Source organism: Haliotis rubra, unplaced genomic scaffold (genome assembly GCF_003918875.1).
Source record: "Haliotis rubra isolate DU_JTF1 unplaced genomic scaffold, ASM391887v1 Scf189, whole genome shotgun sequence".
In the NCBI taxonomy this organism is placed as follows: domain Eukaryota; kingdom Metazoa; phylum Mollusca; class Gastropoda; order Lepetellida; family Haliotidae; genus Haliotis; species Haliotis rubra.
In genome coordinates this window covers 849,076-910,081 of record NW_025765880.1, presented here as the reverse complement: position 1 = coordinate 910,081, position 61,006 = coordinate 849,076, and the positions used below count along the sequence as shown (strand labels likewise).

Sequence of the window (61,006 nt, the reverse complement as noted above, 5' to 3'; positions counted from 1 at the left end):
GTTGCAAATGGCATATGTCGAAATAACCCACTTGGCGTTCAGTGGGATATTAATAGGATATCTAGAAAAGTATGTTTACTCGTAAAATCGGGCAATACTTAGAAAAAATACGAATAGCCGCTGAAAACAATAGATCAGTCTATAGATGGCAATTAGGTCGCTCAGCCAGGTATGACGACGGATCGTCGATTCCTCTGGCATGAAATGCACTTGCTGCCTTCAGGCGCAAGGGATCATCTCAAAGATATTTTATGCTTTTTCATATGTGTTGAATATGTTTCATCTATTGTTTGACATTTTATGTGGGTTTTCATAAAGTTTATGTTGAGATATGTAAAAGAGTATGATACCCATAGCAAAGCTTAAATCAGCCATCGTATTAAATGTCTCAAAATGTGTAAGTGACATGACCATCCGAAGATCTACAAGACTCGATATTATTTGTAAATTGTATGACATACCGTTTGTTTCCCCAATTTAATTCCCCTAAAGGATTATCTTGTCTTAACTGATATCTCTGTTCACCCGCCCGACCCCATCCACAGCCTGCGACGCCCGTCCTGGTTTTGCTTTTGAGACGACCACTCCTACCTGTTTGTTCTTATAGTGATAGTGAGACTCCATGGTAGCTACATCCTTAATAATTTCAGTATTAAAGTTATAATTTTTTACGTCAGCTATCGTTTATAATGAAGCTAAGTCTAGCTGCAAAATGGGCATTTAAAAATTGTCTTTTGTAATACAATATCAGCGCACATTAATCTGCATAAAGCCATGGTCTGTTCCCAATTTGTCGCTTTGGACTCGCATTGCTCATTTCTGCACTAATCTCTCCTCAGTAAAGTCCTTTTGTGACGTTTCCTATGTCCCTACCACTGAGACTGTAGTTAGGCTGAACTTTGTTCAACAGATATTTCACACTTTCACATATTAATTGCATAAATTGTGGACATGAATGTGAAAAAAGGGTTTTTTTCTATTTCCGACAGTACTTTAGCGCATAATGTTCTGTCTGAACTATTTGTCTCAAGCACACCATGCATGCCGTGCGATGCAGTGGAATTCAGATACGATACATCAAGTGTTTGGGACTACATTGTGTCTGAAGTGTGATATATTACAGATTACTAGGATAAGTTGAAATACACACACGCACACATGCAAAGGTACACATGTAGACATTATCAGTAATGAATATTGATACACGCTTAGAACTGTCGTCATTACTGGTATTTATTGTGACGTCATAAATCATAACTTCGTATAAGATATGTACTGTCAGTTACCTCCAAATTGGCATTTTACAACAAAAATATTTTGAGCGCATGAAATTATGTGAACTTCGTATGAAGTTTTAAAATCGTATTGAATCATAATCCTACTAACGGCCTGTGAGTACTGTTTTTACGATAGCGTACTGGGCAATATTACACAATTAAATGTACAGTCTGTTTTCATTCTACGTCCATCACTGCTGTTATAAATGTACAGTCTGTTTTCATTCTACGTCCATCACTGCTGTTATAAATGTACAGTCTGTTTTCATTCTACGTCCATCACTGCTGTTATAAATGTACAGTCTGTTTTCATTCTACGTCCATCACTGCTGTTATAAATGTACAGTCTGTTTTCACTCTACGTCCATCACTGCTGTTATAAATGTACAGTCTGTTTTCATTCTACGTCCATCACTGCTGTTATAAATGCTAAATATCTCTTACATAAAACAAACAAAATAACAGAAACAAAATACGTTGCCGAATAAACCCATTCGTTCCAACAGGAATATCTTAAATACTAGTAGTCTAGAGCTCACTGGTTCCAAGCTGGCGCAATCGCATTCAGCGTGAAATGACTAGGGGACGGTAGCGCTACCTATCGGGGAAACCCCGCTCTATAAATAGCACTTCCGGATCTCCACAAGATGGAAGCCACGAAGCATCTACCACATTATCTGATGTTCTAAACCTGTTCCGTAATATTTCAGGGGTTTCATTTTCAGCTAGCATTGGTGATTTTCATAAACACCACCAATTTTTAGTAAACGTTGCTTGTTTGTTCTGTTTACTGGAGAAAAATATCCCAACATGTCATATTTTCCAAATGAATCATCTCATCTGATCGAACACGGTTCATATTACATTGTTTAATATGTGCATTAACTAAAGTCGTTCCAAGGACGTTGATGAAGTATTATAGCATACTTAGTATGTCAGTAGTAGGGGCAACTTTACTAAACGTGTGACGCCGTGAGGAACAGGATGAAAAAACCCATTAACTTTGTAATTTAAAACCAAATCAATTGTTAAAATGATTTCTACTGCATTGTTTATTTTTGGTTTATTCTATTGTAAACACAAGCGATCTTCGGGATGTTTATCATATCTGGCAAGCTGTACTATCCTTCTACCGTAGATGAAGTCTCAAGAGCAAAAATAGTGTGTTTAAATGTAAATTTTGGGATGAAAGTTAATAGATATGATTCTTTCCTGTTACAATATTTTTAATTATTTGCAATAAGTGCAGAATTTGACTGACAGGTCTACAAAATGTTATAAAATCGGTTTGGACTAAAATGAAAGACTCCTTAAATGTGACCTGACACTTAAATCTTGACATAGGTTATAATGGTAACTAATCCACATTTTTCGCAGTTATTTCTGGATACTTGATGAATCAGGAACACTGAAGATGTAGACGTTCCTAGCAACTTCCCCCGCCATGTTGCCAGAAACAACAACACCAAAGCAGCCGTTCCAGCTTATTCTCTTCTTTTGTTTCCTGTTTGTTGCGACAAACTTCGTGAACAAAGTGAGTTGAGTTTCAGCATGTTCTAGGTATATGTTGATGGATTGATAAGGTTGTTCCAGGGCTGTTGTTTCTTCCTATCGATCTACAACAGGCTTCAACCAAATATGCTAGATGACCACCTGGTCCTATTAATCTCCTCTTGTGACAAGCATGGGTGACTCACGTCTACTCTAGGGCAGCCACAAGTGGTTTGGTGACCACTGTATCAGTTCAGTTGCACCGTGTGGTAAAGTTTCATGAGGAATAAACCCCTGATATGATCGATTTGTAATTTATTTGAGTTTTGATTATAGTGAGTGAGTATTGTTTTATGTCGCTTTTAGCAACATTCCAGCAATATTATGGTGGGGACAGCAGCAATGGGTACACATTGTACCAGTAACTAAAGGAATCACAACTGGGCCGGCCATCTGGAGACTCTGCTGTCCACAGTCAGGAGGTAGGTACACATATGCAGATCCTCATGGTCACCGGCCATCTGGAGACTCTGCTGTCCACAGTCAGGAGGTAGGTACACATATGCAGATCCTCATGGTCACCGGCCATCTGGAGACTCTGCTGTCCACAGTCAGGAGGTAGGTACACATATGCAGATCCTCATGGTCACCGGCCATCTGGAGACTCTGCTGTCCACAGTCAGGAGGTAGGTACACATATGCAGATCCTCATGGTCACCGGCCATCTGGAGACTCTGCTGTCCACAGTCAGGAGGTAGGTACACATATGCAGATCCTCATGGTCACCGGCCATCTGGAGACTCAGGAGGTAGGTACACATATGTCCTCACAGTCAGCTGAGGAGGTAGGTACACATATGCAGATCCTCATGGTCACCGGCCATCTGGAGACTCTGCTGTCCACAGTCAGGAGGTAGGTACACATATGCAGATCCTCATGGTCACCGGCCATCTGGAGACTCTGCTGTCCACAGTCAGGAGGTAGGTACACATATGCAGATCCTCATGGTCACCGGCCATCTGGAGACTCTGCTGTCCACAGTCAGGGTAGGACACATATGGTCAGGTCTCATGGTCACCGCCACTGGAGACTCTATGCAGATCAGGAGGTAGGTACACATATGGATCCTCACCCCGCCATCTGGAGACTCTGCTGTCCACAGTCAGGAGGTAGGTACACATATGCAGATCCTCATGGTCACCGGCCATCTGGAGACTCTACTGTCCACAGTCAGGAGGTAGGTACACATATGCAGATCCTCATGGTCACCGGCCATCTGGAGACTCTGCTGTCCACAGTCAGGAGGTAGGGAGGTGCAGGTATTCTTAGAAACTCTGTAAATGACATGAGATACCGTGACATAGTAGATCTTTATGAGTGGTGCAAGGGTAACCAAATATTATTTTAATTCACTGCATAAATGTCCACGGTGACTGGGAAAATGGAGATAAATAACCTTGTATTATCTCACATCAGGATGGAAATTCATGGTCGGTATGAGATGGGAAACACTAGAAATACAAAAGCCTTATCATTTGCCTCCCATAGTATTCCTGACTTACATGACTCTTATGCTGACAGTTCTGTTGATGCACAATATATTGTATAGTTGTTAAGCTGGCTACAATCACTGCTGGCTGTCATGTTTGTGTGACTGTGTTTCAGGCAGGATATTGCAGTATGGCTGCCAGGAATGATGCTGTTTGTCACCTCCATATACTCTGGATCTAGAGCTCTTGCAAATCTGGTAAGCAGTGGTAGCAGCAGCAGATGGTTTTGATATTCAGCGTATGACATCTGAATGTTTTACAGTAAATCTGACTCTTCTAAACAAATGAGTTGTAGCAGTGTTGGTGTTTATGGCTGGACTTGACTGGTAACCTCTTGTGTGACAATGGTCAATTTGTGTTAAGATTGCCGGAGTTATCTCCCTTGTTCATGTTCAGTATTTGTGATAAACATTGGATGGGTTTTTTCATTAGGTGACATGTTTCATCAGAAAGAGCAACACAGACAAACAATGTTACGTTTTTTTGCCAAAATGTAGTTTGTACTGGTCTATTGTAGTCATAATCTATACAGATGTGCAGAAGCGTTTACCCATGTTTACCCATATGGATGGCAATAACTGGCCATGATAGATCAATGGTTTGATCGCTATGAACTTTGTTTCTTAATACTGCAGTGTGCTATGTTTAGTGTTCTTCAGTTGTACTTTATTGGTGGGCAAATCTGCAATTTTAATCTGCTATAGATTTGCCATGGATTGCGATGCGAGGGAGTCGTGGGCTGATAGAAAGAGATCAAACTGTATGTTGCTTGCTACTGCTGAAGTTCTTAATACTGGAAGCTATGTTTAGTGAGTTGACTGCCGACTTAGGCTAAGATAAAGGCTAAGATAAATCTTCTTCTACATTGCAGAAGAAAGCATCTGTTAGCAGATCGGAGGGTAAATCTACCACGGCCTAGTAAGTCAACGCAGAGAAATCCTTCGAAGAGCGAGAGATATTACCTCCACATGAAGTAGACGTTTTGATGACCCCCTGTTACTTCTACCCGACGAGAAGTACCTATGAGATCACTGACTCAATGGAGCTTCTACTAGATCGTCCCCTGCAGCGGTCACAGCAGGCCAGCTGTTTGATCAGTCCGCTCTAGATCGAGATCTCATATCTCTCACAGATGTTCGCAAAGTCACTCATCAGAGACAGAGAGGTTCGCAAAGAGAAGGCTCACATCACAGAAGTTCGCTAAGGATACATCTAGCTTACAGAGCGCTCGGTAGGAAGGGATAGCTCACATCACAGAGGTTAGCGAAGAGATGAATCTACAGTTCGAGGTTCGGCGAAAGAGAGCACTCTCAAGATAGACATTAGCATAGGGAGGAATCTTCAGATAGAGGTTAAGCTGAAGAATGATGAAGGTTCGAGAAGGGATACAGGTTTGCAGATGGATGAGTCGCGAGGCCTAGCACTAAAATCAGGAGATTTTGGATCAGCAAACAGACTTAGTCTTCCCAGACCTAGAGGTTACAGCTGGGATTACTTAGCGGTTTTGAAATTTGAGTCTCCTTCTAAGGATAAAGATGATGTCTACACTTATATATGATGCGTAAGTAGCGACTTTGACTCCATCACTATCCCTCCGATTGAACCTATATCCCAAGGTACCCTCTAACCTACGCGACAGCTTTGTGAAAGCATCCAAGTACCAGAGTCAGCATCTGCCATCATTTAATGTGAAGAGATTCCCCTTACATCATATGGATCCATTTACAAAGCCTTTGAATGGGATGATAACATAAAAGTTAGTCAGCGACTCCCAGGGAAACAAGATGTATAAAGTGGAAGATACAAAGTTATCCTCAACTGGATACTGCTACAAGGAGATCCTTCTTTTGGGTTGGCCAGGTCCAGAGCCATCAATGAAGCATTGATCAATAAATTCCAGAACTCAAGTTAGGAAGAGGGATAGAATAATATATTCGGCCATCATAACACAGAAGAAGGACCAATACTTTTATCAGACCATCTGGCATCTGTATCTGCAGGTCTCACTTTACCCTGCATGAACAAGGGCTACTTGCATCCTGTTCATGGAGTGATAGATTCACCCAACCCGCTACTGAGAGCTCCATGGGAGGTGCCTACTATATTTGGAGGACAAATAGAGCGATGCAGCTGAGGAAGCTTCACATGCGACTCTAGAGAAGTGATGATGATAAAATCCATAGACAATCTAGCCAACGTCATCAGTCGCCGCCCAGTAAAAGTATAACAACAAGTCCAAATATTCCGGCATACAGAAGGCAAAGGAGAAAGTACCACAGCTTCAGAGGCGGCAAAGGATCTTTCCATCGCCCATCCGAAATTACAGAGGAAACTCAGGAGAGGCGCGACTCCCAGAGGATCCGGAGGAACTAGGACGTTGATATCAAGGTTCCCGAACAACTGGAGTCTTCCGCCCAGCCGTTCCTGTTAAATGAGTCGACAGTGGGTGGATCGTCTACAAAGGTACTGGAAAAATTGGGGAATACGCCTGATGGTCTCGACTATGCAGAGGAACAGGCAGACAAACTACAAGAGGCCATCCACTCACTACTTATAAAGGAGGCGTAGAGATAATAGATCAGCATCATCTCACTCCAGGCTTCTATTCCCCAATTTTTCTAGTACCCAAGAAGAACGCCATGGAGAAGTTCAGACTGAGCTACAACATGCGCAAATTCAACAAATACTATCTACTGAAACCAGAGAGGTTCAGAATGATCCACCTACCTCAACTCAGACTACTCGTCCGTCCAGCAGATTACATGGCCAGCATAGACCTGCAGGATGCGTATCTACACATCCTCATACATCCGGAATCAAAAAAGTATCTACGATTCCTATTCAGAGGGCAGCACTTCCAATGGAACGTCCTACCGTTTGGAATATCTTCAGCTCCGCGGGCTATTCACACGAGTAACCAAGCCTATAGTCGCATATCTACATCATCGAGGTCTACGCAATGCCTTCTACATGGACGACGGAATTCAGGTTCACCAAGATGCCAGTCAACTCAGACTACAACTGAACTTCACGATCAAGTTGCTCACTCAACTAGGATGGCTGGTGAACCTTATGAAGTCAGAGTTGGAACCAAAACAAGATCTGCAATTTCTGGGGATAAGGTTTATCACAACACAGAATCGTATTGTCTTCCCAGAAGATCGTTGGGTCAAGATACAAGCCATGATTCCACCAGCAGTCATCTCTCCATTAACACTACGATCATGGCAAGTTCTACTCGGTCTACTGCCCATTTCTGGTGTCCCCCGCCGTGATGTTGCTGGAATATTGCTAAAAGCGGTGTAAAACCAAACTCAGTCAGTCAGTCAGTCAGTACTCGGTCTACTAACCTCCGCGCAGGACTTGACTCGGATAAGAAGGTTACAACTAAGACCGCTGCAACGGTTCCTGACAAAACATCTAGACAGCGTCGACCCTATCTTGCTGCCAGACAACCTCAAGAGGTATCTACTGTGGGGGACGCACAGGTCGAACGTTTGCGGAGGGACCTATTTACAAGAGCCGGCCTTCGACACACATCTCTACGTAGACAACAATCAAGTTGCATCAGGAAGGTGGTCCAAAATAGAGCAGCATCTTCACATCAATCTGCTGGAGATGAAAGCCATGATCAACGCCTTACAACCATGGTCGAGCTCGCTGAACAACAAAATGCTAATGGTCCACACGGACAACTCTACAGTGGCATTCTCCATACATCGGCAAGGATCCACAAGGTCTCCAAGCCTGCTACAGCTCACATTCCAGTTGGTCCACATCACGGAGGAAGCAAACATCTGGATAAAGGCGTGTCACATACCCGGAGCCAAGAACGTACTTGCAGACGCTCTCTCCTGACCACTGCACCCGTCACCTACGGAATGGATGCTCCATCCAGAAACGTTCCGGCTCATTATAAGGGAAATAGGATCCCCTTGCATAGACCTGTTTGCCACGAGGTTCAACAAAAAACTACAGACGTTTGTCTCACCAGTTCCAGATCCTCAAGCCTGGGCAACAGATGCACTGAGCATATCTTGGGAAGGACTAAACGCTCACGCATTTCCACCCCCGATATTACTTCCAGAAGTACTGTTGAAGATCAAACAGACACAGGCACTACAACTGACTTTGGTCGCACCATACTGGCCAGCGAGAGTATGGCTCCTAGACCTAATAGAAAATCTCAGAAGTCCAGCAATCAAGTTACCAGATTGGCTGAACCTACTCATACATCCACACACCAAGCAAGTCCACGGGAACCTGACAGCGTTCCAGCTACACGTGCTGGACCGTATCAAAACATGTTTGAAGAAAAGAGGATACTCCGCCAGGGCAGCCAAGGCAGTAATGCTAGCGTTACGCAGATCTACTCGTAACCTGTATGATGACAAATGGCTGAAGTTTGGGACTTATGCAAGGCGGAAAGGCTTCACTGCGATGAAAACTACTCATCCTCAAGTGGCGGATTATCTGTGTCATCTTAGACAGACCAGACATCTGAAAGGTTCGACATTATCTACATACCTTGTCGCCATCAGTACAGTGATTACCATAAAAACAGGCATCAAGTTGACGAAAGTACCAGAATTACTTGCTCTGATGAGATCTTTTAAACTGGAGGACCAGCAAAAGAAGTTCAGATCTCTGGCCTGGGAACTGAATGTAATTCTAAGTCATCTTACGAGTGATGCCTACGAACCTCTAGACCAGACTACCCTCGATTGCTGACACAGAAGACTCTGTTCCTGCTTGCGCTAGCCACGGCAGCTCAAAATCAGAGATACATGCGCTGGACTTTGGTCGAACCAGATTCGACACGGGGCAACATGCTGCAGTTCATCTTTGACTTAGATGGGACTTCATTGCCAAGAACCAACTACCTGGTCAGCCAGATAGACAGTTCCACGTACCAGCGCTATCTTCAATCCTCGGCCCAGAGGATATAGCCCGGTCATAGCCCTGAAGATATATCTTTAAAAGACTGAGACAAGGAGACAAAAATTCAAGCGCCTGTTCATCCCATTATCAACAGAGACATCAGCAGAAGTCTCAAGAACGACCATATTGTTCTGGATGAGAGCCGTCATATTGAGAGCCTATAAAGCAGCAGGACTAGAACCTCCTAGAGCTTCCAACCCACACGAAGTCAGAGCACTGGCGTCAGCACTGGCTCTGTGCGGAAATTGCTCTATACCAGCAATTATGGAGGGATTGCTTTTGGAAGTCGGACACAGTGTTTGTCAACCACTACATCTGAGACATAACCACTGAAGACGTCTCAGGCATTCACCAATTTGGGCCTCTCGTTGTAGCACAGCAACTAACGGTTCCTCAAAGGCTGCTGAGTTGGAAAATCTCACCCTTTATCATGTTGACTTGTTGATAACTTTTACTAAGGAAAAACTATTACATGTAGTTTGAAAGTCCATGCGCACAGTCTAGGACAGGCTAGCATGAGTGATTAAAGATCCTATACGGGTAAAGATCTTACCTGTACATGAAGTGGTCGCAACTCATTTATGATGAAGATCTTATCGTAATCAGTGGGTTGTTTTGAGATATCTAGTAATAAGAAGATACTAGTTTATCTGTAGCCACATGAATCAACATGATTCAACTTGTCTGAGACTGAAGTAGGACAAGAAAGTGGTCCCCCCGAGTTATAACGGAAGTTGGAAGAATAGGATCACGGAAATGTCGTTTTGCAGTTCCCATGGGGGGATATAGGACGTATCTAAGGACAGCTGATGAATCCACGAAGTGGCTTGACCCACCACCAATCTCGTCGGATTCTATAAGCAAAAGGTCATGAGTCAGGATAAGAAAAAATATGTAATTTTTCAAGTAAAATTGATATTTTTATACTTATCTTGACTCATGACAAGAAGCCCTCCCAACCTCCCCGCTGGAGACACTTTGGATTTCACAGCAGATCCAAGTGCATGGGCAGAAAATCAGGAGAGAGTGACAAGTAAGGCTGGTCACATGACTGTTTGCGTGGGAAAAGGGCAAAAGGGAGGTAACTTGTGGGTGAGTGTATTTTTACGTCCGCTTCGGGAACTTGAAGGGATTCAAGTGTTCCACTACCATTCGAAAAGGAGAGGGAGATAGGCAAAAAATCATGAGTCAGTATAAAAATATCAATTTTACTTGAAAATTTACATAATGATACTGCAAATTACAAAACCCATTCACTCACACACTCCAGACAGTTTTTTGGCCATTGAATATCTGCTCACTTTCTATCATTCACATTGGGTTTTCTTGGTATGGTATAACTGACTGACTGACTGAGTTTGGTTTTATCAGCTTTTAGCAATATTCCAGCAACATTGGTCTCACACATACCCATGTGGGATTCGAACCCGGGTCTTCGGCCTGACGAGCCAACGCTTTAACCATTAGGCTACCCCACCGCCCCTGGTATGGTATAAAAGAACCATATACTATATTTTACAGTAGGGCTTGGCAATCAAAACAGGGAGATATCATAAAATAGAGAGAGAAAATAGAATTTGTACATTTTGTGATCTTAATTGTGTAGAAGATGAATATCACTTCCTCTTAATTTGCCCATTCTATTGTGATTTAAGAAATAAAAATGTCCTAGCATATTACTCTGTATATCCCGATAGGGTGAAATTTTCTTTGTTAATGAGTACTGATGACAATGTTCTTATCCGTAAGTTGTCAACCTTTATCTATCAGACATTGTCTCTAAGAAATAAACATGATAAAACTTTATAAAATGTATGTACTCATATGATGTAATACATTTTGATATGATATGACATAGATTGAATGTTGATATGATATGAATGGCTGTTATATGGAATTAGGCTGCAGCGAAACCATGAGATCAATCAATCAATAAAGATTGAATGTGATACATATGATGTGGCTGCAATATGATATGATCATGATATTATATGATGATGGTGTGTTATCATAATAGCATACCTACAAACAGTAATTGATATATGATTGATACATTTTGATGGATATGACATCATTGAGATCATGACTATATTATTATTTTCTATGATAGATCAGTACTATACTAAAGATTCTTGTATACCATTGGCTGGCTATCAGTATAGATCATTGAGATGACTAAAGATTGTTGTACATTAGGGCTGGCTATCAGCATAGATCATTGAGATCATAATAATACTAAAGATTGAATGTTGTACATTAGGGCTGGCTATCAGTATAGATCATTGAGATCATAATAATACTGAAGATTGAATGTTGTACATTAGGGCTGCTATCAGTATAGATCATCATCATAATAGATCATTGAGATCATAATAGATACTAGAGAGATTGAATGTCAGTGTACATTAGGGCTGGCTATCAGCATAGATCATAGAGATCATAATAATACTATTGAAGACTGGAATAAAGATTGAATGTTGTACATTAGGGCTGGCTATCAGTATAGATCATTAGAGATCATAATAATACTAAAGATTGAATGTTGTACATTAGGGCTGGCTATCAGTATAGATCATAGAGATCATAATAATACTAAAGATTGAATGTTGTACATTAGGGCTGGCTATCAGTATAGATCATTGAGATCATAATAATACTGAAGATTGAATGTTGTACATTAGGGCTGGCTATCAGTATAGATCATAGAGATCATAATAATACTGAAGATTGAATGTTGTACATTAGGGCTGGCTATCAGTATGATCATATCAGTATAGATCATTGAGATCATTAATAATACTAGAAGATTGAATGTTGTACATTAGGGCTGGCTATCAGTATAGATAATAATACTAAAGATTGAATGTTGACATTAGGGCTGGCTATCAGTATAGATCATTGAGATCATAATAATACTGAAGATTGAATGTTGTATCATCATTGAGATCATAATAATACTGTTGCATTAGGGCTGGCTAGTATAGATCATTGAGATCATAATAATACTAAAGATTGAATGTTGTACATTAGGGCTGGCTATCAGTATAGATCATAGAGATCATAATAATACTAAAGATTGAATGTTGTACATTAGGGCTGGCTATCAATAATACTAAAGATTGATATGTTGATCATAGAGATCATGAGAATAATACTAAAGATTGAATGTTGTACATTAGGGCTGGCTATCAGTATAGATCATAGAGATCATAATAATACTGAAGATTGAATGTTGTACATTAGGGCTGGCTATCAGTATAGATCATTGAGATCATAATAATACTAAAGATTGAATGTTGTACATTAGGGCTGGCTATCAGTATAGATCATAGAGATCATAATAATACAAAATGACAAAAACAGTTTACTGAACATAATTTAACAAGTGGCCCTTGAATAAAGATATGACAAAAACAGTTTACTGAACATAATGTAACAAGTGGCCCTTGAATAAAGATATGACAAAACAGTTTACTGAACATAATTTAACAAGTGGCCCTTGAATAAAGATATGACAAAAACAGTTTACTGAACATAATGTAACAAGTGGCCCTTGAATAAAGATATGACTGAGTATTGTGTGTATAAGTAAAACTTACTTCATCACAATAGTTTGTGAGGTATTTGCAATGGCACAATGTTCATAATGGATAATCATTAAAAATTCTTCCCATCACTGATTTATTCTAGTTATCAGTCTTTAAAGCCAGCTGTAATATCAACGTCTTACTCATCTCCAGTGAAATTCTGTTTTCAGTCAGTGCCAGTTTTCTTCTCCATGCAGAACCTGACCATTGTGATCAAGTGGACGGGTGAGCTGGCCATCAACAGACAGGTGAGATGTAGGAAAGAATGCATGCCTGTGGGGTTGAGATCACATAAGATGTCTTAGTTGTCCATCCCCAGGGACCGTTCATAATTTATGGCTAGTGGGGGATGATGAATTTAAGGCAGGGTCACCCATGTTGTTTTGGGGAAGTAGGGGGGTCATCAATTTTGTACACATGTATTAGTGGGGGTCAGCAATTTTGTACATGAAAATATTAAAAAATTATGGTTAAAAATTATATGCAGGGGACCGGGGGACAGGGGTTGGGTGGGGAGTCATTGATTTTGTACATCACATTGCAGGGGGTCTCTTACTTTGTACATAAATTTTTGGGGGTCATTCACATTGTTCATGCTTCTCCACAAAAATCATCATCCCATTAAACAGCAGGTCTCTGCTGCAGTTTTCACTGGTAGAAGTCCATTTTATTGGTATTTTTCTTGAAATTAACCCAAGACATGGTGAACCTATCATGCAAGTTTTAAATATTTTTTTTATATGGCATATATCTTAATTACCAGTAGCAGCACACAAATATTGCTTAGCAATCTTACTGTCGGATAATATGGTTTCGGCACTGTGCGTTTTTGGACAGCAGTTTTGTCTCGTCTTATAACAAGGTGCATAAGTCATGCAGACGTTGTAAAGACTCACATGATGGCTTTTGTTTAAGCTGTCTTGTATAAGTTACTCAGATGTTTTACAGTTGTTCAGCCAGAACAACAAATATATACAAGGATATACAAACAGTACCAACTAGGAATGGTAACTGTGAGGATGGTATTCGTAAGGATGGAGTCTCTATGTTCTGCTGGTACATCTTGTTTCAGCTGACTGGCATCTATGTGTACGGTATGCTGATGCTGACGACAGTGTCCTCTGTAGCCATCATCAAGACAGACCCCCAGGTAGGAGTCTCCCATCACCTCTGACAGTCTCCCTCACTCTACAAGAAAATACTATACTGCTCAATACAAGCCAAGGAACTCCCACCATCTGAAGTCTCTGTGTTGCAATACATACCAGCTGACTACAGATTAACTCAAGTCATATGAACATTACAGATCTTCTTAAGCTTTCTTGTAATGTGTGGATGAAAGAAAGTTATTTTAGTTCCCTAATTAATGCATGATAAAGGGATACAAAAACTAGTGGTCACTTCAGAGACTTGTGTGTGTGTCTGACCTGGGTATTCATGTTAAACTGCACCATAGTATCTCAGTGGGTAAGCACTATAAGTCAAGTCAAGTTCTGGCAGTCACACACATATGTAGGCAAGTCTCAGTGTAAGTGCAGTAATCTCCAGAATGATATTATACCTTACCTTACCTCAGTGCTCACCTCACCTCACCTCACCTCAGTGTTCATTTCACTGCTCACCTCACCTCACTTCACCTCAATGTTCATTTCACTGCTCTACTCACCTCACCTCACCTTAATGTTCATTTCACTGCTCACCTCACCTCACTTCACCTTAATGTTCATTTCACTGCTCACCTCACCTCACTTCACCTCAGTGTTCACCTTAGGGATACAAAAACTAGTGGTCACTTCAGAGACTTGTGTGTGTGTCTGACCTGGGTATTCATGTTAAACTGCACCATAGTATCTCAGTGGGTAAGCATTATAAGTCAAGTCAAGTTCTGGCAGTCACACACATATGTAGGCAAGTCTCAGTGTAAGTGCAGTAATCTCCAGAATGATATTATACCTTACCTTACCTCAGTGCTCACCTCACCTCACCTCACCTCAGTGTTCATTTCACTGCTCACCTCACCTCACTTCACCTCAATGTTCATTTCACTGCTCTACTCACCTCACCTCACCTTAATGTTCATTTCACTGCTCACCTCACCTCACTTCACCTTAATGTTCATTTCACTGCTCACCTCACCTCACTTCACCTCAGTGTTCATTTCACTGCTCAACTCACCTCACCTAGCTTCACCTTAATGTTCATTTCACTGCTCACCTCACCTCACTTCACCTCAATGTTCATCTCGCTGCTCACCTCACCTCACTTCACCTCAATGTTCATTTCACTGCTCACCTCACCTCACTTCACTTCAATGTTCATTTCACTGCTCACCTCACCTCACTTCATCTCAATGTTCATTTCACTGCTCACCTCAGCTCAGTGTTCATTTCACTGCTCACCTCACCTCACCTCACCTTTATTTTCATTTCGCTGCTCACCTCACCTCACCTCCCCTTAATGTTCATTTCACTGCTCACCTCACCTCACCTCACCTTAATGTTCATTTCACTGCTCACCTCACCTAGCTTCACCTCAATGTTCATTTCACTGCTCACCTCACCTAACTTCACCTCAATTTTCATTTCACTGCTCACCTCACCTCACCTTAATTTTCATTTCACTGCTCACGTCCCCTAGCTTCACCTCAATGTTTATTTCACTGCTCACCTCACCTTAATGTTCATTTCACTGCTCACCTCACCTCACTTCACCTCAATGTTCATTTCACTGCTCACCTCACCTCACCTCAATTTTCATTTCACTGCTCACCTCACCTCACCTTAATGTTCATTTCACTGCTCACCTCACCTCACCTCAATGTTCATTTCACTGCTCACCTCACCTCACCTCAATGTTCATTTCATTGCTCACCTCACCTCAATGTTCATTTCACTGCTCACCTTACCTCACTTCACCTTAATGTTCATTTCACTGCTCACCTCACCTCACCTCACCTTAATGTTCATTTCACTGCTCACCTCACCTCACCTCACCTTAATGTTCATTTCACTGCTCACCTCACCTAGCTTCACCTCAATGTTTATTTCACTGCTCACCTCACCTCACCTCACCTCACCTCACCGTTCATTTCACTGCTCACCTCACCTCACCTCAATGTTCATTTCACTGCTCACCTCACCTTAATGTTCATTTCACTGCTCACCTCACCTCACCTCACCTTAATGTTCATTTCACTGCTCACCTCACCTAGCTTCACCTCAATGTTCATTTCACTGCTCACCTCACCTAGCTTCACCTCAATGTTCATTTCACTGCTCACCTCACCTCACCTTAATGTTCATTTCACTGCTCACCTCACCTAGCCTCAACTCAATGTTCATTTCACTGCTCACCTCACCTCACTTCACCTCAATGTTTCCATCACGAGAGATAAGTATTTCCATGTCAAAACATTGAAGGATTTTTTTTATAATGTTAATTATCATTTGATTGTTGAATTTTTAAAAGAATTAGATTTGTTGACTGATCTGTAAATAGCTAAATATTTTATTGTTGGTAGTTTAGATTAGTAACTGAGATTGTTAGTGGCTGTACCCTCAAAGGGGGTTGAAGTAGCGTAAAATTATTGTCCTCCTGCGAGGGTACGTAAGTCCCAAAACTTTCAAAGTAAAGTGTAAATTTACCATATTTTAAACGTGTAGTATCTTTGTTCTTTTAACTGCCGTAACTAAAGTTTCCCACCTATAGCCTGTTTTATCTTGTATTGTCCTAATAGTGCTATTAGTTTTAACCTTCCACTAGTTTTTAAATCAATTGTGATATTCAGTTGTTTTACTGTCCTCACAGGTTTTATAATATCACCTCAATGTTCATTTACGATTTGGCTGAAATATTGCCTGGACGTTAACTATTAACTCATCTCACTACTGCTCACCTGCTGTTTCACTGCTCACCTCACCTGCTGTTTCGGCTGATGCTACTAAAAGTATTCAGTGTCCAGGTAGCTGTTGGTACCTGTCAATGTGATTACTGTAATTAGCCTCAACAAACATGGTTAATATACCAAGTTTCAGAATCATGCACATAAGCTAAACTGTTTTGGGGTTGTTTTCTCTCTCTCTGAGATTACTGTATATCTGTATTTCAGTTGAACTCTGAGGGATACTTCTGGATGAGCATCCATGTGATAAGTAGTGGTAAGATCTTTAGTTCCACAGCCATTTATCAAGTAGTATGGTATGCTACGGCATGTGACCATGAAATGAATTTACTACCTTACAATTTTAGGTTCTTTTTGTGTGTTTCTGGAACTGTTTTCATTCTTTCTCTTCTATTTCTGCCCCATCTTGCCATAACTGTCGTCACAGATGATCATTATTGAGTGATCAAAAATGTTTGTGATTTATTATTTTGCAGGTTTAATAGATGTTTACACAAACTTGATGAAAGGAAGATTAAAACTCAAGTGAGTAGCATTTACCCATTCTACCAGTCAAAGATTGTGATGTATAAACTTGATTATTTATCTTCTGAATTATATTCAGGGCAGTAGGGTAGCCTAGTGGTTAAAGTGTTTGCTCGTCACGCCAAAGACCGGGGTTTGATTCCCCGCATGGGTACAATGTGTGAAGCCCATTTTTGGTGTCCCCCGCCGTGATATTGCTGGAATATTGCAAAAAGCAGTGAAAAACTAAACTCACTCACTCACTCTGAATTATATTCATATTAAGTGATAAATGGGCTGCATATCAATTTTTATGATTTTTATTTTGTTTGTCTTTTTCAACTTCACCAAATTGTTTAAAGGTCACATGCAACGTAAAACACAACTTTGCAGATTCTCATACCTTTGGGTATGGACTTACCGAAACAAATCATCAAAAATGCAAATTCAACTTATTAAGTGGAAAATAACGCAATGAAAAAACCCGCGCGAAATCGGAGTTCAAACGATTCACTAATTTCCCCCCAGCACTTGGGGGAAAAGTGGTTTCAACAGCTGGGCTGCGCTGCGCTGGACTGCGCTCATGGCACATGTGCAGTGAAACAGGTTCGCGCAGCTTGGAAGGTTGTCCGGATTATAAGGTCGTGAGCAGGAGTAGTCTAATCAAAACAAATAGTAAATAATCTACTCATTACATAAAGAACCTTGTTAGGATCTAGATCTACTCAGCTATGTGTCGACCAGTGAGGCGTTCGACATTTCAAGACAGAAAACCTTTGCTGGCGGTGAATACTCGGTGAAGGCTTAGGTGTGGGCTATTTTGTTTTGTTGATATTTCACAGGCGCGAGCTTTTTATATGTTATGACAGTAGATTACCGATTTAACTGTTTATATAATTTCATTTGTCTATTTCACCACACGTTCTTCTTACCGAGTCACTTTCTCAGTTCGATACTTAAAAGCAATGTCATTATTTAGCGTTGACAGAATTTCTAACTGTGATATAGATATGTCGTTATCACAGACAAAACGCAATGTCTGTTTTATTGACACCTGTGTGTCTGCCTGCCTGTCTGCTAATGACAATATTCAATACCCAACTTCAATCACTGACCACATGCAATTTGAACTTAACACCTATCAGGCTATACACCATAAACCAAACGCATCGATTTATGGCCCAAGTTCAGTCTCTGTCACATTATGTAATTACACAGACATGCAGGTATGATACTAGTACACATGACATGTTATGATGTCTGTTGATTGCAAAATGTTATACACAAAAAATGAGCACGTATTTACAAAACCCAACATCTCTATATATACACACACAATGAGCCGTGAGGGCATCGGCAAATGAACCAGCCGTTACACTTGAGTGCACACCCACCGCTCTGACTGGGTTCGGTATCCCGGCTGCTTCGTTTCTAGGGAAGTAAACCCAAGTACAAAATATTGCACTTTTGATTTGCAATTGTACACTTATAATTTTGTTTATATGTTTTTTCATAATCAGCAATGTATATTATATGTCATGAATAAGTGATAATTGTGTTTTAATTATGTTTGATTTTTTGGTTGCATGGGACCTTTAAAGACCTCACATTTATTCATATTGTTTTAATGTTTGGGTAATGAATGAAGGATTGTAATCTAAACTGATACAAACATTTTCAGCTGTCTGGAGATGTTATACTCCAACTACATATACAGGTAGGTTTGATGCAGAGTTACTTCCCTTTAAAAAAACAGGTGTTTCCTTTTGCCCCAATTCCCTAGCAGCGGTGGGGTAGCCTAGTGGTTAAAGCGTTTGCTCACCATGCAGAATGTCAGGGTTCGATTCCCCACATGGGTACAATGTGTAAAGCCCATTTCTGGTGTCCCCCGCCATGATACTGCTGGAATTTAGCTAAAAGTTGTAAAAGAGCTGTAAAACCATAATCACTCACTCACCCAATTCCCTACATCAAGAATAATTAATTGGATATGTAGATATGATCAATTTCAGATGCTAGGACAGAGCAGGTCTCCAGGTCTCATATGCCACTGAAAAAGTGGTCAAATGTAACATGTTATATTTATGATTACACTTAATAGGTAAAGTACAGATTCTAGTGCTTTTGGGGAGTGGAGTCCCATTCGGGATTCGAACTCACACTCTCAGTCAGACACCTTATCTCCAGCACACAAAGTCAGTGATCTAACCCACTCAGCCAAAACAGAAGTCTGACAACTGGTAGTCCCGATCACATGCTTGTAACAAGTATGTCTGACAAGTGTAAATGGGCACTGCTCCCACGACTGGAAGCGTATACCCCTCTGACAAGTGTAAATGGGCACTGCTCCCATGACTGGAAGCATGGCTAGGCGTATACCCCTCTGACTAAGTGTAAATGGGCACTGCCCCAACGACTGGACAAGTGTGCACTGCTCCCATGCGCTTATACCCTCTGACAAGTGTAAATGGGCACTGCTCCCATGACTGGAAGCGTATACCCCTCTGACAAGTGTAAATGGGCACTGCTCCCATGACTGGAAGCGTATACCCCTCTGACAAGTGTAAATGGGCACTGCTCCCATGACTGGAAGCGTATACCCCTCTGACAAGTGTAAATGGGCACTGCTCCCATGACTGGAAGCGTATACCCCTCTGACAAGTGTAAATGGGCACTGCTCCCACGACTGGAAGCGTATGCCCTCTGACAGCTAAGTGTCCGAAATGGTTCTGCTCCCCATGACTGGGCCGTAATACCCTCTGGACAAGTGTGGGCGCGTATACCACGAATGGGCACTGGTAGCTGCTCCCATGACTGGAAGCGTATACCCTCTGACAAGTGTAAAGTGTAAATGGGTAACTGCTCCCATGACTGGAAGCGTATACCCCTCTGACAAGTGTAAATGGGCACTGCTCCCATGACTGGAAGCGTATACCCCTCTGACAAGTGTAAATGGGCACTGCTCCCACGACTGGAAGCGTATACCCCTCTGACAAGTGTAAATGGGCCGACTGGAAGCCGATGTACCCTCTGACTGGAATGGGCGCTCCGCTGATGGAAGCCCCTCTGACAAGTGTAAAGTGATGGGCTGTATACCCCCACAAGAAGGGCCATGACTGGGCGTAAATGCGGCTATGCAGGCCCTCTGACAAGTGTAAATGGGCACTGCTCCCATGACCAAGTGTAAAGGCACTGCCCCTCGACTGGACAAGTGTAAATGGGCACTGCTCCCATGACTGGAAGCATTATACCCCTCTGACAAGTGTAAATGGGCACTGCTCCCATGACTGGAAGCCGTATATACCCTCTGGAACAAGTCACTGAGCAAATGGGCACTGCTCCCATGACTGGAAGCGTATATACCCTCTGACAAGTGTAATGGGCCCTGCTCCGCAAACCAGACTGGGCGTGATACCCCCTCTGACAAGTGTAAATGGGCTGCTCCCCACGCTTACATGACTGGAAGCGTATACCCTCTGACAAGTGTAAATGGGCACTGCTCCCATGACTGGGGAAGCGTGATACCCCTCTGACAAGTGTAATGTATACCCTCTGCTGCTCCCATGACTGGAAGCGTATACCCCTCTGACAAGTGTAAATGGGCGCTGCTCCCACGACTGGAAGCGTATACCCCTCTGACAAGTGTAAATGGGCACTGCTCCCATGACTGGAGGCGTATACCCCTCTGACAAGTGTAAATGGGCACTGCTCCCACGACTGGAAGCGTATACCCCTCTGACAAGTGTAAATGGGCGCTGCTCCCACGACTGGAAGCGTATACCCCTCTGACAAGTGTAAATGGCTGCTCCCACGACTGGAAGCGTATACCCCTCTGACAAGTGTAAATGGGCACTGCTCCCACGACTGGAAGCATGAATACACAATGCCATGTGGTCCAAACTTCACTTATTGTCCCATTGTAAAGCGTTTTACAGATAATGATTAAATGACAGTTGACAGAGATGGTGTGTAACTGGTTTACATTGTCCCTGTATTGATTCCCTATCTGGTTGCCATAGCGATGCACATGCTCATTTCAATGTAAGTCTAACATCTTGCCCATGTGCCTGCTTTCTGTTGAAAGGTTTTGAGGAGATGTAAAATTAGAAATGTCACAAATGTTGTATACATAGTATCGTCTCTCCAAACTCATTGTATTTTCAGTGTGATAATACTTGGACCGTCCAGCTACTTTCTAGGTAGGTATAAACAGAATATAATTCATTATCTTGGTTCTCACTGTCACTAGGTTAAGTTAAGTTAACTGTTACAGCTATTGTATCATCAAATAGTGTTCTTACAGCTATTGTATCATCAAATAGTGTTCTTACAGCTGATTGTATCATCACATGGTGTTGTTACAGCTGATTGTATCATCACATGGTGTTGTTACAGCTGATTGTATCATCATATAGTGTTCTTACAGCTGATTGTATCATCACATGGTGTTTTACAGCTGATTGTATCATCACATGGTGTTTTACAGCTGATTGTTTCATTACATGGTGTTTTACAGCTGATTGTTTCATTACATGGTGTTGTTACAGATGATTGTTTCATTACATGGTGTTACAGCTGATTGTATCATCACATGGTGTTTTACAGCTGATCATATCATCACATGGTGTTTTACAGCTGATTGTATCATCACATGGTGTTTTACAGCTGATTGTTTCATTACATGGTGTTTTACAGCTGATTGTTTCATTACATGGTGTTTTACAGCTGATTGTTTCATTACATGGTGTTGTTACAGCTGATTGTATCGTCACATGGTGTTTTACAGCTGATCGTATCATCACATGGTGTTTTACAGCTGATTGTTTCATTACATGGTGTTGTTAGAGCTGATTGTATCATCACATGGTGTTGTTACAGCTGATTGTATCATCACATGGTGTTTTACAGCTGATTGTATCATCACATGGTGTTGTTACAGCTGATTGTATCATCACATGGTGTTGATACAGCTGATTGTATAAACCACATGATGTTGTTACAGCTGATTGTATCATTACATGGTGTTTTACAGCTGATTGTATCATCACATGGTGTTTTACAGCTGATTGTAGTATCACATGGTGTTGTTACAGCTGATTGTATCATCACATGGTGTTTTACAGCTGCTTGTATCATCACATGGTGTTGTTAGAGCTGATTGTATCATCACATGGTGTTGTTACAGCTGATTGTTTCATCACATGGTGTTGTACCAATTGTGTCATCATGTTGTTATAGCTGTATATATCAGATGGTTGTGTGCTAGTTGATTGTCTTTTCACATGGTTGTGTGAGAGTTGATTGTCTTATCACATGGTTGTGAGACAGTTGATTGTCTTAACACATGGTTGTGTGCCAGTTGATTTTCTTATCACATTGTTGTGAGACAGTTGATTGTCTTATCACATGGTTGTGAGCCAGTTGATTGTCTTATCACATGGTTGTGTGCCAGTTAATTTTCTTTTCACATGGTTGTGTGCCAGTTGATTGTCTTATCACATGGTTGTGTGCCAGTTGATTGTCTTACCACATGGTTGTGAGACAGTCCATTGTCTAATCACACCTCAGTGTGGCAATTGATTGTATTATGACATGCTGTTGGTACAAATGAGTGTATTATTGCATTGTATATCTACAACTGATTATGTCATGAAATGATGTTGTTCTAGCTGATCATGTGTTGTTACAGGTGATGCTTTGGAAGCTGCCAAGTTTCCTTATTTATACTTTTCCAAGTTTTATGTGGGATGTATACTCAGGTAAGTGATGTCATTACCATGTGTATAGACAATGATGTGTAAGTGACAACACCATCTATCCCTGCAATGATTGAGTCTATTGTCATGGTTGTGTCTATTGTCATGGTTGAGTCTATTGTCATGGTTGTGCCTATTGTCATGGTTGTGTCTATTGTCATGGTTGAGTCTATTGTCATGGTTGAGTCTATTGTCATGGTTGTGCCTATTGTCATGGTTGTGCCTATTGTCATGGTTGAGTCTATTGTCATGGTTGTGTCTATTGTCATGGTTGTGTCTATTGTCATGGTTGTGCCTATTGTCATGGTTGTGTCTGTTGTCCCTATTGTCATGGTTGTATCTATTGTCCTGGTTGTGTCTTGTCATGGTTGTGTCTATTGTCATGGTTGTGTCTGTTGTCATGGTTGTGTCTGTTGTCATATTGGTTTGTGTCTGTTGTCATGGTTGAGTCTATTGTCATGGTTGAGTCTATGCCTATTGTCATGGTTGGTTGTCATGGTTGAGTCTATTGTCATGGTTGTGTGGTTGTGTATTGTCATGGTTGTGCCTATTGTCATGGTTGTGTCTATTGTCATGGTTGTGCCTATTGTCATGGTTGTTGTCTATTGTCATGGTCTGTTGTCATGGTTGGTTGTGTCTATTGTCATCATGGTTGTTGTCTGTTGTGCCTATTGTCATGGTTTGAGTCTGTTGTCATGGTTGTGTCCTTGTGCCTATTGTCATGGTTGAGTCTATTGTCATGGTTGTGTCTATTGTCATGGTTGGTCTTTGTCTATGTCTGTAGTCTATTGTCATGGTTGTGTGGTTCATCATGGTTGTGTCTATTGTCATGGTTGTGCCTATTGTCATGGTTGAGTCTATTGTCATGGTTGTGCCCTATTGTCATGGTTGTCTATTGTCATGGTTGTGTCTATTGTCATGGTTGTGCCTATTGTCATGGTTGTGTCTATTGTCATGGTTGTGTCTATTGTCATGTGGTGCCTATTGTCATGGTTGAGTCTATTGTCATGGTTGTGTCTATTGTCATGTCATGGTTGTGTCATTGTGCATGGTTGTGTCATGGTTGTCTATTGTCATGGTTGTGTCTATTGTCATGGTTGTGTCTATTGTCATGGTTGTGTCTTGTCATGTCTGTGTCTATTGTCATGGTTGTGTCTGTTGTGCCTATTGTCATGGTTGAGTCTGTTGTCATGGTTGTGTCTGTTGTGCCTATTGTCATGGTTGAGTCTGTTGTCATGGTTGTGCCTATTGTCATGGTTGAGTCTATTGTCATGGTTGTGTCTGTTGTGTCTATTGTCATGGTTGTCATGGTTGTGCCTATTGTCATGGTTGAGTCTATTGTCATGGTTGTGTCTATTGTCATGGTTGAGTCTATTGTCATGGTTGTGTCTATTGGTCATGGCTGTCTATTGTCATGGTTGTGTCTATTGTCATGGTTGTGCCTATTGTCATGGTTGGTTGTGTCTATTGTCATGGTTGTGTCTATTGTCTATTGTCATGGTTGTGTCTATTGTCATGGTTGTGCCTATTGTCATGGTTGAGTCTATTGTCATGGTTGTGTCTATTGTCATGGTTGTGTCTATTGTCATGGTTGTGTAAATATATTCAAAGTTACATTACTTTCATTATCCTCTTTTCATATTTATAATATTGGTTAAAATGAATTTCCTGTTCAACAATATAATAATAAATCCTTGTAATTTCTGCTGTGGTCTGTTGGGCATGTTCCTTGAGTTGGGGATATTCTTAAATCTCCTGTGTGTGATGTTCATGTGTTACCATGGAAACTTAATATTCCAACAGTACTGTGTCGGGCACATTCATTGAGTTGGAAATATTCTTTAATATATTGTGTGTTATGTTCTGTGTTGCCATGGAAACTGTCTATTTCTTCAGTGGTGTGTTGGGTGAGGTGAAATTGGGTTTAACGTCATGCTTGAGAATATTACGCTCATATGACGACATGCATGCGTGTGTATGTGTATGTGCGGCTGCTTGTACTACCCCAGACTTAAGCTGGTGTTATAGTGCTAGCCCACTGAGATACCATGACACAGTGAAGCATGAATACCCCACTCAGACACATTATACTGACTCCGAGACGACCAGTCCTTTTTGTACCCATTAATGCCGAGTGCCAGGCAGGGACCAACAAGTACCATATTTTAACGTCTTTTGGTATGACCTGGTCGGGGATCGAACCCACGACCTTCCGCTCTCCGGGCGGACGCTCTAACCACTACACCATGGAGGCGGTCAGTGGTGTGTTGGGCATGTTCATTGAGTCAAATATTTTTTAATATATTGTGTGTTATGTTCTCTGTTGCCATGGAAACTCTCTATTTCTTCAGTGGTGTGTTGGGCATGTTCCTGCACCTGCTGTCCATCAGACTACAAGAGGAGGAGGAACACACCCTCGACTTCCAGGCATCACTTGCCATTAGCAAGGTGAGCAGTACTTCAGGGGACTGTAGCTTGCTTTATTAGCAGGTATGGAAACAGTCCCTAAATCTGTTTTGAATGTAAGTGAGATACCATAATGCCTCATAATTGTTATCCCCTAAATTAACAACAGTCTGATTTGACTTGAGATCTGTATTAAGATTTGAACCTTAATGCTACAATCTGTTTTTCAGATTGTGGGATCCTTACTGTCCCTGCTGTTCTTTGACTTTCAAGTTGTAGCTAACCAAGCGCTGTGGTGAGTTGTCATGCAAATAGTATCCATTCAGCTCTGATGTAAGTTGTCTTACAAGTAGTACCCAGTCAGGCTCAATGATGAGTTGTCTTACAAGAGTACCCAGTCAGGCTCAATGATGAGTTGTCTTACAAGTAGTACCCAGTCAGGCTCAATGATGAGTTGTCTTACAAGTAGTACCAGTCAGGCTCAATGATGAGTTGTCTTACAAGTAGTACCCAGTCAGGCTCAATGATGAGCTTTCTTACAAGTACGAGTACCCAGTGAGGCTTATTCTTTTTCAGAAGAAGTCCTCGCCCAGGGCATATCATTTAAATTCCATTTTTCAGAAGAAGTCCTCCGTCTGATGAGTGTAAAGAGTCTCAATCTGTAATTGGGGTACATATAAGCTTGTAGTAGGAGTTCATATATTATGTTTGCATATTATTTAAATGTCCATTTTAAATCCTACGGCAGTGGTAACTATATTTTAATAAAATATTTACAAAACAAAAACTCGTTTTTGTCTTGTGAGATCACCCCTACAGGGCCCCACTGCTTGGGAAAAACCTTGATTTGATCAGGCTTCTCACATGTGCCATGTGACCCGGGACGCAGAATCGGAACCGGGTTCAGGCTCAGCCTGACAGTGGACAAGTCGATTTGAGCTTACACCAGGGGCTCATTTCGAAGCGCTACTTTGAACTTACCTATACTGAGTAGAAGTTGAGAAAGATTTATCCCTGAGGCAAGTCGCGGAGATAGAATCAGCGGCTGTGTTGCCTCAGGTGTTCAGTCCAACGCCGAATCAGGCCTCTCACATGTGCCCGAACCGTTAGATTTTGCCTCCCGGAGGGAAGCCTGCTTCCAGCAAGGCATCCGGGACAAGGCCTCACACTCTACAGTCAGTCTGCCGTTCTTTCCCCTTAACAGCTCAACGCTGTATGCTCCACTCGGCGCATCTCTCAGCTCTGCTGAGGGAGCTGGTGGAAAGGGGAGAGCGCCGGGTGGTTTTTTCGTCGGCGACTCATTTGACGGAGGTTAACTCTCATCTGGCTAGGGACTGCATTGTAGCTGTGCCAGCCAAATGATGAGTGCGGTTATGGGCCTATGACGCCCAGGACTGTTTTCGAGGAATACGGAAGTCTGTCGAGCTTCTCGTTAATTCCTCAGGTGCCCAGGCACCGGCAAATGTTAAGTTGCCGACTGCTGGGGTTTACTGTATTCTGCCGCAAACCCTGGTCGGAGCGACACACACCAGTGTCAGCTTCCCGGGAGACGGCGAAAATACTCCGTGCCGAGATCCAGTCTCTGCTGGGCAAGGCAACCAGCGTGGTGGTTTTAGAATAACTGTTGAGTCTGGGGACCTCACGATCAGTGTTGGTCAATCTTACGAAACTGGGCGGAATTGTCAACCTCACGCAGTCAGATGGACAGACGTCAGGCGTCTCTCCGAGGGGCTCCCCCTGGAGACACCGTCGCTCTCAGTCCAGCCAGATACATCCCTACCGGGTTAGGGCGATGTTCTGGGCGACCTGCAGTCTCTTGACGGCAAAGTCACAACCTGCACATCAATGTGCTGGAATTGACAGCAGTCAGGTTGGTGTTCGATCCCGCATGCCGGGATTCGAATTACCTTTTCGGCCAGACATTCTCACTCTGAACGGGGCGCCACACCCGAATCCTCAGATTCACTGGGTGGCTTGGCCTCTGTCGGGTCTAACGCCCAGACACGCGGAATTCCTGCAACCATTGCAGACACAATTCTAGCTTCGAGGCGGGATTCGACACCCGTTCAGTGTGTTGATAGGTGGGGCACGCTGGTGTGCAGATAGGGGGATTTCATAATCCCTATTCTGCGGATTTAGTTCTGATATTGGAGTTACTATAACCTCGTTTTGGTTGAGAGCCTTATGACCTCCACCATTCCCGGGTACTCCATGGCTATTTCCATCGCGTTTCACACCTCGTTCGATGGTGCTCTGCCTAGGCAGCACCCTCTCGTACATCGCTCCGTAGCTGGCATGAACATGGTTCGACCGCCTCGGCGGCGACCCAGCCCACCTTAAAATTGCCAATTATTCTCAATTGGCTGTCTGGCCCTGACTTTTCAAGTATATCGTCTCTCTCACTTCACTTGTTGACGTGGAAGACGGCTTTACTTGTTGTGGTGAGCTCTGGTAGAAGGGTCGGGTACATCCATGCGATACCCACTGACCCGACACTGATCTTATTTTATACTGATCATGTCCGTATTCGCCTCCCAGATACCTACCACTCTCAGTTCGATATTGCTTTCCATGTGACTGCTCATATCGCACTTCCACCCCTTACCCAGCCTTCCACACCGGGGCCCAATCTTTCGATTGCTCACCCGTGACTGTAACGAACGAACGAACGAACGAACAAAAGGGATCCCTACGGGTAACCATGTGTTCCGTTTGGTGGCGGGAAGACTGGGGAGTCTGCTAGCAAGCGAACTTTATCTCGTTGGCTTGTTTCCGTAATTGTTCAGTTACAATGCTAAGGTTTACCTTCCCCCGAGGGGTTGAAGGCAGACTGGGTAGGGCAGATGCCGCTTTGTTGGCAATACACAGCGGCACTGCTCAATGAAGAGATCGGTTCTGTCGCTCTTTGGAGCCGGCAGAACACCTTCATTCGCCATTACCGACTTGACACGCATTCTAAGGATCGTGCTCGGTTCGGTCTTTCGGTTCTCTCCAGTGAAGAGTGTCCTGCCACCCTGACCAAGTTAGTAACTGGTCATTGGTATCGGTTCTGTGTTCAATGTCGATATATTTCATATCACTACATCTGTATTAGCCTTACCACCTTTCGGGTTGGGTCGGGTTTGGGTGTACATACATCCCTTATGTCCTCTTCAAGAGGGCGGGGTCCGTTTTGAACGCTTTAACCAGTCATATGCTATTAACACGTCTTGCGGCAGAATTCGGTACGAACCCCCCACGGGGCACTGTTTGGTATGCCTCTCTTTCGAGCCGCATGTCACGTGACCAGGTTAGTGTAATGGTGAGCCAAGACATGTTCGACTCACGCGTTTTAAGCTATTCAGGGGATTTTTGTACGCTTACAGTTTTTTCACTCTTCCGGAGACTCCGGTATTTGGGAGTCTGTGTTAATCAGCTTTGTGGGATGGTGGTCTATACTTACCCTCCTTACACAGAGAGTGTTTGGTGGGGGTGTTTTATCCTGTTTTTCACTCGTACAATGCATGGCGTTTGTACTCGTTCGATTTCCTCAGAAGGTTTTTAGCGAGGCTAATAATTTCTCTGGGTGTTATCGAGGTCCTGGCAAGCCCTCTTCCAAATAGAAGGGGTGCATTCAAGCATTAGTTTGCAGTACTTATTAGCTCGACTCCTGGGTTATTGGCTTTTTAGCGTTTAAATTTTTATGCTTTCCCTGCCCTTATACCTCTCGCCACGCTTCTCTGGCTGGGGCTATATTAGGGTTGGGAGTTGTTTCGGCATGTCTCCATACATTCCTTTCCATTGTAATGGTTGGGGGTGGGGTTTTATGTCATAATTGATTTGAGCCAATTGACATATAAGCTTGGGCTCTCTAGTTCACGCCCCCGTCTGATTGGCATCATCGGTCAGGTGGCTCGGTAAGTGTTTTTTCTGTTTCTGTATCGGTTGTAGATTTCACTCCACCACGGGTTTAGTTGTTGCCAGACAGAATGCCACTCCCGTCTCAAATATCTTTGGGAGTCTGTCATATGCTTACATGTACCCCAAGGAGGACTTCTTCTGAAAAAGAATTATACAAACCTGTAGAGGTTATGAATTCTTTGAAGAAAGTCCTCCTTGGGGTACGGCCTCCCGCCTCCCTTCATTCTGTCTGACATGTTCAGCATGAAAAGTGAGGTACGAGGTAGACAGCGAGAGTTACCTGCTCTTGGCTGTAGGGGGTTCGGTGGGGCCCTGTAGGGGTGGTCTCACAAAACAAAAACGAGTTTATTGTTTTGTAAATATTTTATTAAAAAATATAGTTACAACTGTCGTAGGATTTGAAATGGACATTTAAATGCTTATATGTACCCCAAGGAGGACTTTCTTCAAAGAATTCATAACCTCTGCAGGTTTGTATAAGTTTTCTTACAAGTACCCAGTCAGGCTCAATGCAAGTAGTAATCAGTCAGCCACTATGATGAGTTGACTTCCAGGTAGCACCCAGTGAGGCTCAATGATGAGTTGTCTTATAAGCAGTACCCAGTCAGGCTCATTGTCGGTTTTCTCACAAGTAGTACACAGTCAGACTTTAGGATGAGTCGAGTCCCAGGTAGTACCCATTCTGGCGCAATGATGAGTTGTCTTACAAGTAGTACCCAGTCAGACTCGATGAGTTGTCTTGCAAGTAGTAGCCAATCAGGCTCCATGATGAGCTGACGTTTAAGTAGTATCTGGTATTGTCCAAGACCATTTAACTGCTATTGAAACTGTAACTCTGCCCATCTTTACACAGGATCACAGTGAATCATCTGTGTGCTCTGGCCAGCAGCAAGTCCCTGACAGCCCATACAGCACCCCAGGTGACGGTGGAGAATGTGCTGCCCCACAACCACCCAAACATCAGAAGAGACAACCTACAGCAGGACCTACTGAGGACAGAGATCGCCTGACCATTGACACTATGGTGTGACTATTAGACTTGATAACTTTACACTGTGGTGAGACTGTAGGCCCTGACCTTTCACATTGTGATGTGACCATAGGATGCTTCACACTGAGGTTTGATTGCTGGACTTGATCCTTCTCACTCAGGTGTGGCTGTACAACTGAAACCCTTACACTGTGGTGTGACGGTAGGACTTTATCCTTCACGCCGTGGTGTGACTATGAAAACTACAGAATCTGGGTTGGTAGAATATCCTCTCAAGCATGTGAAGTGAAAGTGCTTTCAACATGAACTCAAAAATAACAAATGGAAAAGTTCTAGTGAGGAAGCTCAGTTCTTTATGTGATTAGGTAGATTTCTAAATCAATTAATTGATGTAGAAATAATATTAACAGTTCGGTCAGTGTCACTGCACTTGCCAAATCCCACCTGCTCACAAGCCACATCCGACTTTCCCCAATCCACCATCATGTAGGAGAGCAAAAGAACACTGATCTGCATGCATTACGTCTATACAATGTAATATTCTAATACATTTATAAATACATGGACATGTATTAGCAATCTGACATAAGTACATCATCTTTCAGCGGATACATTCCCGTGTAATAACTGAAATAACTCCTCCTTACATTCATGAGTGAGAAGAAGTCACAAAGATCTGATGACAGGCTTGTTAGACTGCTAAGAGGATGACTGTTGAGCAGAAGGACATGATACAGTCAAACACCTTTATGTCGAATTTTGATATGTTGAAGTTATGGTTGTTTCAAAGTAAAATTTTGGTCCCTGCATATTCTGCATAGTCATCATTTTGTGGATAACTCGAGGTACTTTCCCAAGTCTCTTCAGCCTCGACACAACAGTGTTTGTTGTATTCCGTCTCTGATAGATGTATCTAGGTGTAGACTGCAAGCCAGCTGAAGGGTCAAGGTGGTCACCTTTTTGGAAAACAGTGATTCAAATCCTGTACACCACAAATAGAGAAATAGAGGTAGGCCCGCTCTCTGAAATTTAACAGATCTTGTAGAAACAACAGTAATAGCAGGGTATGAAACTCACAAAAAATTCAGCCAGACCACAGGCTAGTTAGATGTAAAACTTGAAATCCTGACCAAAACTTACCTGCCCATAAGATATCTTCATATGTACATGTCTAAATTTTAACCCGACCATCGGGCAGGTGAATTTGAGAATCTGGCAGTCTGTGTTGAAAATAACCCGTCCCGGACGGTCGGGCAGGCAGGCAGGTATTTGAACGCTGGTAGTAGTGAGGTAGTGATGTCATAAAGGTCAGAGCCTTGGTTTGATACCCACATGGGTACCATGAGGAGGCCTCTTGTTTCTGAGGGCGGTGGGGGAACCTAGTGGTTAAGGCGTTTGCTCGTCATGACGAACACCTGGGTTCAATTCCCCACATCAGCACAATGTGTAAAGCCCATTTCTGGTGTCCCCACTGTGATATTGCTGGAATATTGCTAAAAGCGGGGTAAAACTAAACTAAACTCATTCACTCAATATTGTGTCTGAACTGAATTGGTGATTGAAGGGCTTCATTTGGTCTCTAAAACCCTATGTCACTGTACATAGTATCAATCACTGGTTTGACTGGTTCAGACATGATGATACACCACCTTGTTATATCTTGACTTGCACAACGTTCACTCAGACATCCTTGCTGTGATATCTAATTGTCATAAACCCATTCTCATTCCTCAATGGATTATGCATGTATTCGTTTTGTCAGCACAGATATCAGTGTCATACAGCCTTGAGACACCTTTCAGGGGATATATTTAGTAGCATGATGAGGAACTGAGGGTATATTTGGTGCGTCAAGAACCTCATGCAGAACTGTTGTACAACTTATTATGCTTTATGAGGGAACAAGATCGTCCTTTTCTTTGACAGAAATGTCATGCTTTAGATATGAACCTATGCATGTTGTGTATTTGTCAAGTGTATTCTTTACAGAAAGATACTGAGAAATCCTAATGTTTTGTTACAGCGGAATATGTGGATCTGTTGCTGAAACAGCAGCTGTTTGTGGTCAGGCCAGATACAGCTTCTCTGTCTGTTCTGTTACCGAAACAGCAGCTGTTTGTGGTCAGGCCAGATACAGCTTCTCTGTCTGTTCTGTTACCGAAACAGCAGCTGTTTGTGGTCAGGCCAGATACAGCTTCTCTGTCTGTTCTGTTCTGAAACAGCAGCTGTTTGTTAATCATCATTTCACAGTTTGTTTGTTTTTTCTTTTTCTTTTTTATATATTGAGTGTTCATGTACTTTGGGTAACAATATTTTGACTGGGACTTTTATGGTGACTATTGTTTTGAATAAAACATGTTACAAATGAATTTGTTTGTTCATTGTAATATTGGATGTTCTGGTGTACAGCTTTCCCAGAAAATATTCAGAAAATCTTTGTTTCCTAATACTGATAATAGAATTTTGAAATAGGTGTTACATTATGTAGTAAGACCTTACTACATTAAGAGTTATCTCCCTTGGTGTAGCAGACGGCTTCCTCAGTTGATGAAGTGTATTTGCTATGAGTAGTTGTAACACCAATCCTATTGTACCTCGTATTTCTGATTACGTCATCTACACGTCATCTGCATGAGGATGATGACGTCATGTATGGATGAGTTAGCCATCTTGAATTAAATACGAAGGTTGAAACCAACTCCCTGGTTGTGTCTTGGTGTACGTGGTGTAAGGAACACCCCCACACTGAGTACATTACAGTTGACATGGCAGATTTGACAGCAGAAGAGAAGAGAAAGCTGGTTCTAGATGATTTTGAAAGGGGTGTGACTAATGCCAAAGAGTTAGCTGGTAGACATGCCATCTGTCTTCAGTATACATAACTTTGAAGAATATTCAATCAGGAGTTGGGATTGAACACAAGATAGTTGGCGGGGAAGCCAAGGTAGTTCAGTACTACGGATCACCGGCGACTTGGTCAGAGTGTGAGTAGGGGAAAATTGAATGGCGTTGAGAATATCAGAAATGATATGATTAAAAGAGGAGGTCCTCATTTATGTAATGAAGCCCTTAGACAAAAATTTCAAAGACTGAACTGGGTGAAAAAGCGCGGAATTCACTCACCGTTGTTGAAAGGTACACAAAAAGACAATTAAACTCAAGATTGGGATAATGTTTTCTTTTTTATGAAAGTTGTACCTGGCCTTTTCCAAACTGTGTGCAAATTTGGACAAAGGATACCGTGAAACATCAACGCCCGAAATTTAACATGTGGCTTGGGATAGCATCACGTGGAGTGGCGCCCTTGTGTATTTTCACTAGAAATTTGACAAAGGAACGATTTGTTGACATCTTAACTGATCACCTCCCACGCTCGAACACTGTATGAAGATACTTAGATTTTCCAGCATGATAACGACCAAAAACACACTTCGGGCTACACAAAACAGTGGTTGTCGGACAAAAATGTTCAAGTTTTAAACTGGCCCAGCTACAGCACAGATCTTAATCCTACTGGGAATGTGTGGGGACTAATGAAGGACAGAAGGGGTATTCTCGGGGCGTGGTCACCCTGTGTTGTGTAAAAGCAAAGTCGAGAAAAAAGTGTCCACTTCGTGCGAATGTGTTACTGAGCTCATTAACGCCATACAATAGACAAAGTTTGTGATTAAGATATTTCTGGCAATACTAAACTGTGAAATTATAAGGAAACGAAACAAGTTTATTGTTACAATTTTAATAAATAAGACAAGCACTATGGCGCTGGTGTCCCCAAGGTACAATCTGTTCCTGGTGGCCTCGTATATTTCTTGCAGGTTGGCGTATTTTATGATTAAACATCGACAAACCTCAGTTTCATTCAGAACAGCGGGAGGTTGTGTGCATTGGGCGGCTTGGTGAGGATGTCGTTGACGGTAGATACAAATCAAACAATCGATTTACAATCCTTGATGGTACATGTACATTGCCAAGAACACCTGTCGTTTCGTCTTCTCTTCAGGATTCTGTAAGTGTGCCCATTCACGATGAAGTATACTAGGCACATAAAGAAACTGTGCATACAAAAATTTAAAATCTAAATTTATCAAACCTGTGTAGACACAAGGATTTAAACTCAGAGATTAGTGACATGTATCCAACATGCATGCACGTGCCACGTTCCGTGACGTCAGTGCGTTCGTCCTTGAGACGTGCAATACGTTGTTGCACGTGTATTACGGGAAAGAGAAACAGAGCAAATGAATGCCACACAATACTGTCACTTTGGAAAGCTCAACCCCTGCCCTTGCGATCGTTAAAAAAATTAAACGGCTATTGAAACGCATAGCATGCCAAGGCTCACGTCTGCACAACGTCATGAGGCCATTGGGATGGTCCGTGGGGGGAATGTCTCAACGACAAGTGGCTGCACATTTCCATTGCCACCGGAACACCATTTCTACACTGGTGAGACGCTACCAGAACACAAATGACGTCATCGATCGGCCACGTTCTGGACGTCCACGTGTAACAACGCCAAGACAGAACAGATGGATAAGGGTGACTCATCTTCGCCACAGGTTTCAGACTGCAGTGATGACTGCCCGAACCATCCTAGGACTTCGCCGTATCCACCCCAACACAGTTCGACAACGTTTACGTCATCACGGGATCAGACCACGACCAGATGAGTCCAGGTTTAACATTTCCCATAGTGATGGACGTCAACGTGCCTATAGACGCGTGGGAGAGCGTTATGCACAGGCCTGTGTCTTGGAGAGGAATCGCTTTGGTGGTGGTTCCGTGATGATTTGGGGTGGAATAACAGCGCACCAAAGAACTCCTTTGGTGATTGTTCAGGGCAACCTCACTGGTGTGGGCTACAGGGATCAGATTCTTCGACCTGTGGCAATTCCTTTTCTGCAACGTCATGGCCCTTGGTTAACATTCCAACAGGACAATGCCCGCCCTCATACGGCAAGGGTTGCTATGGATTTCTTGTAACACCACAACGTTGACTTACTGCCTTGGCCTGCAAATTTACCGGATCTCTCCCCGATAGAGCATGTTTGGGACTAGATGGATCGACAGCTACGCCGTCTTCCCCATCCGCCAGATAACGTCCTTGACTTTGCAACAGAACTTGAGAGAATCTGGCGTGACATCCCACAAGCCTTCCTTGCACGTTTGATAAGCTCTATGCGTCGTCGATGCACTGCTGTTCTCAATGCCGATGGTGGACATACCCGTTATTGAGCTTGTGACATGGTCGTTTGACCCCTGTCCCGCTTGTGGACTCGTGACGTCATTGTGATTGACTTTTCAATTGAAATTCTCCCGAATTGTTATGGTCTCATGATCCCTCCATTAAAGTTTATATGTACCTTTAGCATTGTTATCGTACTTATCAACTGGGATAATATTTTGACAATGCACAGTTTCTTTATGTGGCTAGTATATATTCCACCTCGATATGTCGGAAGAAATTTGTAATCCAACTGTACGTTTGCCATAGCGAAAGTGATACATGATTTACCTCATTGTGCCAGAATTATATAGTACAAATTCTTGACACTGATTAAACGTTTGAGTAAATTTACTCACCTATCGGTGTACATGTATACTTATTGGAGTGAACCTATTTTATGAAATCAATCAACACTGAAAACAATTTCTGAGTGAACTCATTCACCTATCATATATTTATAGTCATATGCTTACCAGAGTGAACAGAGTTCATGAAACCTTAACAATTCCGGATAAGTTCACATTCCCTACCAAATAATCCCTTACAAAAACAAAACACGACATCAAAGGTAAACCGTCTGTCCACGTGCTGTAAATGCAAAACCAAAGAAGACTCTAAAAGATTGAGGACATAAGTGACTGAGTTTAGTTTTACGCCGCACTCGGCAATATTCCATCTATATGGCGGGGGTCTGTAAAAAATCGAGTCTGAACCAGACAATCCAGTGATCAACAGTATGAGCATCGATCTGCACAATTGGGAACCGATGATATGTGTCAACCAAGTCAGCAAGCCTGACCACCGGATCCCGATAGTCGCCTCTTACGACACCCATGGGTTACTGAAGGCACATTCTAACCCGGACGGACCTTCACGGGTCTTGAGGATATAGAAGTGATCGGATATTGGGATACGCTGTCACAAGAATTCCTACAAACTTTGATCGATAGTGTACCTAGGCGCATTCAGTCGTGTATTGCAGGGCAAGGAGGTCTCACAAAGTACTGAAAGGACACTTAGACTGTAAGAGAATCATATCTCAACATTTTCATTAAAGTAAAACTTCTGTAGTTTATATACATGTTACACTCCCATTCCACTGACCATCGGAAGCCCATCGGATCCAAATTTTTCCAAAATTTCAGCTTTCCGATGAGTTCCGATGAAAATTCACCCAACATCCTCGGGTAAGTTCCTTCATCGGACGATTTCGCCTCATCGGATCACGCCCGACACGTCGGACACTGACCTGATAGTCGACAAACACAAATCGGATTCCTCGGACTGTGATACGATACTTTTCGGTGAGTTACCGGAAGGGAAAAACTTTGGTTCCGATGAGTCCGAAAACTCTGTGGAATGGGGGTGTAAAGGGGGGCAAGACGCCGACCGATGGAGGAAAGGGGCAGATCATATCCCAATAGGGCACATGTGGGATTAACTGGGTCGTCACGTGAAAGTCAAGGACTAAACAATCCACACTGGAATATGAGGAATTTAGCAACGGACACCTGTTGCAAATTCAGCGTTTAGAAATGTTAAATGTTTTACAAAGTCTCTTAAAACGTGCAAAACTGGTTAGCTATTCTTGGGGCAAATGAATATGGCTTTTTAAATATTCACTGAGCAATGTTTCACACATACACAGTAGCTGCAATTGATACACTGTCAATGTCAATATACATATTCACAAGATAATGGGTGGTGCGTCACTAGCTCAGGCACACAAAACCCAGGCAGCCGGCTGCATCTCACTCAGCCTATTTCGGGGAATCAAGAAATGGAAAGTCCACGGAAGGTAAGCTCAATCTACTACAAGGAAGGAATTCTTTTGTCAAAATCCTGGTCGGTTCTTGAGCTTTCACACGGTAACAAATATGAAACAAGTTTCACAGATGATGCTTTTGCTGAAGACGTGTAAGTTCTTCCCTCTTCCTGATGATTTGTAACCCGTGAAGATCCGGGTTAGAATTGGATCCGTAACCCATGCTTGTCGTAAGAAGCGACAAAGGGGATCGGGTGGTCAGGCCCGCTGACTTGGTTGATACATGTCATCGGATCCCCTTTGGGTAGATCGATGCTAATGTTGTTGATCACTGGATTGTCTGGTCCAGACTAGATTATTTACAGACCGCCGCCATATAGCTGGAATATTGCTGAGTGTGGCGTAAGACAACAACCAACCAAATAATAATGTGAACCTCCTCATGGCATATTAGCATCGGAAAATGTTTTTTGTAATCAATATTAAGTAGACTCAAACACCAGTAACTCTTTATCGTGTAACACACGTCTATTCTACAGGGCGGTAAGGTAGCCTAGTGGTCAGAGCGTTTGCTCGTCACGCCGAAGACCCGGGTTCGATTCCCCACATGGGTACAATGTGTGAAGCCCATTTCTGGTGTCCCCCGCCGTTATTGCTGGAATATTTCTAAAAGTGGCGTAAAACTAAACTCACTCATATAACGTGTACCTTGTTAAGCACAACAGGAATGGTTTGTGAATGTTGACATGCTTGTATATACATAACAGACATAATTGCATAATGTTGTATCTGTTCACAATTTTATCTTGGGAAAGGATAATAGATAGTAAGGTACTAGGGGCTTTGTTAGATGTTTGTGCGTCACGCTAAATATTGGGGCATGTTCGCGGTGTAACCCCCACCCCCTGTCTCTCTCTCTCTCCCACCCGCCCCAACACAAATATGGCATCGTGATGATGTGCTATTCAAACCAAACGAAGTGTCATTGTCATTACATAAGCACAAAACGATAATACACAAAAGAATGGTGCCATCTCATCCCCGAGTGACCTCATGTAGTTAGGTCGTTGAGTCATTGTTTACAGTTCTAAAGTGTTTCCCGGTACCCCGTGCTTGTACAGGGGTTGAATGTTGAGGCTCAGTCGCTTTGCGGATGACGTGTCATTGTTGTGAATCATTTCCGTCTGTCACTGTCTGACTGTTGATACTTGATATTTGCTGTCCATAGTAACATGGTCGTAGCCGCAATGTTGCTGACTGTGCCACAGTCTGACTCGGAACCCCATTCAGTCATTGCCTCATCTAGTGACTGAGTGAGTCTTGTTTTACGCCGCTTTTAGCAATATTCCAGCAATATCACGGCGGGGACACCAGAAATGGGCTTCACACATGGTACCCATGTGGGAAATTGAACCTGGGTCTTCAGCGTGACGAGCGAACGCTTTAACGACTAGGCTACCCCACCGCCCCTTTGCTTCAACTATAAATTCAACTTTGTTGACGACAATATCTGACTGTAACCTAGATGGTAATGGCTTTCATTCCAACATAATCCTCACTTGATTAAGGGTTTAACGAAAAACACAGCTTGCATTATATTCATTTAGTCTTTATTGATAAAGGAAGGTGGTATTTTTTCTTAGTCAAGAAAATTTAATGTTGCAAGTACCAGCACATATAAAAGCATCATGTGGAAATGTCATATATGTTTTCCAAGGAAAGTTCATATTAGCACCGTCTATGCCTGGGACGCATTGTCTTCCTTGATTGGTACACAGTTCATCATCGTTTTGTGCAATGCTTCTTCTGTGCTTTCGAATCAACTTCTTCTCAGTTTGGTGCAATGTTTCTCCCATGTTTTGTGCAGTGCTTCTTATGAGTTTTAGCTCTGTTTCCTTAATATATCGACACGGCTCCTTCTGTGTTTGGTGTGCTGCTTCTGACATGTTTAACCATACCGCTTATTCAGTGCTTCGGACACTTCTCCTTTCATGCTGGATGCTTCTGGTAATAATTTAAGCTTGGGACACTTCTACTTTCATGCTTGGGACACTTCTCCTTTCATGCTGGATGCTTCTGGTAATAATTTAAGCTAGGGGTGCTCCTTCTGTCATACTTGTTGTTCTGCTTCTCCTCAGTCTCCAGCATTGTTTCTTCCACGCGTACTGCACCGCATATCATTCCCTTCATGGTTTGTGATGTACTCAACAGTTGTGGTCCATTGGCAGCTTAAGGAAGGCTAGCTCTAACACATCGTGTAGAAACTCATACTGCCCCTGCAACAGAACAAATTGTTCAAATGGATAATAGATGGCAACTGCATTAAACACTTTCATCATTACTGGTTCTTTATGTTTTTCGTCTGTTTTGTGGGAAACCAGGGCTTATGTTTGAAGACATTCTTGAAGGAGGGCAATAAAGTCATTTAGACATTAAATTGCACATGTGTGACAAGAGAGAAATGACCGAACAGAAGGGAATATAATTTGGTTGGTTGTTGTTTAACGCCGCGCTCAGCAATATTCCAGCTATATGGCGGCGGTCTGTATCGAGTCTGGACCAGACAATCGAGTGATCAACATCTTGAGCATCGAACATGCAATTTGGATACGATGACATGTGTCAACCAAGTCAGCGAGCCTGACCACCCGATCCCGTTAGTCGCCTCTTACGACAAGCATGAGTTGCTGAAGACCAATTCTAATCCGGACCTTCACGGGTAGAAGGTAATGTAAACGGATAGTAATGAAACCAACCGCAGTTTGAACCATATTCATACGCTGGTATCTGAGTCTCTTCACACACTGGAACACATCCACGACACTCTCGGCTGTTGCCTGGTCCAGCAGATAGTCCAAAGCAATGAATGTTCCAGTTCTACCAATGCCGGCACTACAACGACAAATGGTATGTCCCTATTATATATCCTGGAAACATATTACAAAAGATATCGAAACATACCACTTACGCAACTAATAAGACATCATTCAATTTTGACCAACTAACATATCCAGTTTCTGGTTACCCCTAAGTATACTGATTATACAATATACTAATAAAATATACTGAGGGAAACAAATCAGGGAACATCACTGTATGGCAGTGTTCCTTTATTTACTCTAAGACCAAACCCCCCCACCCCCCCCCCCACAGCGCTATTCAAAGCTGGTGATGAAAACTGGAAAATATTAAAGAAACGCTTAAATTTTCCCATGTTCCTTTATTTTTTGTTTCCCTCATTATACGTATGACCACGTTCCAATGCTTCTGTCACATGATCTACTACAACCATTTGGTCCCCCATTCCAAAGTCGATGTTACTCATATTACCTGCAGTGTACAATGACAGGGCCAGCACCAAACGTTGCCCTGGCATGGTAGTGGAAGTCCAGAAGAGACTGGTCACTTGACGGCTGCCCATGGTCAGGCCATGCTGTGTAGTGGTACTGGCAAATCTGGTGGCCACGCCCACCTTCCTACAAACGATAATGTCAAGGTCGTTATGTGACACTGAAATGTGAAACATCATTTTACAGAATGATTTGTTGGCAATATCGATCGGAATATAAAGGCATTTGAAGGAATTCATTGTTGGTGTCAAAGGGACATTCCTTACTCATGCAATGTGGAAAATGAGATATTTGAAAACTTAGCGTATCCATCAAATATCAGTCTGCGAATATAATGTCAGATGACCACTCAACTGACTGGACGTTGTCCTGTACATGTACACTGTCCTTCATTTACCTGTGTCATGGGCGTTGTCCTGTACATGTACACTGTCCTTCATTTACCTGTGTCATGGGCGTTGTCCTGTACATGTACACTGTCCTTCATTTACCTGTGTCATGGGCGTTGTCCTGTACATGTACACTGTCCTTCATTTACCTGTGTCATGGGCGTTGTCCTGTACATGTACACTGTCCTTCATTTACCTGTGTCATGGGCGTTGTCCTGTACATGTACACCTGTCCTTCATTTACCTGTGTCATGGGCGTTGTCCTGTACATGTACTACACTGTCCTTCATTTACCTGTGTCATGGGCGTTGTCCTGTACATGTACACTGTCCTTCATTTACCTGTGTACCTGTCCTTCATTTACCTGTGTCATGGGCGTTGTCCTGTACATGTACACTGTCCTTCATTTACCTGTGTCATGGGCGTTGTCCTGTACATGTACACTGTCCTTCATTTACCTGTGTCATGGGCGTTGTCCTGTACATGTACACTGTACCTGTGTCTTCATTTACACTCTCCTTCATTTACCTGTGTCATGTCCTATACATTGATTTGTGCTATGACACTCATGTAAATGTACATCTGTACCATGTTATGGTCATGTTTTACCTTCTCTTTTAGTCGTATTATATATTCAATATCTTTAACCTGTACAATGGTAAATGTCCTTCACAAAGTCGCCTCTTTTACCTCCGATATGAACATTGTCCTGACGCTGTAGTCCATCCCGATCTCCTCCCGAACCGTCTGTACACAAGACCCGCCATATTGCTGAGCCGTTCCCACGTCAGGCCAGTACTTAACACACTTCATCTGGATAACCAGAACACAAGATAGTCATACAGATTGTCATACAGATAGCCATATAGATAGTCATACAGAAAGTCATATAGATAGTCATACAGATTATCATAAAGATGGCATACAGACTGTCATTCAGATTGTCATACAGACAGTCATGCAAATTGTCATACAGATTGTCATACACATGGCATACAGATAGTCATATAGATAGTCGTACAGATTATCAAACAGATGGCATACAGATAATCATACAGACAGTCATACAGATTGTCGTACATATTTCTATCTCTGCACAGACCATTGATCAATAGATATCCCTCGTGTAATGACTAACAGTATCACAATGCACTGCCATTCAGATGGAGAAACTGTCAGTACTAAAACATACCCTGTCATTTTCTAAAATGTTTGTCAGCATTATTATTGTCGTGGCCTCATAGTGACGAACCATGTCCCAGAAGTCGGCTGTTGTCTCTGGCAGAGGTCCTGTTTCAAACACACCAATTTAAATAAATCAGTTCGTGAGGACTACGTGTATTGGCATTTCTATCCAACGGAAAACCTCCAAATACAATGATAAGGAAAATTTAAAAAATAACTCGAGAATAACTCTGAAGTCATATTGCAATCATGAAATATAACTGCGAATACATGCATCATGTGTTTCTGGTAATCTTAAGCATTATTACAGATTCCATGGTTGGATTACATTCGAAGTAAAGCTGTTTGCATTGAAAGGGCATTGCCATTGAGATACGCTTTGGGATTATTTGTTCACATATGAACATGGTCAAACAGCGCTCACCTTGTGTAGCTATGTAGAATCGAGGTTTTCCGTATCCCTGTGAAAGAAACCAGGTATATCACCACAGTATACATGTATTATTATTATCTTTTTTTATAATAGGATTTTTATATAGCGCACATATCCAGGCAACTAGTACATGCTCAAGGCGCTGGTATTTCATAATTGCATATCTAAGAAATGATATTTAAGTTAGATAAAAGCTGATGTTCAGGTTACATGCGATTTACACAGGCTGCACGTCTTCCGGTGTATTTGATATAAACAGTGGTTACCCAAACATGGTAAACATGAATCATGTGTATTTTGACTGAAGAAGCAACAGCCTTGTGGCCAGAGATTCGACTTCAGTCACTGCATCAGCTTCACATGTTTACTGTCTCAGGTCCTTGTGAAATGAATGAATGAAATGTCAATATTTCGTAGTCGGCAACAATAGTCAAGCTATAGACTGCGGGTAGTAATAGGCACGACTTGGGCAATGGTTACGGTATCACAAGTGATTCCGTCGGTGGGGCAGGGTGAGCGAGCAAACCTGCTCTGTGTTGTCCCTAAAATTACCGTAAAGCGTCAAATATCAACTTGAAAAGGGTAACTGAGGAACTGGTGGCTCAGGCATCTAGAGTCCCACCAGAGAGCATGATAAGTAAATCAATCCAGTTAATTTGGTTTCGTACAAGTAATTACATTTTTCCAGAAAAAGTGAAGTGATGTTATGGACTAACGGGTCGGTGGGGTAGCCTAGTGGTTAAACCGTTCGCTCGTCAAGCCGAAGACCCGAGTTCGATCCCCACATGGGTACAATGTGTGAAGCCCATTTCTGGTGTTCCCGCCGTGATATTGCTGGAATATTTTACCAGCGTAAAACCATACTCACTCACTCCTACGTGAGAGAATCTTGGGACCTATTCAAGCTTCTTAAAGCGTTCAGTCTTCACGCCGAAGAACCGGGTTCAATTTCACCCATGGCTACAATGTGTAAAGCCCATTTCTGGTGTCCCCAGCCTTGATATTGCTGGAATATTGCTAAAACTGCGCTAAAACGGCGTTAAACTAGACTGACTGACTGACTCACTCACTCGCCTCACCCTGTTAGACTGCACTTACATTAATGTGGCTTGCGTTGATGTAATCACTCGCCCTCTCGCTGCCAGGGAGAATTACTCGACAGTGGTCGTCTGGAACGAAATATATGCATCAGTCTGCTATAGAATCAGTGTCCGTAACATGGATCGATTATGGAAATAGGAATATTTGCTGAATGAAAGACGCTGAAGACCGAGCAGTCTATTGCCGTAGTGGAATGAAACATGGGTATGTGTCTTTGCTAGAGATTAACTGTTAACTACGTCATCAAAGTACATAGGAACAGTACATACATGGATGCATGTTCTTGAATCTGTTTTGTCCGAGGTTGGCAGGCCTCTTAGCGTCAGCACACATTGCAAGCTCGCCTTTTGGTAGTTCCTGCAACAATAACACAGTGTTTGAACATCCTCTTGCGATTCTAAGATAGTAACTTTCAACTCATGTCAAAACTTTACGCGTCGAATAACCTGCGGTTTTCTATGCATTATCTTTTCAAGAATATATTCACAATTGCTGATTGCTAACAAATTAATTTACAGCAAGGTTAATTATATAAATTGGGTCAAACTTACTTCAAACTGTTGTATGAACCCGCCATAAAGCCTCATTCTGTGTATGTAGTCCGTGAAATGCCGGCACGCCACTGCTGTTGTCTTGAGTCTGGGGGGACTCAACCCAACCTGTCCGCCACATGCTGGAGTCATTGCTTCAACCTCAAACGTCGCGGACTCACGGTCACCAACCTGCTGAAGTCCTTCTGTAGGTCGGAATGTCTCTGATGCATCCAACTGGTGGTCATAATATACGCTGAACCTGGGTACAGACATGATCCTGTCAGCGCCTGTATGATTGAAGGTGACGATTCCATTTTTGGTCTGTCCTGTTCTGGAATATCCGATTGGGGTTCTTGACTGGTGTGTTACTTCATGGCCGTCGCTTAAGCTTCTTCTGTAGCGTTGTTCTTTGGTCTTGGCCATGTGCTTCAAACGCGCTCCTTTAGTCTCCATACAGTCACTGATCTCGTGGTTGTGCTGAACCTCGCTCCGTTGTTGACGGTCGAGACGACATTGTGACACTGTTCTGCCTTTAGTAAAACAGCGCTGATGGCCACTAGTGTTGATATCATTATTTAGTCTGTAAGGCTTCATATCATTTCTCTGGTTACTGTATTTATGTAAAGCGAGGAATTCTTCTGTGTCATGCAAGGTAACATGTTATTCTTCTCGTCCTTTAGCGACAGTCGATTTGATGCAGGATAAAAATCTGAAAGATTTACAAATGTATGAACATTACAGCAATATATTTCTTTCACAGCTCACAATAATTCTGCCCATGTCTCTCTTTCTTTGTGAGTGTTTATGCGTATTTCTGATTGGTTGTTTGTTATGTATACGTGAACAAATCGTTCTGAAGAGGTGCTTCCCTTTGATGTACTAGAAACCTGTGATCGTGAATTTGGCCTGTCTATGATCCTTTTTTTTCTGGGCTAATCGGTTTAAATAAATTAACTATATGCCCTAGGGCTGCACCGATTCGGATTCGATTCATCGCAAATCGAATCTGACACCTTAGTTTCGATTTTCGATAACGACTATCACTATTTCGATTCGATATTTGAGTGTTCTGTGTTTAAACATATTTTATTTGTTTGTAAAAGGTTAGATTATTTACATTCCTGATTTCCTAGTCAAATCTTGGAAAATGTTTTCAGTGTTATATGTTTTGTTTAATAAACTCTGAGAGTTAAATGAAATCTGATGCTTTTACTTGTATGAAGAACCGAATAAAAAATGATCGGATTGAGGGTCTAGTATCGAAAATCGAAATCGAATCGAGGTCTGAGTGAATGGTTGGAGCCCTGATATGCCTACGAGATAAGAGTTACATCACATTAGGATTTGATCTCACGTCAACCTCACAGGCTATCGTATAACTGAAGGAATGTTGAACACTCACTCACCCGAGTTAACGTTGAATTCCTTGTTGATTGAATCAAACGAATCATCTGAGGTAATTGTTCTTCTTTTGTTCAGCCACTTCAAACAGCGGCGTAAGATATGCCCATCCTCTTCCTTTCTTAATAGTCTCTTTCTGGAAATACAAGTTCGACATGAAAACGAAAACCTCAACATGGGAAGAAATATCGACCATAAGCCTTGCTTTAAAACACACGTATAATAATTCATGTTGATGTTTTTTGTGTATATTTTCTTGTCTATATACAAACAGGAGTGGTAGTCGTTAAAACAATGGGTGAGTTGAATTTTACATCGCTTTGAACAGTAGATCCAGGAATATCACGGATTAGGAGTAGGAGGGAAGCCCAAAGGTCTGCAGCTGTTAGTGTTTACCACGAGGAAACACACGAACACGGGTATGACAAAACCAGAAACACCAGGGCGAATATAGGATCTCAAACCACGATGATAGGTTTTTGAACGTCTAAGGCGACGCAAGTCTCCACGGCGAACTATAGCAAAACATGATCAGAGACATCAGAGTAGGGATCTACGCCGCTTTTAGCAATATTCCAGCAATATCACTGCGGGGACACCAGAAATGGGTTTCACACATTGTACCCATGTGGGGAATCGAACCCGGATCTTCAGCGTGGCGAGCGGACGCTTGCACCATTAGGCTACCCCACAGCCAACATTTTACAAAAGGTACATGGGTGTGTATGGTGGAAACAATGGCTGACTCACATAAAACAAACGGTGGGTACACCAATGGCTGACAGCCACATAAAACAAACGGGGGTAGAACATCCTGGTTTTGCATATTCTGTAACAGGAAGACAGCCGTCATCATGAACATGGTAACCACCAGGGTATAGATAGAACACTCCTGGTTTTGTATATTCTGGTTTGGTATATTCTGTAACAGACATTGGTTTCTAGTTCAGTAACATTAGAATAGACTGTCAGAATTAATATCCTAAATTTCATAAACATGGCATATTTTATGTGACTTAGTTCCTTATTTTATCATGGACAAAGTGATTGTGTGCAGCAAGTCAAGGTTAACGCCACTTATCACCATGATATGTAAAATGGGTGACCGACGTGATACATGTGAAAGGGCTAATCGTACATTGGGATCCACGAACAAAGCTCCTGGCACGTCTAAGGGACGTTACTCTTCCAAGCAAACTTTTACCTCACCTTCACAATTTTCCCCGGTCCAACCTGCAAAGCACTTGGAACACGCGCCACTTTCCTGGTCGCATATACTGCAATGTTGTGAACATCCTAACGAACAGTTGTTGCCATGGTAACTTGATATACAGCCATCCATGCATGTGCCGGTGTTATTGCATTTCCTGTCAAAACAGTTCATGCTACAGTTTTTCTCACAGTGATGTCCATAAGTATTCTGTTTACATTCCATGCACAATCCTGATGATCTGTTACATCGGAGGCAGTCTTCATCACAAGGATGCTCACAATATTTCCCCCAGAAGCCAGCAATACATCCGATGGAACATTCCAGTCCAGATCGGTTCCGGCACTGGCGTTCCATACAGGTACTGCTACAGGGCTGGTCACATGACATTCCATACATCGTGGGAATACAGCCCAACGAACACTCACCGGTTGATTGGTCACATTTGGATGACAGACAACCACTGTTGCAAGACACGCTGCAATAGTCACCATGGTAACCGTCTTTACAGCCATCTGTACATTTACCGTCACTGAATCTGCATTTACTTCTGCATTTGTCGCAGACAATACACTTGTGTCCGTACCGACCGTCTGTACACGTTGTGCAATTGTCTCCATATTGTACACAGCTCTTGCAGTGTTTGGGACACGTTTTGTAACAAGTGTCACCTTGAAATCCCTCGGTGCAGTTGTGACACTTTCCGTTTTGGTGACATCTCCCACCGAGACAGTTCACAGAACAAGTCATGTCACAGTACTTCCCATAAAATCCAGATTGACACCCATCCACACATTCTCCACTTTTCATCTTACAATTCTGGAAGCAATTCTCTGGGCAAGCATCTTCACACATGTCTCCATAGGTTCCGTTCTGGCAGCCAAGGTAGCAGGTCCCGTTCCTGAAACATCTACCCAGAAGACAGTTGCTGCTACAACTCTCACTGCATGAAGGTCCATACCAGGGCGATGTTAGGGAATGTACACTAGTGTTCACACACCCGTATTTACAGGCTCCAGTAGAGTAGTTGCAGTATCCCAGCATGCAGTGCTGGTTGCAGGTCCTGTTACAACTGCCTTCTCCATAAAATCCCCGTTTACACGTGACACAACTTGTATCTTTACAGTTGTCTTCAAGGTTAACCCATGTGTCCACAGCGTTCGTAGATGGCGAAGTCGCAGGAGCTGAACCTAGAATGATTCAAAGTGTTCATTGGCATATATGTTTGGCATACAATTTACCCCCTTTTACCTCGATCCCCATTTTTGTGGTCCGACAAGCATGGTGTGCTTGTGAGTTATGCAGCCAGGCCCCTGGGGGTGATACTTTCGGAACAGGGAATGCTGTGTTGTCCCAATAATTACCGTAAAGGGTCAAATTTGTAACAGAGTAACTCTTGGCTCAGGCATCTAGAATCCTATCACAGAGCATGTTGAGTAAAACTATCCCTTTGGTTTCGTACCAAAACAATCAATGTCGACAGTGATGTCACAGACAAGTTGGGCGGAGGAGTGGCCAAGTGGTGAAATCGTTCGATCGTCATGCCGAAGACCCGGGTACAATTCCCCATACGGGTACAATTATATATCTCATTTCTGGTTTCGATCGCCGTAATATTACTGGTATAACAGCGGCGAAAAACCATACTCACTCACTCATGGACTAGTTATCAAGTATCACTCGAGTAGAACACAACATTAGTTCGCCCAAGGGCCCCCGTTCGATAAAGCGATCGTAGCGCTAAGGTGATCGTAACTCCCATACTTTAACATAGACTGTCGCAGCACTACGATCGCTTTGAGGAACGGGGCCCTGGTTTTCACCAATAATACGCACTCCATCAGCTGAAGATTAACACAATATTCGACTAGGGTATTAACTGTGAATATGAACAAAGTGGCACTTACTGAATCCTAGTATGATCTCTTCCTTGAAGGACAGGAGAAGAACCAGCATCAGCCTGAACTGTAGGGACGGGTGGACATTAAAGGATTTGTTTTGTAGCAAACATGAAAACGAAACTGATTTGTTAAATGAGCTACCATGTGAAGCAGGGTGTTATAACTTGCTGACATAGACCATTCCTGCACAATAACATGGTAAGCGAGCTCTACATTTCATTTCATAGATTTTGTCTCGACAAAAAAGTTTTCAGACCAATCCTATTGTTATATATAAAATTAAAAACTTACGATACGATAACATATATACCACGCAAGCCTAAGGCTGACACTTTTGCAACATAAATTGTTTCTTTCAGCGAAAGTTATGGTTGTTTCGATTATTTTCTCGTTGCTTCAAATTTTCTTTAAAAAGAGTGTTTTTGAAAGAAACATGAACGAGAAAATACTCGAAGCAACGAACAAATTTTGAAGCAACGAAAAAATAATCGAAACAACAAGTTTCTTTTGAAAAACATTGAGTTTTTGAAAGAAAATTGGAGCAACGAGAAAATACTCGAAGCAACGAGAAATTTATTGAAATTTCAAGTATTTGACAGAAGCTTGAAGTAATGAGTAAATACTCGAAATTTCAAGTAACGAAAAAATATTCAAAGCAACGAATAATTACTCGAAATGTCAAGATTTTTTACATAAGCTTGAAGTAACGAGTAATTAGTCGAAATTTCAAGTTTTTTACAGAAACTTGAAGTAACGAGAAAATACTCGAAGCAACGATAAAATAAAAGAAATAAGGAGAAAATAATTGAAATAACGAGAAAATACTCCCAAGCACCGATCAGATAATCGAAGCAACGAGAAATGTCGCTAAAAAAATGTGTTAGGCTCCAAAATTACTACTGCTAGATAAAATAGATACAATGAAACAGGCACACCAAAACGAAAGAATACATCTTTACTCAAAATGATATGGAAAAACTTACATGCGATCAGCAAAAATATAACATATTATATTAATATGACAGGAACAGCTCAGAGTATAAAGACACAGAACACCTCCACATATCACACTCACCTGCTGCCTGGTGAACATTCTGTGGAACACGTTCAATACTGTGTTGCCTAAACACAAGGCTGCTGCGTGTGACACTGACACAAGGCTGGAGCGTGTGGCACTGACACAAGGCTGGAGCGTGTGGCACTGACACAAGGCTGGAGCGTGTGGCACTGACACAAGGCTGGAGCGTGTGGCACTGACACAAGGCTGGAGCGTGTGGCACTGACACAAGGCTGGAGCGTGTGGCACTGACACAAGGCTGGAGTGTGTGGCACTGACACAAGGCTGGAGTGTGTGGCACTGACACAAGGCTGGAGCGTGTGGCACTGACACAAGGCTGGAGCGTGTGGCACTGACTGGAGTGTGGCACTGACACAAGGCTGGAGTGTGTGGCACTGACACAAGGCTGGAGTGTGTGACACTGACACAAGGCTGGAGTGTGTGACACTGACACAAGGCTGGAGTGTGTGGCACTGACACAAGGCTGGAGTGTGTGGCACTGACACAAGGCTGGTGTGTGACACTGTGTGGCACTGACACAAGGCTGGAGTGTGTGGCACTGACACAAGGCTGGAGTGTGTGGCACTGACACAAGGCTGGAGTGTGTGACACTGACACAAGGCTGGAGTGTGTGACACTGACACAAGGCTGGAATTTGGGGCACTGACACAAGGCTGGAGTGTGGCACTGACTCAAGGCTGGAGTGTGTGACACTGACACAATGCTGGAGTGTGTGGCACTGACACAAGGCTGGAGTGTGTGACACTGTTATAATGTGCTATTGGGAACTCACACAACAGTGTACTCTAGAGTACTATCAAAACAGTAGGGATTGCGTGTCGAAAACAAGTCATGGGATGTGTGACGCACCAGATTATGTTTCAGAACGTGTACAATAAGTTTCATTTTCCTGACATCTCGCTTCCCACGCAGTGGACCTCTCGTTATGCGTAGTAAAATTATTTCAAAGGCACACCCACGTGCACGCTGACCATGTACCCAGCACACATTGTAAGTATGCAAAGTTTTCCATTTTTGAGTTAATTAAAACATATAAATTGGTTATCAGGTGCACAATGAAACACAAATCGAGTTTGTAGAATAACTTCCAATTGCAGTGTGTTTGTGTGTGCGTGCGTGTGCGTATGCGTGCGTGCGTGCGTGCGTGCGTGCGTGTGTGTGTGTGTGTGTGTTGGGGAAATTGCATCCATGAGCTTTCTTCGTTGTCAAGGCATGTACTCCTTGACAGAACTTAAGTACTAATCCAAGCGGAGTTAATCCCAACCCAGTCACACACTTATAGTCCCCACCCCACCACAGATCCCCCCACCACCCACCTGCCTTTCAATTTGTATGAGGGACCGTTCATAATTTATGGCTAGGGGAGGTGATGATGATTTTTATGGAGAAGCATGTACAGTGTGAATACTACCCCCCAAAAAATTTATGTACAAAATAAGTGACCCCCCTGTATGTCATGTACAAAATCAATGACACACCCCTTCCCATAATTTCTAAGCATAATTTTAAACATATTTTATGTACAAAATTGCTGAACCCACCCCACCCAACCCCACTAGTACGTGTGTACAAAATTGATGAACCCCTAGCTCCCCAGAACAAAATGGGTGACCCCCCCTTAAAATCATCATCACCCCCAGCCATAAATTATGAACGGTCCCTAAGCACATCAAAGGTAGAAAGGGAGGTCTTTTTACGTATCTGTTAACAGTACTGTATATCATGTGAGATTCGAGAAACACGTAAGTGAATAAAACTTCAAAGAAATGGGTCCGTGTATGATGCGTATGCATATTACACAAATAGAAAATCCCGTTTCCTTGTCACGAGATCTCGTGTCACGTGATAGGTCATGCATAACTAGATTACAAGTACTAAGCACAGAACATATATGTCACTCGTCTTGTTATACGGTTCCCAAAACCTATAGTATTCTCAAACGTAGAAAATATGTTTTGTTTATCGTCTGTCATGGTTTTTATGCCATGTCAGGATGTACGGGTACCACAGTTGGAGCAGGATGCGCTCACCTTTTCGAGAACATTTTGTATTGTCACTGTTTATGAACGATTCATAAACACATGGTCACAATATAGCAGGATACTGCACACTCGACTGCGTATGGCGTAGATTTATTTAAATTCTAGAAAAAGTTTGGTCTCTTTTATTTTATAACATTGGATTTATATAGCCCTGCAAAGAGCGTATTTCTTTTTGTGGTCGTGCGAGGAAATGTTCCAACCCGAGAACCTTCCTGGCTTGTCACATGCAATACTCTTTTAAATAATCTGGATCAGAACATCCTGTGAATGATATCATGAGCATTGATCTAAGCAGTTGGGATACGATGACATGCATGGAGTATGGGTTGCTGGCGACCAGTTCTTACACGGATCTTTACCAGCAGCAACGTCTCTAGGCGAAGAGACACCATGGTAAAACATTACATCCATGTAGAAATCGACCCCGTCTTGTCAAAATATCCCACGAACGCTTTAATCTGCCATAATCTTCACCACTTGGAGATAGAATAAAAAGAAACCCTCAATAAAAACACAACAATTTTATTCAGATCGGCAACTATGTACAAATTATATACAAGGAACTAATGAACACTTCTGTATTTAAAATCTAAAGGTAAACAATGGCCATATAGAGGAGACTGAACGGCGTACCCTCCTGCTATTATTTTATCAGACAAACGCTTATTACATTGTCTGTACGAGGACTACCCGTGGTGTGTGTATAATGTACAAGTGTATGTTGTGACCCGGGGTGAGCAAAGGAGAACACCGAAACGGTACACAACTTCAGAGAGTGGGTACAATACGTCACAGGGTTGATACAATACGTCAAAGGGTGGGTACACTACTTCACGGGGTGGATATACCACTTCACCGGGTAGATACACTATCCCACGGGGTGGAAACACCACTTCACATGGTGGATACACTACTTCACACAGGGTAGATACACTACCTCACGGGATGGAAACACCACTTCACATGGTGGATACACTATTTCTAAGGGTGGACACAACTCGACACTGGGCAGAACGCCACAGGACGACTCCTCACTTGCCATCTTGGCACCTTGGGTTATCTTCAGTTGGAGGATCCTTTGACCGAGAGCCAGTGCCAACACATCGTGCAGTAGTTCATAGTCACGCTGTAGAAAGAATGTTTAAAGTTTGATAAAATATAACATGATCATAATTTGTTACGATTACATTTAACCACAGAAAACTGGCCATATGCCAAACATTTATGAGTGTTGTTTTCTACCTTCATTTCCCACGTAAGTGTTTCAACACACAAGTGTTTCAACACACAAGTGGTTTTCAAACGTAACTACGCGCAGTGGACAATGTATCCAAGATTTACATGACTGTTCTCGCCAAGTATACAAACTATACCATAACATGATATATCATTATGTATAACATAAATCAATCGTTGGCGTCAAGTCCAGAATCACACTTCAGGCACATCCAAGGGAGGCAACTCTACCCAGCGAGTTTCGACGATTAGGCCACCTGAACATCCATATCACGAAAAAGGAAAAACGTTTGTTACATCACTATACCTGGTGGTGAACCATATTCATACGCTGGCATCTAAGCCTCTTTACACACTCGAAAACATCAACACCACCTTCCGCTGTAGCCTGGTCCAGCAAATAGTCAAGAGCAATGAATGTCCCCGTTCTCCCCACTCCAGAACTGAAGAAACAACATCAAATTCTACAATGTATGGCGGCCATGATGTGGGCAGCTACAATACATAAAACAAGACCTTGAGCAATACATTGAACAATACATTAGATAATACATTGAACAATACATTGGATAATACATTGGATTACACATCGGACAATACATTTAAAGATAGTTTGTAAACTACATTGAACAATACATTGAAAAATACATTGAACTATACATTGGATAATACTATAAGCAATACCATGAACAATACATTGAACAGTACATTGAGCAATACATTGGACAAGACATTGGACAATACATTGAATAATACATTGAAAAATACATTGAACAATACTACATTGAATAATACATTGAACAATACATTAGATAATACATTGAACAATACATTGAATAATACTTTGAGGAATACATTGAAAAATACATTGAATACATTGGATAATACATTGAACAATACATCAGATAATACATTGAACAATACATTGAATAATACATTGAACTATACATTGAATAACACATTGGACAATGCATTGGGCAATACATTGAATAATACATTGAACTATACATTGGACAAGACATTGGACAATACATTGAATAATACATTGAAAAATACATTGAACAATACATTGAACAATACATTAGATAATACATTGAACAATACATTGAATAATACATTGAACAATACATTGGATAATACATTGAACAATACATTGAATAATGTTTGAGGAATACATTGAGCAATACATTGAATAATCCAGTGAACAATACATTGAACAATATATTGGATAATACATTGAACAATACATTAGATAATACATTGAATAATACATTGAGCAATACATTGAAGAAGACGTGGAACAATACTTTGAGCAATACATTGGATAATACATTGAACAATACATTGGATAATACTTTGAGCAATACATTGAACAGTACATTGAGCAATACATTGGACAAGACATTGGACAATACATTGAATAATACATTGAACAATACATTGGTTAATACATTGAACAATACATTAGATAATACATTGAACAATACATTGAATAATACATTGGACAAAACATTGAGCAATACATTGGACAAGACATTAGGCAATACATTGAACAATACATCGAAGAAGACATTGAATGTCCCCGTTCTCCCCACTCCAGAACTGAAGAAACCACATCAAATTCTACAATGTATGGCGGCCAAGCTGTGGGCAGCTACAATATATAAAACAAGGTCTTGAGCAATACATTGAACAATACATTGAATAATACATTGGACAAGACATTGAACAATACATTGAGCAATACATTGTATCGCACAGCCGTGACTCGTTGTCCAAAACAAGGGATGTTCAAATAGCTAATAAGAGTGGGATACGAGCTTTTGACTACATGCTTAATATTAAATATACAAGTTTCAGTACTTAAGTAAACATGAAAGAACCAGTTATCTAACTTGACATGGTCTGTAGAGACAGAATCATTCGAAGCTTAGTTTGTTACCTGCAATGCACCACGAGGGGTCCAGCAGCACACGCCCCCTTCACCTCTGTGTGGAAGTTGAGAAGAGACTGTGTGTCCACTGGTTGGCCGTAGTCAGGCCATGCTGTATAGTGGTAGTGGACCAAACTGTGGACATCTTTCTGACCTTTCTGTCAATGTTGAAAGTAGAAGAAGACCAAATGAAAGGTGTTTGAATAAAGACTATTTTTATGGTCTGCTTTTGAGTCTAAAAGGAGATGATGACGAATTTCTGTATTGTTCCAGACATTTAAGTAATAGCATATGAGAAGCTGAACCAATATCTTTGGTTAAACTGAGGTTAATAAACTTCTTTACTGATATACATTATGCAAGTTTAAGTAGCAGACAAAGAAAGTGTTGTTTGACGTGCTGGAATCCCATGTTCAAGGATTGCCATACAGTCTGACACTAGTCTCTACTTCAACCTTTGTAAAGTGATACCAAATCTGAACCATGATACCATGCCAGATTGAACCTTATCTGTCTCAGACTTATGATACAGCAGAAACTTGGTTAAGACATCTTCCCTGTTGCATCCCTAACACATTGTTTTGCATAAACGTGTCACGTGATTCGAATTTTAATTAATGTTTTGAAATGGTTAGTAAAATACCAAAAGTTTCAATTGGATGTAATTATTCATAAATCATAAAGTAATTTGTTATGTTTACTGAGATTTTTCTGACTGAAACGTTTGCTTTACTCGAAGCTGTAGTTTTGTCAGGGCTTGCATGTTTAATGTGGGAAGTGGGCCCAGATAGGAACAATTCGAATACGTATCTCTTTGTATAGCCTCAGAAAACGTAAGACTGGCCTTTTAGATAATACTCGGTGCGGTACGAACCGCCACGTTACTACAAAGCGACGCAACTATTCCCACCAAATCATAGGATAAAATGGGCTAAGTAACCATGCAGCAATATTGAACTTATATGCTTAGCTACATCATCTTTGGAACGATGAACCAGAAGCAGAAACACAGTCACAGACTTCCCCCATTTTGAATACGACCTTTTGTACCTGTGATATGGAGAATGCCCTGATTGTGTAGTCCGCCATGGCCATTTCCCTGACAGTCTGGACCCGGAAGTCCCCATATTGGTCAACACACTCAAGATCTGGCCAGTACTGGCGACACATTACCTGCCAGACAGTGAATATATATATCAACATTTTGAATACTGTAAAGTCCAGTTATAGCGAACTCAAAGGAATCACTAATGAGTGTAGTTTGCTAAATGCGTAGCTCGTTACAACCAAGTTCGTTCTAAACATGGTTTACTGTTTGTTGGTGTTCGGTGGATAAAGACTGTCGAAGAGAAGGAGAAGCGTGGTTCGATACCCGTGACGTCATATCAATACACAGTAAACGACGCTACATGTTGTTACCCTGACTGGAGCATTGCATTAAGAGAAGTGAGTGAGTATGGTTTTACGCCGCTTTTAAAAAATCCAGCAATATCATGGCGGGGAACACGAGAAATGGGCTGCACACATTGTACCCATGTGGGGAATCGAACCCTGGACTTCGGCGTGACGAGCGAACGCTTTAACCACTAGGCTACCCCATCCCCATCACCCCTGCATTAAGAGGATGGTTGGTTGCTGTCTGAGTTTGGTATTCACATTACACTGAGTCATCACGGTGAGCAGCAGTATATACCACCGGTAGAAGTCTGGACAAGGACAAGCAGCCACAAGGACACGCGAACGTACGCACACGCACACGTACCTGTACATCACTCTATAAGTGCAAATATACTGAGTCAAATAAGAAACTTCACATTCTTTCTTCGAGCACTATAAATTATTATTTCATTGCTGAGATCTGTGTGATGTACTCGATACACTGACAGTGCCATAATCAGTTCCATTAGGCTACAACGCCGTTCCAAAACATGGGTATACAGAATGTCAAGTCACAAGAATAAAAATGCGAAATTTCTCAGTTCAATATCGTGTATGGCCGCCCCGCGCATTCACCACTGCCAAACACCGTCTCCTCATCGACTGCCTGATGCTTGTGAACACGTGGTTGGGGATTCTGCGCCATTGCTCTTGCAAGGCAGCGCCAAGTTCCTGCAAATTCTGAGGTTGGTTCCTAAGACCACGAAGCCTTCTCCCAAGTGCATCCCAAACGTGCTCTATTGGATTAAGGTCAGGGGACCTCGATGGCCAGTCCATGACGTTGATTCCAGCGTTTTGAAGGAAATTTCGTGTCAACATCGCGGTATGCGGCCGAGCATTATCATGCTGGAACTGTAGACCTGGGCCATGAGCCGCCATGAAAGGAACGAGTTCAGGGTGAGCACCTGGTCGCGGTAAGCAGCAGCTGTGAGGTTTCCACGGATGACCAGAAGTCGGGAACGGTTGTTCCCACAGAAAGCACCCCACACCATGCAACTTCCGTCCCCGAATCTGTCGACTTCCTGTACACAACATTGGGCATACCGTTCACGACGTCGTCTCCAGACTCTATGCCTGCCGTCCGCGAATCTGAGGGTAAACCTGGATTCATCGCTAAAGACGACTCGATTCCAGTCTCTCTGGGTCCATCGGAGGTGCCGTTGGGCCCACAGCAGACGTTGACGTTGATGAAACGGCGTCAATATTGGCCAACGATATGGACGTCGAGAATGGAGATTGGCAGCCCGCAACCGATTTCGAATGGTCTGTGAGGACAGTCGACCTCTAAACATCTCAGCCCTGGTTCGTGTAGCCGGCAGAAATCTGTCACGTAGGTGACGTAGGACGATTTGACGGTCTTCTGCTCGTGACGTCACACGTGGACGACCCGACCTTGGGCGAGCAACATGCCAACGGCACGTTCACGTTGCACATTTGACAATCGTGGCATTTCAAGTACCGTTAGAACTGTGGTTTAACAGTGTTTTTTCAATTCTTGTGGCCAATGCAAACACGTGCATATGAAGAAAACTTCGATGCGAAGATCACGTGATCGACTGCACGTGCAAAACCTGATTTGGCACTAACGTCATTTGCACGACGAATGGATGGGTTTGAGTGGGTTTTGCTAACGTTTTCCTAGAGTCGAAAGATAGGGATCCCTTTTCGGATACATAGATGTATCATCAGAGAAAAAATATAATCATTATTTTTCAAATTACATTTTGTGAAGTTTCTTTTTTTTGACTCAGTATATTATAAAGGGGAAATCCGGCTCCACTTCACCTACAATATAAACTGTTACAGAGGCATTCTAAAAGTTGTAAGTAATAGGGATGACAAGTCTTTATGAAGGATCACCTTCTTTATTTCTATCAAGGCTATTTCATCCCATTTACTTTTGTACAAAGACTTACTTTGCCGTTTTCATGAAGGTTTGTCAGCATGACGATTGTGGGAGCACCAGTTTGGAGTACCATGTTCCAAAAATCGGGTATTGTGTCTTGTAATGGTCCTGTTGAATATAATTCAACAACACTGAACACATGCAGTTGCTGAACGATTCATATTAACCTTTCTCTAATATATGTCCATGTGGATTGTTACAGGAGAAACTAGTCATATTGAAACTGAATCATTTTGAACTATCTAATCACGGAAAACACATTTCCTCATATGGCATATTGTCAGCATCGACTTATAGGTGCTTAGACAGAAGCAGTAAGCCGAATATTTTAACTACAAATAGAAAAATACACATGAACAAAAGAAAAAGTCAACAGAGAAATAGCTTAACCATTAGAGAAATGATCATCTACTTTATATCAATGTTAAGATAAATGAAAACATCACGCCTGCAGTGGAATTGATCCTAAGTATACGACGTCGCTTTACCCAGTATGTTGTATTAGTGAGTGAGTGAGTTTGGTTTTACGCCACTTTTAACAATATTCCAGCAAGATCATAGCGGGGCACACCAGGAATGGGCTTCACACATTGTACCCAGTATGTTGTATTAAGTGCTATGTGGCATATGTCTGTGTTAAACGTGGTATATGCCATGAACTTGTTCTATATCAGTGTGTTATATGTCTGTTATACGCGGTGTTATATATCTGTGTTATATCTATGTTATATTTTGCTTTATATCATTGTGTTACTTGTCAGAGTTATATCAGTGTCTTATATACCCGTGTTATATAAGGGTCTATATCAGTGTGTCTGTCTGTATAATATGTGTGTTATGTGAGATGCTAAGCTAACTAAGGGTACAAGCAACATTTGGTTGTCGTAGAGGTATATTGAGTGTCCAAAGTTTGAGGTGATACGACATAAACCGACTCTTAGCCAACAAAGAAACTATCTTTATTAAACAAAGGCTCGAAGATGACCTATCGAGTCAGGACTCCACATTCCAGCCTACAATGGCAGATACTGACCTTGAGAAGCGATGAAGAAACACGGCTTTCCATAACCCTGAAACATTCATTGGCCATCTCAGTATATATATAGTGTCTTTGTCTCTTTTCTTGTAAAGCGATTCTTTGCTTTGGGGAATAGGTTATATACAAACATCAGTTGATATATTGTGTATTAACGTGTTGAATGCTGCAGCTGTGCCATTAATGTAGCAAGTATTTCATCGCTTTTCATAAACGTGGAGCTCTGTTTTCATCGATCACTTGATTGTCTGGATTGTTTACTGTTAGCAGTACTGCCTTGTGGCGTTGGTCTGTAAATATTTACTTTTTAAGGCAAATTGTGTGAACACCTGTTTTGCCATCACCGATTTGGTCAGTTATTTTGCCCTTTACACCAAATGTTTCTGATGTGAGACAAGACCTGGAATTGTTTTGTTCCTGACTTTCATATTATTTTCTTCCCAAATATTAGCTGCCCATGTGTCACGGCTGTAGCTGGTTGAGAACAATGGTATCTTTGGGTTCACAGACGAACAATGACTGGTTTCGGTTTCAGGGTCGCTTTGTTGGGTTTCAGTGAAGGACATGCATCGAGTTCCCCGTCTGTCTGAACCATCACTGGTTCGAGTTAATTAGGTACAATTTCCATACTGCATTCCTTTATGCTACTTTCCATAGACTATTTTCCAAATCAAATCGAGTTCGAAACATACATAAAAATATTGTTTTAGAGAAATATACTACAAAACAACGAAGTCGTCTCCATTAATTCGAATTAGTCCAACAGTTACATAGTTTTCTGACATGCTGTGAATATTACTGTCCATGCACAACAGAAGTGAACACTACTTCACCATACATGCAAGTTAAAACAACCAGTAAACAGATAAACCAACTGCCTTGTTTACATTTCGCATTGTTATAATAAACGAAGGTGCGTATGCTCGAAGTGATTAAATCTGGAAAAAAATATTACACATAGCTCCCAATCCATTTCAATCATGCTATCCATTAAGACTCTCTCTCTCCATTAAGACCTGATCCAGTTAAAGTAAACACAGCCGTACATACATTTATGTAACTGGCGTTGATGTAGTCGTTCCCTCTCTGGCAGTCTCCACTTTGTAGCTTTAGGCGTGAATGATCATCTGCAAATGATTCCAAAAGAATGTACACTTGTAAATAATTACACTCCTAGTAATCGTAACATGGCTGATTAATATGTTAATATGTTACTTTTAAGCAATTTTATGAATATGATACGAAAGAGTATCGCTTATTCGGGACTACACATTAACCGCTCAGCTTGATTTAAGCACACCCAACACTTACAGGGAAGTATGTTCATATATCGATTCTTTCGGCGGTTCGTTGTTGTCTTGCCCACCAAACATGCGGCGAGCTCTCCACCCGGCAAGCCCTGAAGCAAAAACGTAAACAAGAATAATTGGATACAGGTCTTATGAAGAGATATTGTCATGATCAGACAGTCTGCCATCAAAGTTATTACAAAACAACACACTTGTCATGTACTAACGATAGAGCAGCATTTGCACACAC

At 42.1% G+C, this 61,006-nt stretch overlaps 2 protein-coding genes across 2 annotated transcripts in view; one reads left to right on the top strand and one right to left on the bottom strand.

The window, feature by feature from the left end:
• The first annotated feature begins 3,262 nt into the window (after positions 1 to 3,262).
• LOC124274203 (transmembrane protein 241-like) lies at positions 3,263 to 32,673 on the top strand. The gene is made up of 15 exons (XM_046709509.1): positions 3,263 to 3,318; positions 3,448 to 3,522; positions 3,631 to 3,808; positions 3,869 to 3,876; positions 4,434 to 4,515; positions 13,017 to 13,094; positions 13,919 to 13,996; positions 16,955 to 17,003; positions 17,224 to 17,272; positions 18,933 to 18,968; positions 21,416 to 21,450; positions 22,941 to 23,010; positions 25,359 to 25,455; positions 25,644 to 25,708; positions 30,167 to 32,673. Exons 1-15 carry the CDS (start codon positions 3,263 to 3,265, stop codon positions 30,321 to 30,323), a joined length of 1,113 nt encoding a protein of 370 aa, XP_046565465.1. The 3' UTR covers positions 30,324 to 32,673.
• Positions 32,674 to 39,339: 6,666 nt separating this feature from the next.
• Positions 39,340 to 61,006, bottom strand: part of LOC124274202 — a 23,262-nt gene continuing 1,595 nt past the window's right edge. Inside the window, exons 2-21 of the mRNA XM_046709508.1 lie at positions 60,779 to 60,866; positions 60,518 to 60,594; positions 59,465 to 59,501; positions 58,442 to 58,539; positions 56,139 to 56,261; positions 55,098 to 55,246; positions 53,463 to 53,598; positions 52,857 to 53,045; positions 49,875 to 50,225; positions 48,806 to 48,863; positions 46,898 to 46,965; positions 44,306 to 44,944; positions 44,024 to 44,111; positions 43,752 to 43,822; positions 42,645 to 42,681; positions 42,228 to 42,325; positions 41,726 to 41,848; positions 40,627 to 40,772; positions 40,053 to 40,188; positions 39,340 to 39,572 (exon numbers count right to left, since the gene is read on the bottom strand). Coding sequence (XP_046565464.1) covers positions 39,501 to 39,572; positions 40,053 to 40,188; positions 40,627 to 40,772; positions 41,726 to 41,848; positions 42,228 to 42,325; positions 42,645 to 42,681; positions 43,752 to 43,822; positions 44,024 to 44,111; positions 44,306 to 44,944; positions 46,898 to 46,965; positions 48,806 to 48,863; positions 49,875 to 50,225; positions 52,857 to 53,045; positions 53,463 to 53,598; positions 55,098 to 55,246; positions 56,139 to 56,261; positions 58,442 to 58,539; positions 59,465 to 59,501; positions 60,518 to 60,594; positions 60,779 to 60,866 — 2,784 coding nt within the window. The 3' untranslated portion in view covers positions 39,340 to 39,500. The remainder of the gene's footprint in view (positions 39,573 to 40,052; positions 40,189 to 40,626; positions 40,773 to 41,725; positions 41,849 to 42,227; positions 42,326 to 42,644; positions 42,682 to 43,751; positions 43,823 to 44,023; positions 44,112 to 44,305; positions 44,945 to 46,897; positions 46,966 to 48,805; positions 48,864 to 49,874; positions 50,226 to 52,856; positions 53,046 to 53,462; positions 53,599 to 55,097; positions 55,247 to 56,138; positions 56,262 to 58,441; positions 58,540 to 59,464; positions 59,502 to 60,517; positions 60,595 to 60,778; positions 60,867 to 61,006) is intronic.

Excerpts from the sequence above, each read along its gene's own strand:
- LOC124274203 (XM_046709509.1), top strand. The coding sequence starts at position 3,263 with ATGCAGATCCTCATGGTCACCGGCCATCTGGAGACTCTGCTGTCCACA. Across the intron at positions 3,319-3,447 it reads CTGCTGTCCACAGTCAGGAG|TCAGGAGGTAGGTACACATA; the intron begins GTAGGTACACAT and ends TGCTGTCCACAG. Across the intron at positions 4,516-13,016 it reads CTAGAGCTCTTGCAAATCTG|TCAGTGCCAGTTTTCTTCTC; the intron begins GTAAGCAGTGGT and ends TTCTGTTTTCAG.